Source organism: Cupressus sempervirens, chromosome 1 (assembly GCF_028749045.1).
Source record: "Cupressus sempervirens isolate cs-2001-9-10 chromosome 1, ASM2874904v1, whole genome shotgun sequence".
Classification (NCBI taxonomy): domain Eukaryota; kingdom Viridiplantae; phylum Streptophyta; class Pinopsida; order Cupressales; family Cupressaceae; genus Cupressus; species Cupressus sempervirens.
In genome coordinates, this window is record NC_143118.1 from 356,437,312 (window position 1) to 356,509,400 (window position 72,089).

At 35.8% G+C, this 72,089-nt stretch overlaps 3 protein-coding genes across 6 annotated transcripts; 2 read left to right on the top strand and 1 right to left on the bottom strand.

Annotated features, from left to right (window-relative positions):
* Nucleotides 1-2,867: 2,867 nt before the first annotated feature.
* PSF2 lies at nucleotides 2,868-54,946 on the top strand. Of its 2 annotated transcripts, XM_089825315.1 has the most exons (11): nucleotides 2,894-3,007; nucleotides 16,083-16,141; nucleotides 16,234-16,317; nucleotides 17,813-17,889; nucleotides 18,023-18,097; nucleotides 18,238-18,352; nucleotides 53,693-53,792; nucleotides 53,945-53,975; nucleotides 54,092-54,184; nucleotides 54,293-54,436; nucleotides 54,617-54,946. In XM_089825315.1, exons 4-11 carry the CDS (start codon nucleotides 17,842-17,844, stop codon nucleotides 54,635-54,637), a joined length of 627 nt encoding a protein of 208 aa, XP_089681441.1. In that variant the 5' UTR covers nucleotides 2,894-3,007; nucleotides 16,083-16,141; nucleotides 16,234-16,317; nucleotides 17,813-17,841; the 3' UTR covers nucleotides 54,638-54,946. The 2 variants fall into 2 exon arrangements, with proteins under 2 accessions (XP_089681434.1, XP_089681441.1); XM_089825308.1 differs by lacking the exons at nucleotides 16,083-16,141; nucleotides 16,234-16,317 and having other exon boundaries at nucleotides 2,868-3,007.
* LOC149577722 (uncharacterized) lies at nucleotides 37,078-40,631 on the bottom strand. 3 transcript variants are annotated; one of them, XM_089825295.1, is made up of 7 exons: nucleotides 40,357-40,631; nucleotides 39,519-40,164; nucleotides 39,164-39,396; nucleotides 38,894-39,046; nucleotides 38,408-38,808; nucleotides 37,898-38,303; nucleotides 37,078-37,762 (listed from the first exon to the last, which is right to left on the bottom strand). In XM_089825295.1, exons 2-7 carry the CDS (start codon nucleotides 40,133-40,135, stop codon nucleotides 37,179-37,181), a joined length of 2,394 nt encoding a protein of 797 aa, XP_089681421.1. In that variant the 5' UTR covers nucleotides 40,136-40,164; nucleotides 40,357-40,631; the 3' UTR covers nucleotides 37,078-37,178. The 3 variants fall into 3 exon arrangements, with proteins under 3 accessions (XP_089681421.1, XP_089681413.1, XP_089681404.1); XM_089825287.1 differs by having other exon boundaries at nucleotides 39,519-40,167; XM_089825278.1 differs by lacking the exon at nucleotides 40,357-40,631 and having other exon boundaries at nucleotides 39,519-40,267.
* On the top strand, nucleotides 43,534-47,381 carry LOC149577723 (uncharacterized). The gene is made up of 7 exons (XM_089815136.1): nucleotides 43,534-43,589; nucleotides 43,690-43,926; nucleotides 45,201-45,499; nucleotides 45,656-46,053; nucleotides 46,151-46,374; nucleotides 46,485-46,672; nucleotides 46,768-47,381. Exons 1-7 carry the CDS (start codon nucleotides 43,534-43,536, stop codon nucleotides 47,379-47,381), a joined length of 2,016 nt encoding a protein of 671 aa, XP_089671262.1.
* Nucleotides 54,947-72,089: the final 17,143 nt, after the last annotated feature.

Genomic DNA, 72,089 nt, shown 5'->3' on the forward strand with positions numbered 1-72,089 from the left:
ATTTAGATTAAAAATTAGTTTAAAAAACAAAAAAAATTACCTTAATATCTGATATCCGGTCGCATGGTAATACTAGCACCTGAAAAGTGAGAAATAAGGGCTCGCGAGTCTGTTCTTTTTTTTAAATGTATGCTACAGGTATCGGATATCCGATCGGGCCCATATCTTATATTTTATATATAAGATATATAACATATTTTATATTTTATATATAGCTTTGAAATATAATATTTTATATATATTATAATATAAAATATTATATTATATTATTATAATGTATTATATTATATTATATTATTATAGTTTATAATATATTATACTTTATTATTATTATATTATATTATAATATTAAATATTATATTATATTATTATAATATAATACATTATAATATAATATTATTATAATATAATAATATTATTATAGTATAATATTATACAATTATAATATAATAATAATAATATTATTATTATATTATAGTATAATAATAATAATAATTATAATAATATTATATTATATATTTAATACTTATTATATTATAGTATAATTATAATAATAATATTATTATTATATTATATATTTAATAACAATATTATATAATAATATTATATTTAATAATATTATATTATAATGTATTATACTATTATAATATAATGTTTTTATATTATTATAATATTACAATAATAATGTAATATAATTATCGGATATCCGATATATAATCGTATATCTGATATTAAATCGAATATCCGATATGGCTCGGCCTTTCCTTCCAGGCTTGGTACCTGGATAGGTGAAAAAAAGTCAGAGCGAATTTTGAAGCGCTTTTAGACGTGTTCAAACTCTATTTTTTTCACATCGCCACTTTTTGGCACACCATGATCCTGCACATACCCAGTATCCAGATCACTGCCATGCCATGATGGTTGATTGCTCATAACTATCCTTGGTATAGATAGCTCCTGCAAGTGTACAATTACATGCACTTAAAAGCCAACAGGGCTAAACAAAAGAGGAAAGAGAATCTGTCAGAGAGCTTAGTATCGATCATAAACATGTAGAAGCATGGATGGCACCTTCCATTTTACAAGCAATGCTGAGTATAGCAGTTCAAGTTGTGTACAACTACAAACCCCTCTCGATATGTATAGACTATTCCAAAGATAATGAATGATTTTAATAACATTCGTAAGGCTAAAGCAGTCTACCAACCAACTAAAAAAAAAGCACCCTTAGAGACAAAGGGTGCAAGAACATTAGAATCTGCTGGCATTAAATAAAATTTCTTTAGTTCTTTGTTCAATGTTATTCTATGATGGGTTACAGACTATGATTCCAAATGTTAATACAAAGTTCAATTGAGTCTCTTAACTAGTAACGCTGGTGATCAACATTAAATTTGATTGCCCTTAGACCAACTTAATTTTGAAGAAAGGAGACCTGTGAGAATTTCAAGGGAGGCATTTTTTTTAAACCCAAAAGAGGTTGGCAAATTTTTGTTCTGAAGTACGATCTGTCCCAATTGCACAATTGACAAAAATCATTATCATAAAATAGCATGTCAGAATGTAGAATTTACAAACAGTTAAGGGGTGCACTACAACACTGACATTATACAACTCATCGGGCACTAAAAAGAGAATATCGTGAATCCTATGTTGTGAACAGTAAAAGAGAAATAGATAAAATGCCCAATGGCGAATAGATAGGAAGGCATTCCAGATTGAGGCGATTATTAAAATATTTTAATAATCATCAACGTTAGAATGCACTTTAGTCCACTATAGACCTCTATCATTGGAAAATTCATAGACAGGATTCAGTAAAACAGTCGAAAAACAATCAGATGACACAATCTCGGCCACAGTTCAAAAATTTTTAATCGAAGAAATGCCTCGAATCAAGGAGAATGGAAGAGAGGAAAATCAGGGAAGCTTGAGCTGTACAATATGACATACACTCTCATACAATAGCACAAGACACATGACCGTTAAATGGAATGCAAAAGAGTGTATAATAGGACTACAATTCAACTTTCTACAAAATTGTTAATCCCCACTGAATCTACTGAAGTCAATTTTTGGTTTCTGCAATCGTACCAATACATAAAACTTTGAAGCTACAAGAGTTTAAGAGGAAATCAGGTACTATCACCTGCTGGTGAAATTACAAGAATTATGGCCTGCAAGAGAAGGAAATAGAGTGTGCCCATTAAGCCCAATTCGCTAGAAACGAGAAGCTTAAGACCTAAGATGAAAACACCTTAATCTAAAGAACTGAAAAGGAACCAATTAAAACCCCTACTTACTTGGATCATTGGGAGTAATCATGGCAACCCTGTTGAAAGCACAAGACCCAGTTTGCATGCCCATCTTGTGATAATAACTGTTGAAGGCATAAGAAGCATGATCCGCAATAGTATTAGGCTCATAACAACTCCTGCCGTCTTGAATAGCCTTGCAATCAGCTCCGCTGCTCTCGCAGGCCCAATCTAAGGCCGCCTAAAGAAGCTTAGCCGACTGATGCAACGATTTTTACATTAAATTTTAGATAAGAATAACATTAATGATCATTTATTACACATAGATATGTTTGACAATCTTTTCAACTATGGAAGCTTTTTTGCACCGCGTTATGTTCTAATTTCAATTGAAGACAAATATTTTTTTCCTTGCCTAAATTACTAAGAGCCAATGACATGGCAAAGAAATTGTATTTTAATATATTTTAAATATATTTTAATTGATAAACTTTTAATGGAACTTAAGGTTAGGAAAAAATAATCAAAATTTATTTGTACAAAAAACAAAACTAATAGCATCTGCACGAATTCCTGCCTACTAAAAAAGGCCATCAGATGGGACTCAAGTTGCGCGGGAATAAAAAGGCGCAAATTCAAAAAATAAAGATATTCTTCCCAGTTTCACACGACACTTGATTGGTGTGTTTTAACAGAGGTCGAATACAAGAAGATTCGCCGCTGCTCACGCTCTTGCTGATGTAGTGGTAAAGGTGAGCACACGCCTTTAAACGTTTTCTCCTAAGTTTCCAAGATGGTCCTCAAGACGTTGTTAGGGTTTGTGCAGAACTTAAAATCATGCAACGAAAACTAGGGTTTAAAGATTTATGTTTCTCTTCCCTGATGTTGATAATGTTGATGAACTGGCCACTGCTAATTCCTGATCATTACCGAAATTTAAATTTGAAAAAAAAATCGTGCCTCCGTTGTATGGCTCGCTTTATCTCATTGCATAGGCTTTGTGCTTAGGGTTTTTGCTTAAGCTTAAAGCTACACTACACTCTCTTAAATGCTTCAGATGACCATTGCAGGAGTTTTATAAACAACTTTATTCTTCTCTTAGGCTCTCCGGTCACCTTAGAAAAAATAATCCGTGCTTCCCTGTTTGTTATTGGATTTTGTTGCTTAGTGCTTGCAGCCCAATTTTAATGCTTATAGCTTGTGTAATTTTATCGTAATAACATGCAGGTAGTTTATTTTTTCGTAATAGTTTAAAAAAATGTTAGTTTAAGATTATTAAAATTTTATAATTAGTTCAAGGGCAGTTATGATGATGTCGCTGGCTGCATGGCTTAGGCCTTAGACGCCATAATTTGTTTAGCTCGTTTTCAGAGGAATCAGATAAATCTACCTCAAAAGAGAAAATAAAGCATTCAACTCGGGGTATTATATTTTGGTTTTTCTGAATTATGGCTATATTTTTTATTTTTTTGGAGTTACTTGTTACATTTCATCTACAACATAGAGATGCAAAGCTCACAAGGATCCAAAGGATGACTTCCAAAGAAACCTAAAGAGAGCAACTACCATGAATGTTAAATACAGAGTCAACTTAAAAATAAAGCAACAGCAGACTTGATGTGATCATCCACCATGTATGGAGAGTCATTTTGCCTTTTTTACCATCCCCTTCCACCTACTTCTAGTGAGAAGAGCATCAACAGTCCATTGAGAGCCATCATTAACTGCTTCATGGTTCTCAATATGAAGCTTCTCTGCTTCAGATTTGCCCACTTTCTTCTTCCTTGGTGAGTTTAGTTTAGAAATGGCAGAAGTACTTTGAGAAAGGGAAGGGGCCCCTTCTATATTATTGCCGGTGAATGTTTCACAAGAATAACCACAACGTCGAGAAAGTCAGCAAAATCTAAATCAAGATCCTCCATAAAAGGCCAAGAACCCCCAATCTCAAAATCAGCATCGAAATCTTGTTGGTAGCTACAAGTAGGACAAAATACTGAGAGGGGGGGGGGGGGGGTTTGTGAATCAGTACTTTGAACAATTCACTTTTTAAACACTTACTTTCCTTTAACAGATAGTTAGTGTAAACATTCACCTGATAGTGTCCTTTATGTCTTCTAAGTAAATGATAGTCATTGTAACTTCAACAATAAAATGAAACAAATACTCAAACAATGAAATTGAAATACATAACACACTGATTTTGGAATCACAAAAAACCCTTCATCAGAGGGCAAAACTATGGTGGGGATGATACCCACAACTTCATTGCAATAATAAGGTGCTTGGTTAAAAGCTAACAATAATGTCATCTTCTGAATGACTACACTTTGCTAAAAGTGTCTAGTACCTTGCTAAGAGTATCAACAATGCTATTAAAGACTACTATGTTAAGAGATTTAATCCCACTCTTACAGTGCACCCAATTAAGGGATTTACAAATGAGTTCAAAATAAGAACTATTTAGTCTTGTTACAAATGACATTGTAAATGAATTTTGTAATCTTGCTGATTAAATTGTTAGGTAAAAACAACAAGAAGTTGATTTGTATTTTGCCTTTCCTTTGCTTGATAGGCTTGTTGCTTCTAGCATCAACTATTCTCCTTCTGATAGTTTGCTGTCTTTGTTGCTTCACAAATAGCTTCACTTCTTTGATAGCTTGTCATTGCACTTCTGTTTCGATAGCTTCTCTCCTCTCTCTCTTATCCTATTTCTTCCTTTTCCTTTGTATGTTTATTCACTTGTTCCACCTTCTGAGCTAATTAGGGTTTTTAGATTCTTCCATAAGCTTTCTTTGACCTTTTCTCCCTTGTGACACTAAGAGACCTTAATGCCTTTGATAAGCTATGCTTTGTAGTATCCTTGATAACATATTAGTCTGCAATAGTAATCTACTTACTTAAGCATCACGACTCAATCATAGCATACTAGAATATAGTTTTGACCAACAATGACAACATCATAAAAATCATAACAACAAGGGTTTAGGATTTTGTCAAGGTTGTTAAGGTAACAAATCCTCCAAACTTAATTCAAACAAGTTAGTAATTGGCGCAAGCCCACACTCCTCAGTCTTATATGCCAACAATGTTTCTTGATGATCCTCTATAAACTTCATCTACCACCCCCATATCCATCATATGGGCAGGGTCCTCAGGAGATGGAGGAGCATCATTAGAAACAAGGCCATCTAAGTCTCATGCGAAAGGAGCAGGAGAATGATTTTCCATGAAAACAACATGATTCTGCCAAATGAAATCAGTGTTACAAGATCCCTCCTTGGGAACCCACCTCTTGAGGGTTCAAGAGTCCTTTATAGATTTCTCTTGACATCCAACAAGTCTATGGCTAAGTTGATTACACTAGAAGCAACAAAATGGGAGTCTTTTGTAATTTAGTTATTGAAGCCACACACCTTGAGGATAAGTGATGTGAATTATGTGAGGCAAAGGTTTGGAAATGTCAACCATGGCACAAACTCGATAAAACTATTGTGAAGCAATAGAGAAAGCCTCTTCAAGTTAAATGGAAGTGCTCACTTGGCTCATCATAGATTCAATAAGTGTCGAAGTTCGCATAACCAATGGTAGGTTATAAAGCTGAATCCAAACTAGAGTGGTTGTGATTTGAGCATAAGCAAGGTCAAAAATTCGAGACCATGGTGTAACAAACAAAATCGAACTCCCAAAACACCATGGTTCATTATTTTAAACAAAATTTTAGTCATCCAAATTTTGAAAAGTAACAAGAAAGAAGCCATGGTCAAACATCCCTGCTGAGGGGGAGGGTAATTGAGTCCAACATAATTTGCACGAAGCCAAAAACTTGTACACATATAACCTCTTTCATAATAACTTAACAATTAATGCCCTTGATTCAAAATCAACTGTCATTGTTGTTAAACAATTAAATTAGAGATATCAAATTCCATCATTGCACAAGCCAAGGAAATCTTGGTATTGCCTAGATAAAGGCGTGGAAAGGACTCAAAAGCAACTAATAGAGGGAAAGGATGTAATGCCCCGCTTGGAGATCCTTGGAACACAAGGATAAAAAATGCATTGAATTTTTTTTCTTAAGATAAGTTACTTAACAACAGCATAACGTAACCAAGTGCAATAATGAAACACCAGGACAAGGTGATGAGAATAGGGAACATGGCAAGACTCACATGTTCACCTACACCAATGGAAGTCTTGCAACTACTTTCAAAGATCTCCAAGCTCTAAACTGCAACTCACAAACCAAGACCACACGAATCATGAGAATATACCGAGGGGATGTTCTCTTTCAAACCCAAGGTAAAAGCTCCTAACATGGTTAGACAACAAGTCCATTTCCACTAGTCATGACATAATCCAAAATTACAAGTAGGGACCAACAATGGTCAAACACAGGATGAGGGCTCAAAGTTACCACCACTCATCTACCTGACACCATGCTGAAAGATAAATGCCGACTCTTGAAATTTGGCTAAGTTTGAAATCCTGAAGCCCTGAAAATTGGCTAAGTTTGAAATCTTGAAGCCTTGAAATTTGGTTGTAAGAATTTCTGAAGCCTTAAAATTTCCTAGAATCTTTATCTTAACTCAGAGAGGTCTAGAACCTATTTCAAATGAATTTTCGCATATATTAAAATATATTTTAAGTATAAGTTGGTTAAATGATAGATTTTAAACCCCATAGAAAAATTGTTTTGAATTGGGAAGGTGTGAAACCCAATAAGGTGTCCAAAACCAACTTCCAAACTTTCCTTGGCCATGCCTAAATGCCCCCTATTTCTCGCGCAAGGAAGTGCACTAGTCTCCAGTTTTGCGTGAGACTTTGCATCACTTCGTGCGAGAAAGTGCATTTCTCTGCACGAGGAAGCGCAATACTCCGTGCGGTGATTCACATCACACCACGCGAGGAAGTACACACTCCGCGTGAGGAAGTACATGCTCGCGCAAGGTAGAATGTATGTCTGCGCGAGACAATACATTCTCGCATGAGGAATTGCCCTTCCCATGCGAGAAGTGCCAACAACGCAAAAACGAGGCAAGAGGAAAAAGCATAAAAACATGAAACCTCCACACTGGGGAGTGCTAGATCCACGTAAATTGAGGAATGATACAAGACACCAAGTAGAGGAACGAGAAACATCTATTTATCTAATCCATAACAGCATATGAAAGAACATGCGGAAAACAACATTGCAATGTAAATACATAGTTCATAAACCAAACATCACATGAAGGAAAGCTTAAACATCCAAGCACCAACACAACTAAAACCCGTGCGTGGTTCCTCCCAACTGTAATAGCATCATGAGACTTCAAAGGCCCTAGCCATCCCTTGTGCACAACATCCCAAATTGCCAACTAGATAGTCGAAGTTGTCTTATGAGGGCGTTAGCACTACAACGTAATAACATCATAAGAACAAGAAGATTTAACATGCTAATCCAACAAAGCATAGATACATCAACTAATAGTGAATCACATTATCTAACCATATGCTAACATCATAATAAATGAATGCATCAATGAAACTAACATCATCTAAGCATGATATCGAAGCATTCCAATCAAAACATAAATCACAAGGAAAACATACTACAGAAACTCGATTATACCAATTGAAACATCAAGCGTCGGTCTCAGCTGAAAATAGATCGTCTTTGTACACTGGTCCCCAATAGTAGTATAGGTAGCTACACCTCCCAACCACGTGGAACCCGTAGGCCCACTCCTGCCGTGCTAATGGAGATAATGATACAACCACAAACACATATAAAGCAAATGTCCATGGCTAACACTTACGCTAGACAGTAAAGAGGACAACAACCAAGATCATGAGATAATGCAAGTACAATAGGTCCTGGTCAGACACTCTATGGGTCAACTATGTAGCGACTCAATGGAGGGTAAGTTACTTGGCATCAAGTAGCCCAAGCCAAATATCACACAGAATCAACTCCTTGAGGAGGCTCACACACTGTGTCCTCAGATCAACTCTGGGTGCTCACATTTTTATTATCTTAGATTTATTACTTAGTAATTTATTTAGTTATCACTTATTTGGAAACTTCTTCATGCCAACCTGGGAAATAGTCACCAAGGTTGTGAGAGAAGCCCCTCCATGGTGCTACCCTACATACCCATGCTCATCACATGATGAGTGCTCGTAGGTAATGCATATTTCCAACCCAACGCCAATGAACATAGCTCCATTGATAACAACCGGGAGATTGGGTCTCGCAAGCACCCGACAAATGCATGCGCATGTGCTTGTGTGTGGGCGCACCAATGTGACGAAGATCATAAATAATAAGGGTTGGATGAGAACACAAGCATAACAAATCACTCAACTAGCCTATATCTGGGAGTATGGATTCTACAAGAATCCTCATGCATAATAAATCACCAATCATCATGAACTCACTCTATCGGCCTAAATTCGGGAGTATGGATCCTACATGAATCCCAATGATGCAACAAAACCAAACATCATGAACTCATTCAACCGGCCTCAATCCAGGAGTATGGATTCTACATGAATCCTACTGTCCACAAAATAGCAACAAGGGTTCGATCAGAAACAATAATACCAGGTGCAAAATCACTCAACCAAACACAAAGTTGAGAGTACAAATGCAACACGCATCCCAATGCAAACATAAAGAAGCAACAATGGTTGGATAGAAATCCTACGGATAATTTAAATCCACAACCAACATGTGAAGAAAACTCGAGAAAATTGGGCGAAATGCAAATTGAGGCAAAAACCTCAAAAACCAAACGTTGACGAAAATCAACAAAAATAAAACACATTCAACCCATGGGTGAATGAGCCACATAAATCCAATAAAAATCAGGTTCAAAAACCGTATGCAAAAATGACTAGCATAATGGCGTGAAACCTCAAACCCCCATCCCGAAAATCAAGGAAATGCTCATACCCACCCAATTAGGTAGAGCTAGCAATTAGAAACAAAACGAAACACTAGTTCTCAACCTCCTAACAAACAACTACCAAAATCAAAAGCAAAAACGGAGCTGAAACCACAAAACAGGAGAGCCCTACTTGACAACCAAAAGGGCAAATACAAAAACTTGAGCAATAAAATAAAAATCTCGCAAAAATTGCCGAAAGTCACGACAATCCAAGGTATCCCTAAGTTGGATTGAAAGAGACCAACCTTGCAACAATCCCACGCTTGTAGCTCCCACAACGACTATAACAGTATTTCCTCTTGAAGAGGATTCGGAATTTGCTTTCAAATTTCTATTTCAAAAAGTGAGAAGTGAGGAATAAAATTCCTTTTCGGATACTTATTCACTTAGAGTAAATAACCAAGTCACCTAGTTAAATCTTGAATCAACTCAAACGAAAATAGGCTATTCCAAGTAATTGGAATTCAACTACGGCAAAGCTATCGAGAATAAAATAAAATAAGATAAAACCCAAAATTCCCTTAAACCAAAAATCACAAAAATCCCTTAATAAGTTTCGTGACAATTGCGAACTTCTAAATGCACAGACACGCTCGCAGGTCTAATCACATAATGCAAATGAGTCCAGATTTATTAAATCACCAGAGGATTTAATTTAAATAATTAAATAGGATACATCGACCATATAGGGACGAGATTGGTTAAATATGCACAGCTAAATCACTAACTCCATGTGCCACTGTTGGGGATATAAATCTTGCACACTAAACAACACGATCAAGTGCAATTGCATATAATAATATAGCCGAAGCGATAAATGCATTAAATTACATTAAATAACCATTTTGCATAAATTATCGAAATGAACAAGGTAAATATTTGTAGCACATAACCAATGAATCTAGCATGGACAATTCATTTCTAATTATTTAAGCATTTAATAATGGTTGTTTCAACAACATAAAAGGACACTTAAAACACATAAGTGAACATGGTCAAATACATGACTAACCACTACTGCAAGAACCTACTCAAATACAACAGGATAATAGTACACAGTGCAATCTCTGCACACATCTCAGGGTAATTACAAAACAACCTCATGATACCACATCAATCCTAGTGACCACTGGCACAAACCTTAGTGAACCATTTGACACATCATAATCTCATAAATCAGCCATAAGCATAATCAAAGCAACTGATACAGTAACATAAATCTAATCACCTCAAGAGTGTAGACCACTCATGGTCCCAATCATGATTACTCATTGAGCAAGATCATCAGGGTTGCATCCATTGGGATGACTTACAGAAATCAAATGGGAGAGGCACTACAATGGATCAAGGACTAGTGCACATTTTTGCTCCATAGCTACGGGCAAAATTGGCTTTGGAGTAAAAAACCACAATTTGCCCTTGACGCAATCGAGATAGGAGATTCCCCAAAGGAGATTGTCCAACCTTGCTGCTAGAGACAACTCAACGGAAATCGCAAACCATAACATTAATTCAATACCAACAAATAAGAAAACAATAGATTCCTTTCAATTAGCCTGCAACATGCAACATACAATTTACAAGAAACATGCCTCATTACTAAGGACATAAGCCTTATTCTTGATCGTCACTTTTTCATCACCTTCCTTTGTGACTACTTGGTCTGCCTAAACAAGAATTACTACCCTACTTATATATAAGATTGCCAACTACAGGTTGGCTTATCCGATCACAAATCCTTTCGATAAGAAAATGCATTACAACATATAGGTTAGGACCCAAATCCATAAGAACTCCATTAGATAAAGTTGATATGTTGTGTGATTGTTTATGGTGGTTCACAATTGTATTATCCTCGAACAATGTGTCACCAATAATCACGAATTGCGAAACACCATCGCAAGTTAAATCTTTCCACCATAGCCATTAGAGCAAAAAGAACAATGTAGGGTTCGACCAAATTTAAGATAATATTGATGACACGCCAATTGGAATGATCGCTACCTAAAATATCAAAATTGACAAACAAGAACAAGAGCATAAAGGAAATATTTTTGGTTTATGCAAGATTGCCAACTGTCCAAGGATGTTCTTGCTTTAGCCCTAGGGTTAGCTTTTAGGATCAAATCTTTGTAGAATGAATTTCAAGTGTGGAAAAGATTTGCCACATTCTTACACAACTTGTAGTTGTTTAGTCCTGAACACTAGTTGTAGAAACATTGTAATCCAAATTGGATGACAAACTGGTACCATCGTAGAGTCTATCCATATTGCCATGGGCATGTTCCTATCTTTGCATCCCAGTGCTGTTATATGCATTTTTATCATCATTGTCTGCACTTTGCATCTTTGCTCCATCAACTACCTTCTTGTTGCCAGTTGCATTCCTGTACTAACTATGTGCAACCTCTCGTTCACAGTTGCTAGTTTGTGCACTGATCTTCACGTTGCACAATTTTTTAATGCTTCTTTCCTATGTTACTTTCAAAACTTTATTTTTTTGAATTTACCACCATGGGGTCCAAAAATAATTATGTCGATTTCCTAATTTTCATGTCATTATGGTTGATTATGCCCAATCTGGTTCAATAAGATTTGGGAAAAAGTTTGTCAATTCAAGGGAATGTAGTGATAGTGTTTGAAAAGTGCAAACAAATAATGTTTAGAATGATATAAAAATAAGAACGGGAAAAGGTTAATATAAAGCTTTGAAGCTATCATATATCATGCAAGTATCTTCTTAATGGGACAAATTTATGAAAATTGGGACACAAGATAAGCCATCAAGCAATTTCATGTCTTGGCCTTCCTCATCATGTTTCCCCATAAAACTACTTATTTGTTATCAAGTTATGGTTAACATTTATGTTGTTAAAGTGAGTAACATGTTCTAAATTATTGTACGAATTTTGATGATATTAGTCATACAACGTTGATCTTTGAGATGTGCGCGAATGAAACCTCAATTCTCAGTGAGATTTTGCCTTCTTTCATGGAATGGATCCGATAAAGTAAACATTTCCGCACTTTCTTTAAACTTGATTCATTTGATGTTATTCTTTGGAATCTATTGCTTCATAAAATCCTGTCCACTTCTTTGTATCTATTCTATGAGTTTCTTGTAAACATGCTTTTAAAACTTTTGTAATTGAGGTTGTATTCCTTGAGATGTTCTTTGGCTTTGTTTGTAATAGTTGTACTTGGGTTCAACTCAATTGAAGTTGCACAAAGGTCATTTATAGTTTGAGTCTTATTGCTTCTATTCAATTCAAATATATTAAGATTCAAATAGGAAGTGATTGCATGGAAAGAATCAATAATGTTGCTTGTCTATCATTAGACAATGCAAGTTCACTTTGTGGTGATGTTTCATGCTATTGAATGCATGTGTGACTCTCCCAAACACTAGAAGATATAAAGGAGAGAATGTTTCATTTGAGGAGGATAAAAGTAAGTAATCAACTTGGGGAAAATAGATTATTTTCAAAGGCAACAATGAAAGGTGATGACCTTTCCATTAATAAAGGAGAACTGATTCCAATCATTAAAGGGGTCTTATCAGCATCAACATTTTGCTTATCATTAGGCATCAACAATCAAACATGTATGTTCTGACCAAAGATTGTCCATTGTGGTATGTGAAATGATGATAGGATTGAATACATATGGTCTATTGATATTTTGTGATTGTTTATACATTCTGTATATCCTTTATTATAATAATAACAATTATTTTATGGAATTATTTATTGATTGAAATATCCTATAAGCCATGATGTAAGGATTAGGGAGTGTAGAAGTTTGGTAATTGTAGGAGCTATCAACTACATATGCGGTGGTTGTGTATATCAGAAGTTGTAACTTTATTAGCATTGGTGATTTATTATGCTCATGTTCGATAGCTATTGAAAACACTTAATTGTTGTAATTGACGAATTGCTTTAATTGTATTGTCACTGTATTGTGGCTGTTAAAGTGTTACAATAAAGATTGACTCTTGCAAATGCTCATGAAACAATTCCTATTTAGTAACTACAATTATTATGCCATGTGCTATGATGGTCTCTTCTCCATGAAACAATTTTTTTTAGTAATTGCAATCATTATGCCATGTGCCACTTCACGAGACTCTTCAACTCCAATATGAAGTGGTTATTTTCAATAATAATTGTTTCAAGACTAAGGTGTTAGAGTTTAAAATCTCTTCGAATTGGACAAGAAATATACCTTGTTGTCATGCTTGCGGAGGTCTCGTATCATTCCCTCGGAATGCTACTGAAAAATTTCAAGGAGATCCAAAGCCTCAGATTGAGCTCCCAAGTGGGAAAGATACAAGGATTGAATTTTAAAAGGGCATTGTTGAATAGATCATCAATAAAGAGATAAATATTTTATCAATGTAACCCCAATAATAGGGTATGCCAGGACAAGTTTGTGGGACGGGGAGAAAATGGGCCTTATTTTTGGATGACAATGGGACGGCATGGGGACGATGACAAGAGGAGGATGGGATATGGAGGGGTATTATATGGTATACATATAGAACTTGAAATGCGTGTTATGAAGTGATGTTTCAGAAGAACATACGAATTAAAAATATTTGAACATAGGAAAATTGTAACATGAACTAGAACCATTGAACATTCAACATGGTAACATATCACATACCCAATAGTAATATTCAAAAATCAAAATTCAAGTACCCATCCCAACGGCAACATGGTTGCAAAATGGCGGAGGTTGGCGTAATTGGGTAGGTGAGTACCTGGTACAGGGACATCTTGGGGACGGGTACTTCAAGGTTTGGAGGGGTGTGAGTCCTTGTGTTGTACTGTATTTTATGTTTGTACCTTTCAATAGTGATTGTGAGTAATTCATGCAATAATATCGAGAATAGTGAATCATGTATGCTTTTTAGCATTGATCTGCATAATTCTCTTCAGGATAATTTGATTCTATGAACTAGTAGTCTCTCTAAAATGTAGGATGGATTGCGGAGCAAAAGGATGATGGCTTAATTATTTATAATTGCATTTTAAAGGAGTAAGAGCTTAAGACATCTAGTGAGGAAGTTATGCCAACTGAGTGAAATGAACATACATGAAGACTCAGCTTGCTATCATAGGGATGAGTTGGTGGCACATAACTGAAGTCATCTCTCAAAGAAGAAGAACCTATTTAGATTGTCTTATGATCAATTTCTTTTATAAGAGGAAATGACATTTAGAGAAGAGTTCACTTCCAAATAATTTCTTTGCAATCTCCGAGGCACGGATCAAGAAGAAGTTCTGTGAAGAAGTGAACATGTTAGCTAAGTAGGTTGCAGTGTTGCAGAGAACAAAATTGCACAATCAATCTAGATTTAACAGTAATAGCGCTGCAAACTTTCAGTATAGGGTGATGTCGGATGAGGTTGAGGAGTTGGTCTTGGATGTAAAAAATTATAGAGGTGTGTGTTGAATACAGTTCCTCTAAGGCAAGTATTGTAGACAATCTTTAAACTCGGAGGTCTGGAGGTTGATGCAAGTGCTTGAAGATTCAGAGGGAGCTTGAGCAGTAGATGGAGAGTGCCAAGTCATTTACAAATGATCAACAAGCTGAAGAAGTAGTGCGACATTGAAAGCGCATTATTTGGTCAAACATTAGAGCCTATTGTAATTTATTGTGATAATCAAAGCTGTATGAATGCTGCCCCTGCTAAGAGGGAGTCTTAGCATTCAGTCGTTCTTATTATGTGCTATAATTCATTTTCTTTGAGACGGAAAAATTTGAGGTGAAAGCCCTTGTAATGCATTTTTCTCTGAGACAGAGAAATTTGAAGTGAAAGCCCTTATAATGCATTTTTCTTTGAGATGGAGAAATTTGAGGTAAAAGCCCGTGATGCTCTTTCTACTCATGGGAGTAGCCATAGTGGATGTCATGTTGAGAGACTCCATGACAACATCACATTGACTCCATGATGTGAAAACATGTTTATTTTCACACATGGGAGAAGCCAAGGCGAACGTCATGTTGAGTGATTCCATGATGCTATCACATTGAGAGAATATGTGATAAATTTTAATTTTCTCTCAAATGGGTGTAGCCATTGTGACTGTTATGTTGAGAGACTCCATGATACGAGAATCTGGAAATGATCTCCTTCGCTAAGAGGGAGTGTTGAAGTTTTGGTAGCTACAGGAGCTATTAACTATACCTATGATGGTTGTATCTATTATAAGTTGTAACTTCATCAACTTTGATGCTTTATTATGCTCATGTGTGATGGCTATTGAAGACACTTAACTGTTGTAATTGAAGAGCTACTCCAATTCTAGTGTCACCGTGTTCTGACTGTTAAATTCTTCAATAAAGTGTGGCTCTTCCATATGCTCATGATACGGTTCTTTATTAGTAATCGCAGTTATTATGCCATGTGCCATGATGGCCAAGTTTTAATACAGCTTTCTTTACCTTTAACGGTTTTGGAGCTGAAGAGTCTCCTTGAATATGATGGGTATTTTCAGTTTTCTGTGTGATGTATTCTTGGGTCACTACAGAACATATGTGAGCTGGGCATTCCTTCGGTAGAGTAAATATGAACAGCAAGCCTCATCATATCTTTGGTTACAGAAATTCCTCCCTCGATATTCAAGAGATATTGGTGTAACTCTTGTCTGCTTCTTACAACATGCATTCCAGTGTATTGACATCTGTCTAATGTGAAAAGGAAGTATATTGTATTGTTGCCAATTTTCTGCATTCATTGCATGTAATTGTTAGTGTCATCATATATATAACTGCTGTAGTTTTTACTCATGATTCATGTCTGCTGTGTCAAACATGGAGTGTAATGTCATTTATTATGTAACATTTGCTGTTTTCTAGCATTGACTGGAGGTATTTTTGTGATCAGCATTTGGTGATGAAATGCTTCTTGCACGAGATACAAGTGCAGTTGGTAGCCTTTATGTGGTAATTTTCATTGGCAGAGTGTTGCTCAAATGTTCAGGGATTTACAACTGTTCTGTTTCTGTTCTGAGATCAGTGTGAATGGTTTTATGCAGACAGCTGGTCTTCTTGTTGGAAATTATTGTGGCAGTGTGTATGGTCAAGGGTGCTCTTGACACAATCATTATTGGTGACTTGAAGTGCGTGTGATTATTCTGTAGCATATTCTTAATGTTCTCTGCAATACATATTCTTCAAGGGTTTTTGTGTGTGTCGCTACAAGTGCTAAATCTGTGGCATCTGGTATTCTACATTACTGTGTTGCAGAGCATATGATTATACTGCTGATGGAGATAGGGAAATAGTTGATCGTTATCATTTCTGTTATAACTTATATTGATTCAGTTTGTAGTTGTGAAAGCTCAAGAGTTCATGAACCGTGATCTTGGACTCTGATTTTATTTGAATAATGTTAGATTTTGGGGGTGTGGCTGGGTTTTACCCTTGAGTAGGATGGTTTTCTCAGGGTATTTCTGGTGTCCATGTGTTTTGATTTTTCTGTTATTTGTTTTCATGCAATCCTGGTTCAAAAATCAGCACGGAGGATCTCAATTTATTTGACAAGGGTATCTAGAATTAGGGAAACGTAAGCTCACAAAATTTTTTGCTGAGATGCCATCCCAAAGTTGGTGTTAACTAGTTGAACCTGGAATTATTAAAAGTATGAAATAAAATTCAAAAATCAAATATAGTATCTGCTATTCTACCTCTAGACAGAAATCCCCATTCTTCAGCTGCAAGAATATTCCAACTGCTAGAAAGTTAGCAAAAACAAATTCTAATGACTTTCATCACTTAGCTATCAAACTTCTGTTAGCATTTATCATAGCTGGATTAACAATGAAAAGGCAACTACCAAATGCACATAAGCACATTTTTTTGCACAAAAATCTTCTCTTACTTTTGTTCCCGAATTTAAATTTTGGCAGTTTTTAAAAATTCTTTATTGCTATAGAAGAAGAAGGGTGATTATAAATAAACTTGCTCAAACTTTCATTCTTCCATAGGTGAGCTCTACCATTATATTTTCTGTCCTCTTGGTATGAGACCTGAAGATTTTCTATTTCAGTTTGTGATTTCTCAAAAAATATTGTTAATTTGCCAGTTACTGAGTAAGTAGCGTTGTGTTATCTTCCACCTAAATCTTTGCTATCCCACTTCTTAAGGTGGTCTTATTCCTTCTAAGATAGCCATTGCTTCTTCCTTTTATTTATATTAAGTTCCAAGCAAACCGAAAGCATCAAAAAAAGTTGTTTGTCATCATCTTTAAAATCCTACTCATGCTGATTATGGATTTTCTTTTGTTGCTTCACCAAACTTTTTGAGCTCAATGCAATTTCTAGATGTTTCTTATATATGATATTAGGCTTTATCAGCCAATTCCCACCAAACTCATTATAGGTTAGATTGTTAAATTTTATGAATGCTTTAGTATTCTGTAAAATATTCTCTATTATTTTTCTATGGCTGTTGAATTAATAGTTTAAATACGAGAGTGGTTTTTATTAATTTTTATATGTGTTGTAATGTTGACCATAACTGGTTTTTGAATCTTTTCAATTGAAACATTTTTAAATGCTTATATCCTGTTCCAAATACATTAAAAATCATTATTGTTCATGTGAAATTTTACAGGATATCGTGGAAAGTAGTTAGATCCAACAATGGCAGGCCAGTCTGATCCTAAACTGTCACTTTTCTCTGCAGGAGAGGCAAGCTCTCCACTTTCCATGTAGAAATCTTCCATTTTATTTTCTATGTTGAAATATTTTAACTAGTTATATGGAATCTTTACAAGCACATTTATAAAAAAGTTAAATGAGGTTTTGTTGGTGATTTGTGCAGGTTGAGTTTCTTGCAGAGGATGAGATGACAAATATTATTCCTAATGTTCGGATGGATGCTTTGAATATGATTTGTGTATCTTCATTGCCCTTTGGTTCTAGTTACTTGAAAATTAGCTTGTATCATCCTTTGAATTTTTTTAATCCACTTATCATTTTTTCCTTGATTTAATAATTAAAGTTTCAGCTATATATATTGACAAAATGCATGTGCAGGGTGACTTTGGTCCTTTTCGCCCACAAATACCTGTTAAAGTTCCACTATGGCTGGCCATTGCACTAAAGAAACGTGGCAAGTGTAGAATACAACCACCAGATTGGATGTGTGTTGGTAGGTCTAGCCAACCTTTGCTCTTCTTAGAGAAAAGATGTACAACATAATGTACATCACAAATAAAAAAATTAAATTTGTTTCTACTTGCTTGAAAACATCTGAGTTTGTTAATTGTTTGACAATAAAGTGCCTACAATGAATTGTTTATAAACCAATTGTCTACTTGATTATTAATGTAAGCAAATTTCCACAATCCATAAGTATTGTGAGTAATGTTCTTGGATTAGATTGTGTAGCAGTCTTTTTTATCATCAATGTTTTGGATCGCACTTTGTGATTGATCATCCAAGTATGCTATCCTCTCCACTTTGCGTGTTTCCTTCAGCTAGCATTTATTGCTCTTTTAACATCTCCTTCCAATCTTCTCCTCAAACCCCGCCCTCCCGTGTTCCTCATCCTATCAATGTCGTTGGCCATTTGGATAGCTCCTTGAATTCTCCCATTCCCCTTTCCTCCTTTGGCGACCTGGACCACTGTACTCAATCCCCTCTTGTGGCTTCCTCACATAATAGGTCTGTCACAACTGTTGTTCTTTCTAACCCTCTTCCTCACATCAATCCTCTTGATGACATGTCTAGTCCCTCTTACTCCTTTGTCTCTGATCCTTGTTTTGGTATTCTTACGCAATCTTTGTGTCTTGCTTGTTCGTTGAGATTGGGTTCCTCGGTCCTCCCTTTTGTTTCCTCTTGCCCTTTCTTGGTTAGCAATTGGGAAAACAAACTTGTTGTCAACCTTTCCCAAGCGACCCTTGACCCCCTCTCTTTCAACATTTTGAAGTGGGTTCTCAACTTCACCTTGCCTTCACATGTGGTTCTTGTCATTGACTTCCTCGTTGAAATTGAGAATGCCATTAGGTCTCTCCCTATTGATGTTACTAAGAAAACTAGGTAGGATTGTTTGGTGGCTCTCAAGCATGCCAACCAACGTGAGCGCAACATCCATGGCAGAGTTTCTCGCTTTCAACAAATTTTCTAGAAATAATGATGTGATTCTTCTCAAAGCCGACAAAGGCAATGCCATTGTCATTATGAATAGATAAGACTACATCCCCATTATGTTAGACCCACTCTCTGACTCTAGCAACTACCGTATCCTCTCTCGTAACCTTTGTTCCAAAATCTAAAAAATGGTCAAATTAGCTATTTCAACCTCTTCTTTTGATGATACCACTAGGAAAAGGCTTTTGCCAACCAAAGAAGTAACCCCTCACATCTGTGGGGTTCGGAAAATTCATAAAGGAGGCATATCGTTGAGGCCCATCGTGGCCACTATTGGGTGTCCCAGCTACCTGTTAGTTGCTCATCTTGCCAAGCTAATCTCATCCTTTAAAATGTCCTAAACCAGATATTTAACCAATTTTCTTTTCAACAATATCTTCAGGACTTAAAACACAGGCAAATGTATTACGAAACACAATCGAAACCAGTAGAAGCTCCAATAGATATTTATCCAGCTTCTTCTTGAATATAATACTCAAAACTCAAACATAGGCAGATGTAATATGATACAACAATAAAACCAAAAGATTCTCTACAAGATAATAACCTGTTCTTTCCAAGGTAATATTCAGAATTTGAGCTTATGAAAATGCGTTACAAACCAGTAATATAAAAATCAGTAAATTCTTATACAACTCCTTAAAACACGTTATTGCATTAAACAACAATACAATAACCAGTACTAATAAATCCAATCTAAACACAGTTTAATAGTCAGAGTGGAACACTAAGAGAAGAACCTGTAAGCAAGTATGAAACACTTGAAGTGATGTCTCCCCGAACAATGGGTTTACATCCACTGTTTGCCGGCACTAGGGGCTATGTCAAACACATTGGCTGAAAGATGAAGCTTTCCAAATACTTTTGCAAGAGAGAACTGAACTCTAAATCATAAATCAAGCATATCCCAAGGAAAGAGTCTCATCTCCTTTTATCTTCACAGCTGTGACTCTTCGACTACCCTTCTTGGCTTTTCGTCTTATCTTTCCTTGTCCTTTTTGCCCACTTTGTAATATTAAATTGACCTTTAACAATTTGAGTCCACGCTCTCCAAGTCAAATTTTAATATTATATACTTATGTCTTTAACTTTTCTAATGTCCAAAAGGGGACATTACAAATCTCCCCTCCTTAAAATTGCTTGTCCTCAAGCAATTAATACTAGGATCCCATACAAATTTGTAGGTAGCTTTGTAGCTCGATCTGAGAACAAGTCCTGCCATACTGTGAAGCAAGTTGTCGAATTGCAATCCATCCATCAACCAGATCCCTGGATCCCATGTTAATCCAATTAATGTCAATGCACTTGAGGGCTGCAAAACTCTGAATGTCATCGTATCTAATCTCAAACTGAGTAAAATTGCTACTTAACTCTCAACAAGCCATAGATACATATGACCAACACCTGGATCCCAAAAACTGATGGCATAACCAGCTGATAGGATGAAATAAAAATGTATCCAGAAGCTATATAGACCCCAATAGGCGGTGAGGGCCCGTCCTAAATAGATGATGTAGTAAACGAGCTGCCCAAAAGCTGAAATCAACACCAAGGGCTCATAAGAGATAATATTGCCATCATCACTCTGAAGAGTCCCTAAATACATGGGGGTCATGAGAAAGAATGAAGCTGAAAAAGCAACATAACTCTCCTCAATCCTCCACAAGGACTTGTTTAATTGCTGAAAATAAGAAATCCATCCAACCTATATATAAATTAGAATTCGAAACCATGTAAAGGCTGTACGAAAGAGGGGCAGCATAGTCACTTCACACCACCAATCCTGTGACCAAGGTTCGCTGTTAAAAACAGTAGCTTGATCCGAATCTCTGAAGTCAAGGTCATCCTCTTCCTGGAAATCAAGAGGAACTCTCTCCTCTACCTCAAAAAGTGGGTTATCAGAAATCCAAACAACATCTACCTCAAACAAAGGGTTATCTATAAGCTGAATGTGCTCTGAATTTTTGGAACTTGGTCGCTTGGGGCAACTATCCAAATCATACATTCGGTGAATGCTATCAAATTCATCAATTACCTCTAGGAAAAATTTCAGTCTCTCTGAATCCTCATGTTCCCTAAAATGATTTGTGTTCCGAATTTGATTTTCGCTTCCTGAAGAGAAAATTGAGTATCAACCAATGCCTCACGAACATACTTAAGCTCCTTGTTGAGCTCCTTAATCTCATTCTTTTCTCTATTTGATTGATCAACATGTATTTCAGCAACCTTAAGAATATAATCCTTGTCGGATAGCAAATATAAATAATCCGATTTCATAGCTTCGAGAGCTGTTTTGACCACCTGCAAATCAGCAACAGGCCAAATTCTTTCCACTTCCCTATGAGCCTTCCTGTAGAGTTCTTCAACCATCTTGTGAGTGTTGTCACAATGTACCAAAGATGCCAAAATCATGTCTTCACTAACCTTTAGTTGGTTCTTTAAGGTGTGCATTTCATTATCGTCATGTTGAAGCGGTTCATCGTCTTGCAGTGTCATCTTAGGTTGTTCTTTTAAATTCATGTCATGGGTATCAGAAATATATGGTTCATCATACAAAGATTCCAACCTGCTATTACTTTGTGTGCAACTGACCACATCAACCTGCTTGTCAACACTAACTTTCAATTCACCAACTTAGAAACTTGCACCCAGAGTAACATCCTCTACATGATCGCTAGAAGGTTGTAAACCAATGGTAGTTGACTACTCCTCTTTAACAAGAACCTCTATTCGATGATTTTGATCTGCTGAAAATTCCTCATACACATTTTTGCCTTGGTCTTTTGCAAGGAGATCCTGAGCTAATTCAAAATGCTTTTTTTGCCATATCAGTCTTATTTTGCTGCTCTAGATGAAGACCCAAGTAATCACTGAATGATAAATCATTATGAATTCGGGTAGGAAGTTTTTGATACTCCTTGTAAATGTTGAACATTTTTGTTCTTATACCTGCTGATTGTGGCACCCACAGTCCAAAATATTCAGCTCTTTCTATATCTCTTTTTGTGTCATCGTGTTTCAGACTGCATCATCTATGTTCATCAAATTCTATGCTACCACCTCCAACCTTCTTTACATTAGTATTATGTTTTGGTGACAATCTTCTTGTATTTACATGACCCTTGGAATAATTGTGAAATTCTTGCTCTGAATTGACTTCTCTCACACTTATGATTTTCTAGAGAACCCATCACTGTAGGCTGTAAACATGAATGGGTTATAACATTTTTTTCGTTTGCTGTTGCTTTTTCAAAAAGCTGATTGGTGCCATCATTTTGTGTCTCGAGCTTCATTTGTTGATTATTTTGCAGATGTGAAGGTTCTTGAAACAGACCCAAGTCTTTGAAAATGCTGTTCTTCTGTTGCATAACATTCAGGGACCTGTATCCCAATCCTGCCATATGCTCATTATCTGCACCGCTTAGCATTGCATTTGGCAAAAACCTGTGGGATCTCGTTTGCTCAGCATTGTTATGCATATTTCCTCTTGCAAAGACTTGAAGATGGGTGTCCATGTATGTTTGCTCTCCACCACCAACGTCACTGCTTACAAATGCTTTGCAACACCTCTTTGTGTTCTTTGGATATCCTCGCGAGTCATAGATTGCAAGAAAGGGGCCTTTATCTCCTTGACATTATTTGGAAACCTTTTTTGGACAGCTCTAATGCACTTGTCCATGTAGGTGGATTGTTTTCGTGCCAATTTTTAATCCTGCTACCTCCTACAACCACATTCTTGGTTTGGATACTTAAACCATCGATTCCTGTGGTAACAATTGGAGAGAATATTTGCCTTCCAGAATATTCACCTTGGCCTAGTGTTAGGCTTGAGTTTCCTCTATTTCTATAAGGCCCCAAAGAGACTTTTTGAAAAGGAATACCCAATGGACTGTTTTCAATTTTCTTAGAAATTTTCCTTGTAATGGTTGTTTTAGTCCTAGGAATGGATATTGCTTAGGGCCGACTTCACTTACATTATGTGAACTGTATCACATTTTATCAAGTGCAAATTTGCAAATGTCTTCCGATGTGTCTGAGGTTGATATCCTGAAGAATCCACAACCAATTCCTCGTTTTCACTTAGTTGTCTTAGAATAGATTTTTGGTCTGAAAGGGCACCACCAACATCATCTTCAGATTCACCTTCTTCAAATTTAGATGAATGAGTTTGCTCATTCCATTCAGATGGGCTAGCACTTGAAGCATAGGCTGTTTGTGCCAACAAAGAACTTGTGTATGCTTGATTTGGATATGAAGCTATATGTCCCACCAAATTTACTGCTTGTCCACCTTTCTATGTATGTGTAGAACGTGGAGTTCCACCTCTATTACCCTCTTTGACTTCTCGATAATGTACAAGAACAATATCCTCATATTGCTCATCAAGCATCTGATAACATCGTCTCTGGAAGTTCTCATTATCTTCACCATGTGCATAATAACAATGAAGGACATCAATACTACTAGCCAAGGGCGGTGCAATTAGTTGGACCCTCACGCCAGGATGTATTTTGAAGATACCATTGTAGTGACCCGTTCAAACTATTAATATTTCCAGGTATGCGGTTTGAAATTGACACATGTTTACATTTGTTCAAGAGTGTCTAACATGTACCACGAGCCATATTGCCACACACTAGTTTGATTTAGTAATTTTAATTATTGCTTAAGCATTTGTTATGAAATTCAGAGGGGATGTTACTTTGTCGATTCCTATACCCTTGTGATTCCACTTGTCTGTCTTAGATGCCAACCTGAATGATTGATGGTTCCTGTTTGCTTTCGCTATTAAAATCACTATTTCTTTTCCTAATGCCTCCGTGCTAGAGAAGAAGAACTCCTTTTGTTACATTCCATAATCACCAATTGTTGGTTACATTCTAGATAGGACACGTTGCAATTTGGTGTCGTCTCTGTACAGTTCTCACCTCCTTATTGCCGTTGGTGGATAATACTGACTCCACAAATATTGATGCAATTTCTGAGTTTGGAAGTCATGTTTTTCGTTTTTTGTCTGGAGGTGCTCCAACCATAAATTCATGTGGTTGAGCAATTGCTCTATTTCCAGCCAAAAGTTTGGATTCATGATTAGAAATGATAGTGAGACCTCGATATACACAATCAAAGTGCACCAACACAGTTGACCCTTTCTTGGCTTTAGGTCCCTTTCTTCTTTCAGATCGTAGTATTTGATCCCATCACCTCTTCATGCATTTGGTAGGAGTTGATGAAACAACAATAGGAGCCAAGAATCATCTGTAAGCAAGAAACACTTGAATAAATTTATTCCACCGTTGCTGAAAGGAATATTAAGAGACACCTCCACACATGCCATGATTGGCAATACCAAATGAAGATTTGAAAGCACCAGGCTTGATGATGCAATATTAGAGTTTCAACTATATCCTTATTCCTCCTGGGGTCATAATATATCCGTCTACCATGAGATTGTTGATTAAATTCTGGGGAACGAAATATTATTGGGACGATTAATCTGCCCACAAAGATAGAGCTCTTTTAACAACCTTCCATCCCAAGGAACCTTGTAACCCTACTATTTTCAGCACAAATTTTTTTGGCTTATCCCAAATTTTATAATTCCTTCAAGTAATCTCACGGGCAGCTACGAAAATCAGCTCTGGTAATTGTTTTTTGAATAGACCTCATAGGATGGTAGGATTTTTAGCTTTGATACCACTATAATGTCCCAAACTAGATATTTAACCAATTTCCTTTTCAACAGTATATGTAGGACTTAAAACACAGGCAAATGTATTACAAAACACAATCGAAACTAGTAGAAACTCCAACATATATTTATCCAGCTTCTTCTTGAATATAATATTCAAAATTCACATAGGTAGATGTAATACGATACAACAATAAAACTAGAAGATTCTCCACACGATAATAACCCGTTCTTTCCAAGATAATATTCAAGATTTGAGCATATGAAAATGCGTTACAAACAAGCAATATAAAAACCAATAAACTCTTATACAACTCCTTAAAACACGTTATTGCATTATACAACAGTAATACAATAACCAACATTGAAAAATCCAATCTTAAACACAGTTTAATGAGAGAAGAACCTATAAGCACGTACGAAACACTTGAAGTGATGTCTCCCAGGACAATGGGTTTGAGTCCACTGTCTACTAGCATGAGGGGTTACATCCTCACATTGGCTGAAAGTTGAAGCTTTCCAAATACTCTCACAAGAGAGAAATGGAAATCTAAATCATAAATCAAGAATATCTCAAGGAAAGAGTCTCATCTCCTTTTATCTTCATAGTTGTGACTCTTTGACTACCCTTCCTGGCTTTTTGTCTTATCTCTCCTTGTCCTTTTTGCCCACTTTGTAATATTAGATTGACCTTTAACAATTTGAGTCCAGGCTCTCCAAGTTAAATTTTAATATTATATACTTATGTGTTTAACTTTTCTAATGTCCCTAGTGGGATTTCGGATTCCTTTGTCAAGGATTCAACTCACTTTGTTCAATTTATCAAAGACGCTAATTTGGAGACTAATGACATCTTGGTGAGTTTTGATGTGGTCTCCCTCTTCACCAAGGTACCTATCCCTGACTTCATTGAAATTGTGAAACACAAAATTGGTGCTCAAACTGTTGAATTGGTTGAGCTTTGCTTGAGATCCACCTTCTTTTCTGTCCAAGGGGTCATTTATGAGCAAGTTGATTGAGTTGCCATGAGCTCCCCTCTTTACTTGGTCATAGCTAACCTTTCAATGGAGCACTTTGAAGAGTTGGCCCTTAGGTCCATTCCCCTCAAGCCAAGATGGTGGAAATAATATGTTGATGATACCAATGTGTGTTGGCCCCATGGGGTTGACAAGTAGGAGAAGTTTCACAAGCACATCAACAACATTGGCCCTAGCATCTCCTTCACTAAAGAACTTGAATTAGACAACCAATTGCCTTTCTTGGATGTTCTTCTCGTCAGGAAACCTAATGGCTCTATTGCTCGCCATGTGTTTTAGAAGGCTACTCATACTAACTTGTACATCCACTCCTCTTCTTACTACCATCCTATCCAGATTGTTGGCTTCCTTAAGACTTTGGCCTTGAGAGCTATGAGAATTTGCAATGATGATAACTTAAGCATTAAGCTTTTCCATCTTCGCCAAGTCTTCGGGCGAAATGGGTACTTTCACAAGCAAATTTTTAGGTCCCTTAAATAATTCCTTCTTTCTTTCCCTTTCCAATCTCAAACCCTCCTCTTCCCCTCTTATCCCTTAGGCTTCGTTTCCCTTTGTGGATGGCATCTTGCAAAAAAATCCAAAATCTCAAGTAAAAAAAGCTTGTGTGTTGCCTTCAAACCCCTTTGTAGGCTAAAAATTAATTTTCCCCCATTGAAGACCCCAAAGGTGCATTTTTGGAGTTGGGGTCTACAAGGTGGTTTGCTCTTATGGGATCCCCTACATTGGTGAAGCAGGTCGCTCTTTTAGAACTCGCATCAAAGAGCATATCATTGACATTAGGCATGATAGAGTTTACAAGTTTGCGTTTGCTGAGCGCTCCTCTACCAACAAGCACCACATTTGTTTGGAAAGCACGCAATTTGTTTTCAAGGAAGATAACTTTTTCAAAAGGAAGCTTACGAAAGCTATAGAAATCAGTCGTCACCCTATCAACCTCAATCGAGATGATAGATGGACCTTGTTGTCTTGCATTTTGTCACCACAAAATGTAGGTAACATTACAAATTTTTTTTTTCAACCAAGTTTCGTATATCTCTGAGGTAATTCTCTATTTAATTGGCCAACATTGATCAACCATTTGTTCCCAATTTGCGTAGTGAATCTTTTTATTGAAGGCTTTCATCAAGTCCTTTTCGTTTTTCATTTTCTTAAGCTCATGCTTGATTTTTGAAGTCTTCAAAGTCTTTATTTGTGTTTTTGAGTGTTTGTTTAGTTTGTTTTTATTTTTTGTTTTGTTCAATCTCTTGCTTTCATTTTTCCTTCGATTCAGTATATCTTAGGGCTTAATCGAATTTAGTAGTCAAAAGTTATGACCATTTAAGTGCCCAAAAAGTGGACTCTCCAAGTGCAATCACATATTTAAAATATGGATGTTATATTTTAATGTCGAGTTTCACTTTTTGAAAAATATATAATTTATAATGACTTTATATTATGATTTTAAGTTACTTTAACAATTTAGGTTTATCACTTAAGTGATTTAAGTGATTGCAGTGCTTATATTTTCATCTTGAGTTGCTTTTTTGATTTTTTAGTTAAGTGACTTAGTGCACTATATAGTCTAATTTAATGTTGAGATTTACTTTAATGTTTTATTTAAAACATCTAAGGAAAATGTTGCTTTTAAATAAATATTTACACAATATGTAAACTATATAATGTAAATATTCTATTTTGACCCATTTAATGTGATTTTTACTCAATAATCAATTAGATGTGTGCTAAATAGGAAGCTTAAGTTCAACTCAATATCATGTCTTTTTTCAAACATGTTACATGCAAATGCAAATGACATGTAACATACAAATACATCTAGAGAATGCAATTTTCTTCTTGCATGCAAATGCAAATAACCAAAATATGCAATTATATCACTAGAGTGCAATTTTGGCTTGTTCAACCCAAATACATGAAAGTCAAAAGCATATTTTAAAACATGCAAATGCACTTGGAGAGTGTGATTTTCACTTAAGGCCAAAAATAAAACATCCAAATGCACTTGGAGAGTCTGATTTTGCCCTTGAAGGGAAATGTTTGACTTAGACAAATGAAAAGGCAAAAAATAAAACGTGTTTGCATGTCTAGAGTCCGATTTGCATGTAAAAAGACATTTCCATGCCAAAATGTCACATTCTAGAGTGTGATTTTGCACTACATTTTTGATCAATGACTTTTTAAAATGTGCAAATGCACTTGGAGAGTGCGATTTGCCTCTTCTCGGCCGAAACATCACGTCTTTGCATGTTGAGAATGCGTTTTTGCTCTCCAAGCAAAAATGTTGGAGTTTGAAGAAAAAATAAAACATGCAATGGCACCAATAGAGTGCGATTTTGCATTAAGATGCATGCAAACACCATTGAAGTCCACATTTTTTACCATTACATACCCAAACGCCTCATGTAAAGGCAGCAAAAGGGCACATTTTTCTCCAAAAATGCCGAAAGACAATCAGTAATGCCCAAACATTTGCATTTGGAGGGCACGTTTTAGCATTTGAATGCATGTAAATGCATTTGAAGTCCACATATTTTACCATTTCAAGTGAAAACGGCTCATGTAAATGCATTTTTAGGGCATGCTTTTCTCCAAAAATGCCCAAGAACATGTAATTTGCCAAAACATTTTGCATGTAAAGGAGTTTAGAGATTACATTTTGACATGTACAAGCAAAAACACCCATGCATTTGACCTTGGAGATCACGATTTGCAGCTTTGAATTTGTCGAAGGCACTTAGTTTTTGCCCGCATTTGCACTTGGAGAATCCGATTTTGGAGAAGACTTGTTCATTTAAACTTCTCTTTCCTCCATTTTTGGCTCATTGAGCTCCAAGTAAGTAGAAGGTTTCAACTTTGCTTGTATTTCTTACTTGTTTTGCTACATTATTGCATTCTTTGGTTCATTTTTATCCATTTGTTCAAATGCAGCCCATGTCTTTTGCATTTTGTCTTTGAATAAGCGTGAAATCTTCTCATTTGCAAATGTTAATTCTCCCAAAAACAAAAATTGCATGTAAAGGGATATCTTGAAGTTTGTCATGTCTGAGACAATAGCAAGAGGTATATTTTTGTTTTGTTCTTAGTTTTTCTTGTTTGTTTGTTGCTTGTTTTGATTTTTTTTTTGAAGGAAAGTTGAGGATTTCCACACTTCATCTATATGCATCCAACTTGCATTCTTGGCCATACAAACGAAAGCCCATCTTTGCCCACATGCAATCCACCATCTTGAACCTGATTTTGGCCATTTTTGCCCAAAATACATGTTGTTCTGTTCATTTCAAGCCTTCAAAAGTGTTCATTAAGTATCTAATGCATAATTCAAACACTAATGCCTCATAGATCCGTCATTGTAACTCAAATCCCAAAGTTCTCTTGGATCGAATCTCATTGAAAGATTTTTTCATCTTCATGTTGCAGTGCACAGTTCAAGATATGTCAAAACTTCCTCAGCAATTATTCATGTGGACTCCACTTTCCAAATGGTAGCCTTGGAATCTGAGTTCGTATGGGAATGTGGCAAACATTTTGATCTGGAAAAAATAAAAAATTAGTTAAAGATGCTGATGGGAAAGTTGTTCAAAGTTTGCATCCATACATCATCCGGAAGGTCTTCAAAGTGCAGGAAAATTCAGAATGTGCAAATTTGACAAAGGAGGTCATGACAATTGTAAAATGAGGAAAAGCTTGATTACATCGAATTTTCAAATAAGAAATGACAATTCATCAAATAGAGTGTAGTAGCGTGGAATATAGGGACTTACAATCTGGTAATCATCCACGTTTCCATCACCAAGTACAAAGGCTTTTGTTGACAATCTATAGGATTGATTCAACAATTCCAACTTTTCTTCATTTTGTTGCATTTATAGAAGATAAATTGCATGTGATGCAATTGCACGTCCTCATGACATGTAATCTAATAATTCTTCTCACCTAGTTTTACTGGGTCAAAGTGGTTGAGGTGCTCCCACTTTTTCTTCCGTTTTCTCACTTCTTTTCTTATATTAGAAGTACCCCCCTCACTGTAAAAATCATTTTTTATTGTATGCAAGAAAGCTTTGATAAAATTGTGCAAGCATAATTTTGATTGTGTAGTACTGTTTTTGAAGAAAAGTGAATACAAAGAAACAATTGGAGCTGAAACTTTGATTGAGAGCAATTGTGAGTGCAAATTAGAAGCTTTGACTGTAATTTGCATTTGTTATCTTTGATTCATGTTGTTATTGTATGTTTAATAATAGATCATAATGAGTTAAGAAGCAATCGGAGCCAAAGCTTAGATTGGGAGCAACTGTGGTGATACATAGACTAGAAGCTTTGACTACACTTTGTATTGCCGCCTCAATTCACAAAAATAGTTAGAATTCCCTACTTCTGGAAGTCTTTGGCTCCCAATGGTAGAGGTTATTCTTATAGAATAGATTAAAATAGGACAGAGTCAAATCGGTACGCTTTCAACTAGCCTTTGAATTGGTGTTTGGTATCAGTATCACCGTTTCCAACTATTAGAAGTGTAGTTAGAGATTTCATCTTGCCCATTACTTGCTCTGTAGGTAAGTGGATTCTTTCTTGAAAGTTAAGAGGAAAGAATTTTGGTAACACTCTTTACAAAATCTCTCAACTTCTTCCTCACCTTGAGTTGATCCAACAAATGGTGAGAATGGGGAGCTTTCCTTAAAGGTAGGAGAAACTTTGTTTCATATGCTATGGCATGTATACCTATTTTGTAGTTGGATTTTAACAAAACTGTTGGTTGCAAAATATCCACCCAACAGACCTTAAATCTTTCTTGGCTCTCGTGTTAGCCTCTTGTGATAGCTGATTGTTCTCCTTGTTGCCGTGAAGGTAGCATTTACTGTTGCACCAAAATCTCAAACTGTTAATGCCCGATACAAATGCTGAACTTACCCGGATCCACAACACCAATCTCTAAGGAGGTGTTGACCACCAAGTTAACACTCTCAACAATCTCCTCCTCAGCACCTTAGCTCCAATTGAAGGGAGACTCGAACCCATAACCCAAGGGCTCTGATATGAATTTTAGGTAGCATTTATTGTTGCACCAAAAGCTCAAACTATTAATGCCCGATACAAATGCTGAGACATACTCAGGTCCATGACATAATTCTCCAAGGAGGTGTTGACGACAAAGTCAACAATCTCAACAAATTATCCCTTCCCTCCCCTCTTTTTCCCTTCCTTCCCCTTTTAGGTCATTGTTAGGTTGTTGCTCCCTTGTCTCTCTTCCTTTTCTTTGGTGGTTCTCACTCACCCCCCTTCCCCTTTGTTGCCCTCCTCGCTTCCTCCTTCACCTTCTCTCTTCCTTTCGCCCCCTCCTTTTCACACACACACACAAATATTCACTTAGCCTTTTACATTTTTATTGTCTTTCTTATTTTTATTCTTAATTTGCTTTGTCTTTTTTCTTATACTTGCACAAACAACACATTGATTTATTTACATATATATAAATATACACACGTTGTTACCTTCATATTTTGTCATTTATTTATTATTATTTCATCTTTAATCTTTCTTTTTCTACATATACGTACATAATATGTTCATTGGAATATTCAATTTATCGTTTTCTCTTTTGTTTTAACTTTTTAACGATGTTTTTTGTTGTTCGATTTTAAGGCCTTCAATATTTCGTTTTACTATAGATGTTTTTATAGTGCATATAAGATGATATTTACATAAAAGACCATAAGTACTTTCGATTTTATATGTGTATATGTATATATATCTATGTTCCCTCAAGTTTCCGGTATGGGGATGGAGGGACGGGTTTTTGGGATGGCAATTTTTTTTGGGGACTCGGGGTGTGGGGGGGGGTACGGCAAACGGGGACGACTATTTATAGGGAAATTTTAAAATATACATTGAAATTTGCAAATATACATGTCATTCATATGAAACTAAGTACAAAGCATGTCATTTAAACATTATAGAACCATAACATACAACATTTGAATGTCATCTAGGAAATAATATCCGATTTTAGTACTCAATTGTCAAAATGCATATCAATATCAGTGAACAATATCATAATGATAAACATGATAAATTTGAAAATCTAAATCTAAATATTTCTAAAGCTATATGCCCAAAGGCTAGAGGGTTGTCATAAAGTAATAAGTATCAATGTATCATAATCATGTTCACGTTCAACATAAAAAACATAACAGAGAAAAATGAAGCAGACTGCTGCTCCTATTTTGCCTCTATTGCATTTGGAGGGGTGAGGCCCACATCGGCGACCTAGTAAGGAGCCTTGAAATTTTTTTTTAGTATTCACTTTTTAATTTTTTTCCATAAAAAAAATAAAAAATAAAAAATAAAAATTTAAAAAAATTAAAATTTTGGGGACAGCTGGCCATACTCGGTACAGTTGGGGGACGTCTAGGCGTCCCCTTTCCATACTGGGGATGGCCTGTCGTCCCCCCTTTTTTCCTTGCCGTCCCCAAGTTTTGGGGATGTCCCCAGGTAATTTTCCTTTTTTGGGGACGGCTGGGGGACGTCCCATACCCATCCCCCCGTCCTTGGACATCCCCGTTTTTGAAACTCTTATTTTGGCTTGGTACGCGTCCTTGGGGAACGTAGATATATATTATCTATGTTTATAAATATATTTTATATATAGATGTTTTCTCCTTTTATATATTTGGATTTATATAATTTTTTTCATCTTTTATATATCTTTTCTTCTTTCTTCTTTTTTCATTATTTCTTTTTGCTCCTTGCTTTGCATGCCCCTCCCTCTCACCCCTTGCTTTTATCTCTTGGGTTGGTCTTGTTTGTTGCTTTTTGTTGAACATTCTTGCATCCTGATGTTGGATCACAGAGTGTGATCTGAAACGTTGATGATAAAACAACTTCTACACAATCTGATCCAAAAACTTTACTCATAATACTTGATTATTATCAAAATATGACCCTTATTTGTGGAGGGCAACGTTATTTAAGTTCTATAGTTATTGGAAATAGCACAAATAGGTGAAAGCATAATTTTATTTTTTCTTGGGTAAAGATAGGGCTCTTGGTGGCATTTAACCTTTGATTTATGCAGTAATATAAATGGGTATGGAGACAATGATTCTTAAAGTAGGAATCATTAATTATTTGGCCCTATAAGTAAGTGGATTAATAAAACCAATCCCAAGCTTCACATCAGTTTAAGACAATAGGCACATTCATTGGCATGTATTGTAACAAACCCTTTTTTCAGGTCTTAGCGAACAACTAACATAACACCTAAATATAGATACTACTTCACATTCATGAGAAGGCAGTTATGACAGTTATGCTCATACAAGAGAGATTAACGGATATAATTAATTTAACTGAAATATCATAGCTAACAATTGATGGTATTAATTGAGAATACTTGGTTTTCATGGCGAGCAGGCGGGAATGGCGACTGTCGAGACGAAACTCAGGTGGTGGTAATGATGGCTTCATGGCACCTTGGCTACGCAGAGATGAGAGAAGGTCAAGAATGGGCCACGGGTTTAGAAGATGACCTTTCAATATTCCCAGGAATACACAGGCTAAGGATTGGGAGTTTTCACGATGGAATGGAACTCATAGGGGGAAAGATGATTCAAATTTTCAGAGGCCTGGGTGGAAGGGGAATGAGGCTTTTCGGTGGTCAAATGGTATTCTCTCAACCCCTCAACCTTTTGATATCAAGAGGATTGAGTGTAAGTTTTGGCGGCTGAAACAAGCTATTCAAAAGAACATGGTGGAAATGGGTACGTGTTCTAATGTCCAAATCCATAATGTGTGTAGGGTTTCTTCTGTCCTGGTACAAAATCCTTCCTGGAGTGAATTTGTAAAATGTTTACAATGTAGGGCTTTATTTTAAAATGGTTAGGACCTTGGCCATATGTAAGGAAGATTCAGGAGTGGCTGAATGCTAATTGGGGAGAGAATATTATGCTTAAACCCTTAGCTAATGATTTTTTTTTTTGCTATTTGCCCTACACCGGAGGAGAAAAGGAGTATTTTAAATTCTGGTCCACATATGTTAGATGGGAAAGGCTTTTATTTGTGTGATTGGAGGCCAAATTTCAATCCGGAAATTGAAAAGGTAAAAGAGGTTCTGATTTGGGTAAATTAAAAAAAATTGCCTTGGAAGTATAAGGATGAGGAAACTCTGAAGATGATAGGGGATAGTTTGGGAGTTTATATTAAAATTGAAGAATCTTTAGATAAGAACCGTTTGTATCAGTATTCTCGAATCCTGGTGAGAATGCAGGAGTGCTACTTAGTTCCAGATTATATTGCCATTCGAACTTCGGAAGGGGAATTTTCTATTAGCGTGGATGCTGATTATGCTAATCATGTTTCGTTCCAGGAAGATATTGGCAAAGGGAAAGGTCAGGTGGAGAACTTTTGCCTAGATTTGGTGAAGCTTATTGAGAAACAGAGAGAGCTTATTCCTACGTGGTCTATTTCTTTTGAAGAAGAAATGATTTGCAGAGAGCAAATTGAGGCTGAGCCGATTGCTGATTTAGAGAATAACCCAAGGGATGGGAGTTGTAGCTTGCAGGCAGGTGAGTGTTGCAGGTATGCTGCCCAGTCAACATAAGTGGTGGCTGAAACCCCCTTCTCTCAGTTGTGTAATAACCAAGGTTTTGTGCATGGCCCTCCTCAGGATCAAAATATTTTTGCTCCGGATACTTGTGATAGATATGTGGGGGAAGGTAAATATCTAGAGGTGGTTGAGAGAGATTTGAAGCCTCAGGAGGAGAAGTGCATTAATCAAGAGGTGGGAGAGAATGTTTTTCAAGGGGGCAAGGATTGGATGGAGGAGACCTTTAAGGATATCCAAACTTCTTCGATTAGAACTTTAGACTCTTTTTTTGGATAGTGAGAAAGCAAGAAGTAGAGATACATTGGCTTTTGAATCGGAGTTTTCTGGTGATGAGGATTGTGGTGGTGACGAGTGTGGGATTTTGGATTCTTTGGTTTTGGAGGAGGAGTGTTCTATAAGTATGACTCCATCAGTCATCAGCAAATCAAAGGTTTCTGAGAAGAAAAAAGGGGTCCTAAATCGGTGAAAGTTAAACTTGCCATGGCTAGTAATGCAGCAGACTAGGCCAAATGGCTGAGATCGGGAAGAGGATATACCTTTTCTCGGAAGCAATGAAGCTCCTCTTGTGGAATGTCAAGGGCTGCAATGCTTCTGACAAACTGTGCTTGATCAAACAAGTGGTTGATCAAGCAAATGCAAACGTGGTCTTTTTACAAGAAACTAAGTGAAGTGGTGATAGTATGGTTTTTCTTTCCAAGAAACTTATTTCATGCCAATGCCTGATGGTAGATGCTGATGGCACGTCTAGAGGTTTGGGGGTTTTTCGGAAAGAGTCTCCTGTTAGTGTTTCCTTGATTGAATCGGGATCGTGTTAGCAATTAGTGCTGATTCTTAGTTTCAGCTTCACATGAGTTTTTTGGCTTTTAATGTATATGGGCCATGTCGACAAACCTTGAAATTACAATTATGGTCTATCTTATCGAAGAAATTGTTGCAGTGGAAAGATAGGTTGGTGGTGATTTTAATGCAATTTTATCTTCGAGTGAGAAACTTGGGGGATCGGTCAAATTACATAGAACTGATAGAAGCCATCAAGAGTTTGCTGATTTTGTGTTAAGGAATAATTTACAAGATATACCTTTCATGAATGGGGATTTTACATGGACAAATCGGAGGAAAGGCTTTACTAGTATTCCAGAGAAAATTGATCGCTTTTTACTGGGTGGGGATTGGAGCAGCATAGATTGGTTACAGGGTCTGATCACTTTTCTATTTGTTTAAATATTAGAAATGAGTCAACTCCAGAGCGTGCTCTTTTTAGATTTGAAAAGATGCGGATGCAGACAGAGGGTTTTTTTTGATTTGGTTAAAGGTTGGTGGATTATGACTCTTAAATGTAAGGGCTCTTGTGCTTTCAAGTTCTTCAAGAAATTGCAATATGTGAAGGAACAACTGAAGGTGTGGAACAAGGTAGTCTTTAAAAATAATTTTGTTGAAAAGTTAAAGTTGGAAGAACAGTTATTGGAAGTGAATGAGTTGGTGATGACAAGGGGTATGGATGAGGAATTATTTTTGAAGGAGTAGTAGTTGGAAAAAGATTATGAGGAAGTTTTATACAAAGAGGAAATTTTTTGGAGACAGAAGTCTCATGAAGTATGGCTTAAAGAGGGTGACTGTAACACTAAATACTTTCACAATTCAGTCAAGGAAAGAAGATCATCCAATAAAATTTTCTCTATCAAGAATGAAAATGGGGTGACTCTCACGGATTAAGTTCAGATTAATGAGGAAGCAGTCGGGTTTTTTAAGAACCTTAAGGATCTTCACATCATATTACCTTGGAGGAGGATTGTCTAGGATTGCTGGATGGAGTTCCAAAGCTGATTTTAGAGGATCATAATTACATGCTTTTTCGGTCTGTCTCTTTGGAGGAAGTCAAATCTGCTCTTTCTTGTTTGGGGAAGGATAAGTCACTTGGCTCAGATGGGTTTCCAGCTTTATTTTTTCAAGAAACTTGGGACTTTGTTGGGCATGAGCTATGGGAGGTTGTGGAGGAGTCTAGAAGGAAGAAATTTGTGTTTAAAGACTGGAATAATCAAAGTAACAAGAATCGGAATCGGATCGGAATCGGCAAGGCCGAATCGAATCGTGAATCGGCAATGAATCGGCAATGAATCGGCAAATTTGAAAAAACCCTTTAAATTTAAAGATTTTAACAATTTAAAACTTATTTCATGCACCCTTTATTGAATATAACTTAAACACACTATAACATCATCAAATAGAAGTTAAAACTTAACATACATAAACATGGAACATAAAATCCATCACATATGTAACTATGTTATCTAAAATGTAAATTGTAGGCTAGCTGAAGTAAATAGAAATCAAATGATCACAATGATTTAAATCATAGAATGTATGTAAGATGATCCATAAGACATCAAATCATAAATAAATGTAAGAATCTAAGATGAAGATCCATGAAAGTTTGAAACATATGTCTATCAATGATTCAGTATCAATATCTGTAAACAAAATATAAAAACAAGGCTCCAGCTCAAGCCTCAGACTCATAGTCATCATCATCATCCTCAACATCATCCTGAAGCTCGGCTGCAGCCTCAGCCTCAGCCTCTGAGTATCCAGTCTGCCTAGTAGCAAGGCGTCTAATGTAGGTCCTAGAGGACTGCCGAGCCATATCTCCCGCATGTAAGATGGGCTCATGAACGTCGCTAGGGCCTGTGCCTGTGCGTGCACGTGTGCGTCTACCAATGCCTGAAGAACGTGCTCTAGCTGCCTCAGCCTCTATATCCACCTGGTCAACCCACACACGGTCTTCCTCAGTGAAGACTGGATCCACAACCTCTGTGAGCCACTCTGATTCTGGATCAATCTCCTCTAGAATGATCGGAGAGGAGTCAGTGCCCAAAATCTGTCTGATCCTAAGACGGAGGTTGTAATGAACAAAGACAATATCATTCAACTTCTGCATTGTCAACCTGTTTCTCCTCTTCGAATGGATGTGTTCGAACATGGACCAACTGCGCTCACATCCAGAAGCGCTGCTTGGCTGACTCAGAATACGAATGGCAATTTTTTGAAGTTTTGGGGTTGTGGCCCCAAACATTTGCCACCATCTATCTGCAATAAGGGAAAAATTGAAAATAGAAACAATTAGTCTCATTTACAAATTACAAGTTAACTCTAAAATTACATAATCAACTTTAAGATTAGAATCTAGATTCATGAACATTGAATATATTATTTAATTTTTACCTGGCTGTAGTGTTGTCTGAGCATTTATGGCCATCCTGCTAGAGAAAAGTGGCCCCTCTTTATTGTTGAACTGGTCTAGCTCAACAATCGCAGCAGCGCTATCTTCATCGCTACTCAACCTCTGAATCACTGTGTATAAGCCAGTGAGAACCTCCGCATCCGCCTTGAACTCAGGACGGAAACGATATGCCGGATTCAGAAAGTAAGCTGCTGCATGGATGGGTCGATGGAGCTGATTTTGCCATCTCCTATCGATGATGTCCCAAATAGGGCCATACCTCTCCTGCACTCCTGCATATTGGGCTCTGATGGCCTCCTTGGCCCTATCCATGCCCTCATAAATGTAGCCCATAGAGGGCTTCTCCCCATCAGCAGTTCGTAGCAAAGCTACAAGGGGCTCAGTGACCTACATATAAAGTAAAACAAAAAACTTGAGTCAAAACTTAAATATAAAATAATATAACTTAAAGTAAAAGTAAAATACTAAATGTTAAATTGCAATAAATTTACCTGCAGGATTTCTCTAGCGGGTTTCCAAAAACCATCCTCATCAAATATGCAATCCGCCACATCTATCCCTACAGTGGTCGTAGCATAGGAAGAGGAAATCCACTCCCGCCCAACAAACATGCTCCTCAATTCATCCCTTGATGTCAACAAGGACTGCAAGGTGATGAAATTCGAGGCAAACCTCGTGATACCTGGGCGAGCTAACTCTTTTCCTTCTGTGTACTTCCTCATTGTGCTAAGGACAAATGAATGATTATAAATGAATTTGCATATGTTTTTTGCCCTTTCCACACATGACTTGACAAACTCAAGTTTGCCAATTTCCTCCAACATGAGGTCAATGCAATGTGCCGCACAAGGGGACCAAAATATGGTGGGGTGCCTCTCCATCAAAAGTTTACCTACAACAATTTTAAGTCAATTAGAAATTCAAATTTCAAAATTCAAATAAATTTATTTTCAAAACTTGAAAAGTTAAAAGTTTACCTGCAGCAACATAACTTGCTGCATTATCCGTCACCACCTGGATCACATTTTGTTCTCCCACCTCTGCTATGACTTCCTCAATAGCCTCACATAAGTATGTGGCATTTTTTACATGTGCGGAAGCATCAATGGATTTGATGAACATGGTATATCCTACAAGTAACAAAACAACGAATTAGAATATTAAAATTAAATGGATCATCAACAAATTAGCATTCAACAAATCAAAATTTACAATTATGTATGTAGGAAAGTAGAATGATCAATTACCTCCACAGGATACAAGAAAATTGAGGAGTGTTCTATTCCTCCTATCTGTCCAACCATCAGTCATGATGGTGCAACCCTTTGCAATCCACTCCTTTCGGTTCTCCTCGAGCTCAGCCCTCATGTCCTCTACCATCTCATCCAAGAGGTATCCGCTCAACTCAGCCTCAGTTGGGGCTTTAAACCCCGGACCACAAATAGCAACCGCGTCTATCATGTTCTGCCAATAAGGAGCCCTGTCACAAATAAAAATTTAGATGTCAAAGACTCAAATTATAAAACAAGTAAATATAATTAAAGTTTTACTTTTACTTTTAATTTTAACTTTAAAGAAAACAACGAAAAAAGAATCAATTACCTGGCTGCAATAAATGGAATGTTGCAAAAGTACCAAAATTTGCATATCTCCTTTCTGGCAGCATCATGAATTTCCTTGTTCAAACCCATGCCCTCAAGTGTGGGTTGGGAACCAGGAGTAGTGCGGGGCACAAAGTAACTATCCATTCTGTTTTTCCGCACTCTAGGCTGCAATAGGTTGGTGTGGGACTCTGTCTCAGTATGTGACCGACTAGCACCAGCACGAGCAGAAGAACTAGGATAAAAAGGAGGCCTAGAAGAACCCTCTCCAACACAACCTACAGATGCAGAAGCTGATGCAGATGCAGATGTGGATGCGGCTGCAGATGCGGATGCGGGAACATGGGAGCCAATACCCCTTAACCCTTCAAGTTGCATTTTCCTATTGGCTTTGTCTTTTTCAATTTTTTCTAATGCCATTAAGCAAGTGCGTTTTGCCTCAGGAGTTTGGTGAGTGCAAATTGTAACATCGTGTCCAGGTATAGCAGCAATGTGGTATTTCAATCTATAAATACCCCCAGAAGTTATTTTTTCTTTACAAAAAATACATTTTGTTTGATATTTGGTTCTTCCAGGAAACTCTTCGTTATATTTCCAACATTCATCTTTTCTACCCATTGCGAATTTGCAAAAAATGAAAGCAAAGGCTGCTGCAATAAAAATTTATATGTAAAATATCAAAGTTTGAAGCTAATAAAAGCTACAAAACAACAAACCCTAGTTTGCAACTTAGTAAAAATAAAGAACATTCAAGATCTAAACGAAAAATCTTGAAAACTATAAAAATTTAACAAAAAATGCATAATACACTAACATGCAAAAAAAAAAAGAGCACTTACCTCTTGCAAATGAGTTGAGGAGTGTTGAGATTGGCTCCCTAATGCTCCCAATGCAATTGATGGCCTCCACAAATGGATTGCTGATCTCTTTTGTGCTCTTTCTTCTTGCCGGTTAGAAACCTATGGCTTTTCTTTTCTCTTCTTCTCTCTCACTTTTCCTCTCTTCTACTCATGTTAAATAAATAGAAGGCCCTTTAGGGTTATAACAAAGAGAAATGGTCAAAAACAAAGTAAAAAAACCAAGCAATTTTTTAAAATTTTACAACTCTATACTTTATTGGCCACGGGCGATTCCTGCCGATTTTTATAGGCGATTCATGCGATTTTTTGCCTGAATCGCCTGAATCGGCGATTCAGGCGATTCACTTGAAGAAATCGGCAATGGCGATTTCCGACTCCAAAAAAATCGCCATTGCTGAATCTAATCGCCGAATCGCCGATTCAGGCGATTTTATGGCGATTCTTGTTACTCTGGGAATAATACCTTTTTGGCACTCATTCCTAAAAAGGGTGAAAGGGAGACCTTCAGTGATTTTAGGCCTATTGTCTTGTGTAATACTATTTATAAGGTGATATCAAAGGTAATTGCGAATAGACTGAAGTTGGTGTTACCCACAATTATTTCCTTGGAACAGAGTGGCTTTGCTCCAGGGAAGTCAATCTTTGAAGGTGTCATCATAGCCCATGAAGCAATACATTCTTTGAGAATGAATAAGGAAGCTAGTGTGATGTTAAAGTTGGATATTCATAAGGCTTATGATAATGTGAATAGGTCATTTCTGATGAGAGTTTTGGAATAGTTTAGCGTTAGTAATTGCTGGTGCAAGTGGATTTTTTCTTGTATTGATTCCCCTCGTATTTCTGTTTTAGTTAATGGCAGTCCACAAGGTTTTTTTGATATGGAAAGGGGTATATGCCAAGGCGATCCTTTATCTCCCTTTGTTTTTATTATTCTTGCAGAAGTTCTAGGGAGAGCAATTTCTAAGGCAAGAAGGGATGGAAGGTGGAAGGGACTGCAAATTGCTAGGGGTGTTGATCCAGTTACACATTTACAGTTTGTTGATGATAATTTCCTTATGGGTGAAGCGTGTATTAGGGAGGCTGAATGTATTAAAATTGTGCTTGAGGAATATAGCAAGGTGATTGGGCAATGTATTAATTGGCGAAAATCAGAAATCTTCTTTTTTAATACAGCAAGTAAGATTTAGACCAAGATATGCCGAATCTTGGGGGTAAGACAAGGGTTGCTGCCTAATAAATATTTAGGCATACCTTTGTTTCAAGGTGGTAATTGTGCTAATTTATGGAAAGAACTTATTGATAGCTGTATTAAACGGTTGGATGGCTTGAAAGGGAGGTGATTGTCTTTTGCAGGAAGAATTTTGCTCTTTCAAACTGTTATTTCAGCTATCCCAACTTTTTCTATGAGTTGTTTGAAGATACCTATGGAGGTTCCTAAGTATATTGAGTAGAGAATGAGGACATTTTTGTGGAATGGGATTCAAAATGAAGAGAAGATCCCACTGATAGCATGGGAATCTTTGTGCAAGCCGAAGAAACAAGGGGGAGTGGGCCTTAGGCAGTGGCAAGTTGTTAATAAGGCTTTGGGAGCCAAGCTGATATGGGAGATGTGAGAACACTCGGATCAATTATGGGTTAAAATTCTACAAGCAAAATATCTAGATTCTAGGGATCCATTGCGTATTTTGATAGTAAGGAATCCCCCTAAAGGCTCGATTGTTTGGAATTTTATGCTGGAGTGTAGGTCTATTATTATTAAACATCTCTTGGCACATTGGAAATGGGGAAAGAGCCTCATTTTGGCATGATTCTTGGAATGGGTTAGGTTAATTGGATGAGTTGGAAGGTATGGAGAATTTGATTTTTGTGATGGAGGCTACTTGGGGGACTACTGTGGATTGTTATGTGGAAGAAAAACATTCGGAGTTGGGTCCATGTTGGGTATGGAGGGACCCCTCAAATTTGCAATTGTCAGATGAGTTGAAATCAAGGTTGAAAGGCATTTTTAAGGATAGGCAAATTTTTTTGAGTGACAAGGAGGATAGAGTGGTTGGGTGTGCCTCTAAGAGTGGACGTTACTCTGCTAAATTGGGTTATCAGCTAAGTGGAGATGTGGTAAATCCTGAGGGATGGCCACACAAGTTGTGCTGGAATGAATTATGCATGCCAAATGGAGGAGGTTTTGCTTGGATAGCTTTGCAAGGTAGGATTTTAACTGATGATAGAAGATAAGTATGGTTTTGTTGGCCCGTCTCGTTGTGCTTTATGTATGAAGGCAACGGAATCAACAAATCACCTTTTAGCTCAATATGATTTTACTCTACAGTGTTGGATGTGGCTGAAGATGCATTTGGGTTGGTCAACTCCTCTTTTGGATTCGGTTAAAGGTATTTTTCAATGTTGGCCAGGAAATTTCAAATAATTCTTTTACTCTAATATTTGGCTTGTACGTCCAGCATTAGTTATTTGGGAAATTTGGAAGGAGCGGAATCGGCGTATTTTTTAGGATAAAATGTGTAGATAGTGTTTGGAATAGAATTCACTGTTCTATTGAGGAATGTATGAATGCCAATGGTGTTCTTTAGCATCCAAGGAAATGTTACTGGGATAGCAGAGTGCAAAATTTTTGGACAGGGATCAAAATTAAATGGGCAAATGATGGTGATTTGGACAGGATAAAAAAAATTGATAGGAAAGAAATTAGATGGCGCCTGCCTAAAAAGGATTGGATAAAAATCAACTTTGATGGAGTGTCAAAAGGGAATAAAGGTGTTTCTGGAGCAGGGGTGGTGGCTAGAAATGATAAAGGAGAAATTATTGGGTTTGTAGCGAAAAGGTTGGCAGATGGAACCAATAATGCTGCTGAGGTTGAGGCTGCACTATTGGTAGTTTTGTTAGGAAAAAATTAGACGGTAGGCATCTTCATTTAGAAGGAGATTCAAAATTGGTTATTGAGGCCATTAGTAGAGGCTCGATGCAATCATGGCTCTATTAGAACGCGATTCAAAAAATTAGAGAGACGTTGGACACCTTTTTGGATTTTAAGGTTAGCCACGTGTACAGGGAGGGCAATGTAGAAGCGGACAAGTTGGCAAATTGGGCTACAACTTTCTCGCATATAAATGCAGTCAAAGTTAATGATTTATGACTGATGCGATGGGATTTTTGAGATGGCGGCAGCGTTTGAGTTATAATGATTGTCAGTCTTTATGGTTGGTGGTTGGACTCTTGGGAAGTTGATAGATGGCGCATGCAATATGTGGCTAAGAGATGCTTTTGGAATATATAAATTAGTATCCTATCTTCTGTCAGTGTTCGTATTGTTAAAATGGTGGTAGTCATAGATGGAAAACTCGCCGAGTTTCAAACACTCGTCGAGTTTTTCAGCTCAGCGAGTTTTTGGCCACTTAACTCGCCAAATCAAAAACTCGGCTGGAAGGTATTTACTCGCAGATTAATCGCCGATTACTCGGCTAAAACTCGGCGAGTTTTAACTAAAAACTTGCGATTTCCTGGCCCGCGGACTGTGACAGCTAAAAAGGGCACAAAGTTATTTTTTTGCTCATTGTTTGTTGTATTTGCATTGTCTAGAGCCTTGAGGCATGGAGAGAAGAAGGTTTGGAGGCATTTTTAGCTGATTGCAAGTGATTCAAGACGGATTTGAGTGGATTTTAGAAGATTCTAACCGGTTTTCGAAGACAAATTTCTTTCCAGGTATGTTCATTTTATCATAGTTTGAAATTTTTTTATAGTTTTATAACAAATGTTCTTTTGTTTTTGTTGTTGTTTGTAAATGATTTCAAATCATTTCAAATCATTTTAAGTTTAACTCTATGTTTGAACTTTGAATCATTTGAAACCCTAGCTTCTAAGTTTTAACTTTGTTTATTCATTTTTCTATAAATTTATGTGCAGGGCAGCGGTCAAGCATTAAAAAAATGACAAACCCGCAAGAAGAGTGGCCACAAACACCATGCCCATCTGGATATATAGGCACTCGGCCTAAAAATGCAAGAGATAAGGCATGGCGGTATGCCTATGAAGCTCCAAATCCAAATGATATTGGGAAGGTGATATGCATTCCCTGTGAGAGAATTATTTCTGGAGGCATAAATCGCCTCAAATACCACCTTGCAGGCATAAAGAAACATGACTCAAATCCTTGTCTCAAGGTAACTGATGAAGAAAAAAGATTCATCCATGCCCTACTTGCAGCTGCTGAAGAGAAAAAATTGAATAGGGAGAGGGCAAAATTAGCTATGAGGGCAGCCATAGTTGAATCAGAAGGAGCTCCTTTTGATATGCAAGAGGAAGAAGAAGCACTTGAGAACATACCAGGATCTCTTCGTGGCCCACGGATCCGCAAACAAAATTTCTCATTTACCGGTTCCACTTCTTCTACATCTCCTACTTTTTCATCATCACCATCCGGATCCCCATCAGGGATAGGTGGTTATTTTGTGCCCAGGAACACACCTGGAGCACAGCCATCATTAGAGGGCACTGCATGGTTTAAGGAGGTGCATGAGCAAACTGATATTGCAGCAGCTGATTTTTGGTCTTTCAACAATATCTCAATGAATGCCGCTGATAGTCCCTATTGGGTCAATATGGTGAATGCAATGACAATATCAGGCAACGGGTACAAGCCGCCTAATCGCAAGGATATGAGTGGAAGGTTAGTATTTTACTATTTAGGAATTGTAAATAATTGTGATTCACTTTAGTTCATTGTTATATTTTAAATCTTAATTGTTATAACTTATTTCCTAATTTTTTACTAACACTTACACTTTATTTAATATTACACCTAAATTTTGTAGGTTGCTTGACAAAGCGGTTGGTAGGGCAACATTGTTGATAGAAGACCAAAATAAAGAGTGGAAGAAGTATGGCTGCACCATTTTATCTGATGGGTGGACAGATGGAAGAAGTAGAACCATTATTAACTTCTTGATTGCTTGCAAAGATGATGTGGTGTTTTGGAAATCTGTCGATGCCTCCAACAAAGTGAAAAATGCAGCCACATTGGCTTTAATGTTGGAGAATGTTGTCATGGAGGTGGGAATAGAGAATGTGGTGCAAATAATCACAGATAATGCAGCAGCATATGTGGCAGCAGGTAGATTTGATTTTTTATATTTGAATCAATATGAATTATGAATGTAATGCTATGGAATCTGGATAATGGTATTATTCAATTTAGATTTGATGTAATTTGTAAATACTAAATATGGAAAGTTTGTTATCGATTATTGATTTTTTGCTAATCTTTTAGGTAGAATCCTCCAAGAGAGGCATCCCACACTTTTTTGGTCACCTTGTGCAGCACACGTCCTTGACCTTCTTTTGGAGGACATAGGAAAACTTGATTGGGTGAGTCCAATTGTGGAAGATGCTAGGCGAGTCACGAAATATATCTATAATCACCCATGGGTTCTTAGTTTGATGAGAAAAGCCACTAAAGGCAAAGATTTGATGAGACCTGCTATGACAAGGTTTGCAACGGTCTTCTTGACGTTGCAAAGTATTCTTGACCACATATTGGCTTTGAAGCAAATGTTTGTGTGTGCTGATTGGGTTGCTTCACCTTACGCAAAGAAGCCCGAAGGAGAGGCTGTGGCACGAATAGTGTTTGATGATAGCTTTTTTGCAAAGGCTAAGGAGATTGTGGAGGTAACTTCATTATGTTTTTAGTGTATTCAAGTTTCATTATCAATTCATAACTTACTATGTTATTAACTAATTTGTATTTTTCAAATTTCAAATGTAGATGTCTCTGCCCCTGGTTCTAGTCTTGCGCACATGTGATGGGCAGCAATCCCTAATGGGAGGTCTTTATGAGGCCATGGATAGGGCGAAAGAGGCTGTTAGAAGTTACTATCACGGGGATAGTCTCAAATTTGACCCCATTTGGGAAATAATTGATAGGAGGTGGAACAATATGCTCCACCAACCTATTCATGCAGTAGGCTACTTCCTCAATCCCAAATCCAGGTACTATGATAATTGATTGTCCTTGAAGTTGGGATTTTAATAAGTCTTTATTTTACTTTACTTTTTAAGGTTGTGTAGTAAGATTTGATATCATTTTCTATTTGTTTTAGGGCTGATGATTCCTACTCAGATCCTAATGGAGAGGTCATGGAAGGTCTCTCTAAATGCATTGAGAGAATGATATCAAGTGAAGAGGAGAGAGACCTTATTGTGACCGAACAACAAATCTATGTGGAATCAAGGGGTCCTTTGTTCTCTTCTATGCTAGCAAAGAGAGCAAGATCTACTCAAGCACCAGGTAAAGCGTCAAACTTTAAAATTTTTGCTAATTGATAAGTTGTGCTTCTGATTTTTTTTTTATTGCTTTATAACTTTTTAAATTTTGTTTTGCAGATGCTTGGTGGGCAAGTTGGGGTGGCAATACCCCCAATTTAAGGAAATTTGCTCTCAGAGTCCTATCCCAACCTTGTAGCTCATCCCATTGTGAGCGCAATTGGAGCTTATTTGAGTCCATCCATACAAAGAAAAGAAACAGATTGACTCAAAAACGGCTTAATGACCTTGTTTATGTGCACTATAATCTTAAGTTGCGCATAAAAAAGGCACAGCTCTTAGAACTACCTGGTCCGCTTGATCTAGATGAGATAGATCCTTATTCTGATTGGATAGCACAAGAGCCAAGTCCGTTGTTTACACCAAATGAGATCGCTGATTTGGAGAGGCAGGCCATGGAGGGGGAGGCTAACGCTGATTTTCAGTTCACTATGGATGACATTGAGGATGAGGACGAGGATGATGATGATTCAGGCGAGGATCAGGCATTACCATTAGGAGGAGATGCATCCTCTTCTAGGACACCGAGCCAGTCAGTAGGGACGTCGAGCGAGGGGGCACAGCTACAGAGTTCACAGTCACGCAGCTCACGCCCTATCCCAGTGCGGGGCACTTCTTCTAGGACTAGACCCCCTCGCTTTCTTGCTAGTGCAAGTGGAAAGAGGAAGATGTGATTGACATTGTCAAATTGTATTAATGTATTTAGACTTTTAGTATTTACTTCTAGTTTGACAGATTGAAACTATTTAGTAATTTACTATTTTGCTTCCTACCATGAGCATTCTGCATGAGAATGCAATTTTGTACGCATTATACATTTATATATATCTAAACTTTCTTTCTTTCTTTTGTATTGTCTTTAATTAACTTATTAGATGCATCTTCTCATTAAATTTTGCAAAATAAATGTATTTTTAATTAAATTTCAGTGGTTTTTTAGGTTCCCGAGTTTTTCCCGATTAAACTTTTGGGGGGCTTGGCGAGTTTTTGCATTTGGCGAGTTTTCCAACTATGGTGGTAGTCATCAAGTACGAAATTTGTTTGGAGGATCTCGCATGTGTGAGGGTGCCTTTATAGATGATTTTGAAGGTGGATTTAAGCATAATGTGGTTTGGTTGAAGCAGAGCTCTCGGTTTTTTGCAAAACTCTGTATGAAATGGAAGCCGCCTTTGCATTGGACTCAAACAAGGAGATGAAGGCGTTTAAAGGGCCCGTCAGCAAGGAAAGAATGAAGGGCCTACTGAAGATTAAGACAGATGCAATGGTTGAAGCGGTGCTGGGGGTGGTTGGGACGCAGTTTTAGGAAAAAGCGATTAAGCGGTGCTCTAATTTAGATATCATTGCAATGGTGGTAGCGTGGGATTGGAGCTAAATAATCCCATAGAGGAGGTGAGATATGTGGCAAGATCATTGTTTGCAGAAGATATGTTGGGGGTATTGGACTCCATTCTCGAGTGGTTAGTACCAGGTATCGGCTCGAGCTTTGCTGAATGTTTCAAGGATGAAGATGAAGGCAGACGATATGGTTATATTCCTTTCTTGCAGTGGAAAGCGTAGGCAGATAAGCCCTCCCTGTACAAAGCAGCAAAAGACATGTGAGGGAAGATGTGGGAGGAGTTTAATAAGATAGAAGGTGGGATGGATCAACTGACGAATGAATGGGTGCGCAGCCCTTAAGGTCGGTGTGCATCATCGGAAACGCAAGGGTAGTGACTTTCCAACAGATGTGGATACTAGTTATGGGACAACGAAAGTGGATGAAGTTGGAAGCAGGCAGAAATAGCCACGTTTTTGAGCTAGTAGATATGTAGGTAGGAGGGTATTTAGGTTTGATATGGGATGGGTGGTTTTTGAATGTATGACTGTGGATAGTATGTATCAGGGGTTGGTAGTTGGTTGGGTGTGTAGTTGAATGGGGGTTTGGAATCACTTTTTGATGTTATTCGAATGTTTGTATGTAACTTTTTACCTATTTTTAATATAAAATACTATTACCGATCGAAAAAAAATAAATAAAAAAATTGATGGCATTATCAATAAATCTAAATAGAGGACTTAAGTTTTTCATACTCTGTTTTCAAGAATTGAAATTTGCCTAGGCCAACATTCGCAAAATCGAGGTTAGTCCACATATACCACCTAGGGCACAAATAGTTTAACCAATTAATTGTAATGACGAAATACCATTTAGGGCATCAAATACCGTTGTATCATAATGATCAATACCAATTAGGGCACAATTTCCACTGTATCATAATGACCAATACCATTTAGAGCATCAATACCACTGTATCATCCCTTTTCTTTCCTATTGCTAACTATGGCAATAATATTCAGTTAAAATATATGTTCATTTTCATTATTCATTCAAAAGGAGGATACTTACAACATCCGTCAAGTAAGCCCATCTCATACAGGTAGTTACATTTCATGATCAATTTCAAAATTGATTGATTTCACTAATCTCCTAATACATTCAAAAGGAAATAGATTTTTAAGCATTGAAGGGAATAACAGATTAAAAGATACTAATCATCTAACATTTCTTCAAGTTGAAATATCAAATATCATAAAAGTAAATACTCGTTACAAGAAGATATTGAATGCAAATGATGTCTTTGTCTTGTGCAAACCTTGGCATCCGGTGGAGAGGAGACCATTGTTAGGGGCTTAACCTCCCAATGGTGGACGCTTAAGTATCCCCACACAATCTCTTCCAAGAAAGGCCCTCCCTACCCGGAAATAGACATGGGACACCTGACCAACCACAAAGCATCTTGGTACTAGAGTATCAACCCACCACTCGACTATGCAACAAGATTGAATTGTTGGGCTAGCATGAGCTGATTTAGTTAGTTTGATATGATTATATTTTTACTGATTTTGATTTACTTTTTCTTGTAGGGATATTGCCATCATCACCCTTCATCTTGACCCTATTGGTCCTCATGGATGAATTTTTTGGGTGGATCCTTGAAGTGGAATTTTGGTTTATAAATATAAGCATTGTTGTCTCATTATGCCTAGACTGGCCTATGACATTACAAAATGAGAAATATAATTCCTTGTAGGTTATTTCAATATTATACTGGTGTTGTACTCATCTCAGATAGCATAATGACAATACCCATGTATGAACTAGCACTCTTTCACATAGATTCAAAAAGAATGCACAATCATACTCGATGTGCTTTCATGAACGCATTCTTTCAGATTTCATGATGACTCCTTACATAATATAGGAGAATAAAATAATTAATTACGTAGGCTGTGAATCTTTCCAACTTTTGATTAAAGAAATTTATGTCCTCTTTGATAGGCAATTTGATGATTCTATTGTTCAACTTCTGGAAGAAAAACAAAGTATAAGTCATGACTAGCATAAGGTATAGCTCAACTTGAGCACTGTATGCAAACAATCGATGTTGGAAAAGTTGACACTCCCGTGCAAGAAAGATTCGTGAGTATTCGTCTTGAATGTGAATGCTAATGTCTCAGTCAAAGGCCAACTCTCTTAATCACCGTGATACCATACGCACATACTTGGGAAAGAATAGAGCTATAGGCAGAAAAGATGATTTTCAGCAATAAGTAGAGGTAAGGAACTTAAACTCCTATCTGAGAAGGGGAAGAAATATAACAAGCCATTGCTTGAGAAGAATGATTGCTCACAGTTTTTACGAGTGCATAAATTGGACCTCTCATAAACGCACGCTTGGTTACAAGAAGGCCGAGGTGGCGGGCATTAGCTAGATATCAGTTTTCATAAAGAAATTATATTTCCATTGATTTAATACACATCACCATCAGTTGGAATATTGGAAGGAGCATTTGAAACATAAAAGGCCCGATGGAAAGATAGGCCATCGCTGAAATCCATTGGAACAATAATAATGATAACTATAAAGGTTCTCCCTCCAAAAGATTTTAAAATATATTGGCAACATGGTATCTTTGCCACCTCTATTTGTACGTACATATATACATATATGTACATAAATTTAATCGTATATTTTTGTATCATTATATTGATTTACGCGCACACAGACACGCGCACACACACAGACACACACACATATACAGATGTGTAAGTATAGATGTCATTATAGCATGGTGTCAATATGTGAAATATAATCAGGAGACTCCACAACAATCCATGATAGAAAAGGTAACAATTCATATTATTATTTAAATGCTTAATGTTTTTCTTTAATAGTAAGTGTTATAAATTGACTAGTTAGCTCATGGTTGTCCAATGTACATTCTTGCTTGCCTAGCCATTTACCCTTAGTCACAGTGGTTCATGACTCATACCTATTTGCCCAGTGTTAGGTGGTGTTCTTGTGCCCAATTCCTTACTGGCAATGCTCCTCCCCTTAGACGTGCTTCTGCAAGAAAATAAATTTTCCACAATAATATTAAATTCCTCAATATAATCACAATTACTATAGCAAGTTATTATTCATTAGCCATCACAACGGCTAATCACCATATTACTTCAGCTATCCAAGATTTCAAGATAACAATATAATAACATCATACTGATTAACTAACATGTCATCTTCATATAAGATTATAACAATTAATCAACTTACCATTTCACACGATCATAATTAATTTTACCTATCAACTGACTTCACATGAAACCTCAACGGCTATATGAAGATTTTTAAATTGAGCCAAAAATTGGGATGTAACGCGTGCCTAGAAAGTGAGTTCCAACTTCTAGAAAATGTAGTGTCTCTTCAATTAGCTTGGTGGTAATTTCCAGGCCATGTGAGATATAGGAGTTAGAGGACAACATAGGAACAATTATTTATTATTAAGTGCATGAATACTTTAGAAGAAAACATAAGAATTCTGGAAAAGGGAAGTTCTATATGATTCAGGTATTCCTGATGAGTTAACGAGTCTGTCTCTATGCATGCTTAGATTACTAAGATTAGTGGTGCCTGAAGGAAATAAGCTAACTTAAACTGATCAGTTGGAAAGCAAAAACAATCGTCACAATTTGCAGTTTAAGAATGTGTATATCACTGATAAGAGTCCATGTGTATACTAACAAAGTACCAAGAAAATTAGCAACATTTCAACAGCCTAAAAGAAAGCAGGTCATTTGGCAAATGTCAAATTACTACAAGTAATAGAATTTAAAACATGTTAAGTGAGAATGTGAAATTGTTTAACATTCATAAAAACTTCAGGATGGTAGATGAAGGAGCTGGCTTGAGTACTCAAAATAAGCTTCGACCTCTGCAAGAAAGGAAGATTGAATTTTAAAAAAAAAATTGGAATGACAACACATGTTAATTGAATTGGCTAAGTTTCCTGTTGATTTTGTATTCAGCAGTTCACACCAATGTTTTTCCAGGTTCTGTATGACTTATTTTGGCGTGTACACAGTCACACTTATATATGTACACACACGTGTGCGTATGTGTGTGTGTGCTTGTGATATGCACACATGCACACACATATACACACATACAGATACGCATGTGGTAGGGATAGTTCCAGGGCATGCCCTCCCCATCCTTGAACATCAGACTTTTACAATTCACATAGAAAAAAGGATGCGTATGTTGCCATAGAAACCCTCATGATTGCAACTTTGAAAATAATACGCACGTGTGCAACCTATAGAAACCCTGAAAACACAGGAAACACTAAACCAGCTCTTTGAGAGCTTCAGACGCTTGAACTCTAACTTGGACATCTCCATGACAACATTCTTCAGGCTCAATTGGTCCTCTGGCGTGGTCTCACTCTCAGCCTTCCTCTTATAGTTGGCCCTTGTCCTTTTACTAGGTCCTGAGGATCCTGGGGCCTTTTCGTGTTCCAGAATCATTGGCTGTTTCTCCTGATGATCCTTGTTGAGATTATCCACCAGGTGACTCATAGATTCTGCAGTCAGCATAATGCTTTTGTGACTCTGAGACATCACTTTATGAAGAATTTTTTTCCTACTGTTCATAGTGTTATGATTTATCAATCTCGTTTACTCTCATTATTGTTGTTCAGCTGCTCGAAGTCTCCTGTCATGTTATTGAGGGCCTCAATGACTAACAGTTTTCATGCAGAGTCCATGAATTCTATCCAGTATCACTGCTAGTAACTGCAATAGTATTGGTAAGGTGTAAGACACCCCCGACCACCTTACTCTCGAGAATCTCAATCTTACTGGCCATAGCTCTTTGCTTAATCTTGATTTCTTTTATTTCGTCTCACAACCACTTGAAGAGGGAGAATGAATCAATCACATTCTCTCTACCCATAATCAAAACATCCATATAATCCTCTCTGTCAGGCTTAAAGTGCTTTGAATTGGGCCTTAATTCCATAGAAGGTTCAACATTTTCCTTCATAAGGGTATCGTCCTTAGGGTTCTACATATTGCTGGCTCCGGGTGAGGGGGCAACCTGGATTTCCACTTGGGTATGTACTATGTTACTGTGTTGAATTTTCAATGGTTCTGATTTGTGTTGCAAGTTTGCTATGTTCAAGTTTTTCAATTTGGTATGTTATACTGAAACATCATTTCATCACTGGCATTTCAAGTTATATATATATATAGTATACAACACTCCCCCCTGCCTCTCCATTGTCCCAAAATTGAGGCCCTTTGTCCCCCCATCCCGGAAACTTGTTGCGGTGTCCCAATGTAATGCCAGCACTGGTGTTACACTGCTTAAAACTATATGTTATTGCTAGCTGATACTGCTTTTACCTTGGAAATTCTTAGTTTGTTGAATAATAATATTAAAAAATATTTAGTATAATAATGGTTGGTTCTGTTGCAAGTGTTGCAATTTTTTAATTACCTGGCAAATTGTTTATGGGCAAGGTCATGTTTATTTTACATTTTTTATATTACTCTTTATCAATTTTTTATGTCCGAGGATGAAGCATTTAGGGATGCTTCTATTGTAAATCATATTGAAGCGTTCAAATTTTGGAGCAGCTTACTAATTTTCTTTTTGTATAGAGAGGTTGACACAAGTTCTAGATTCTGAGCGTGAAGCCCCCAGAGAATTTGAACCATTGCCATTCCATTATGTCGAAATATCAAGACTGCTTTTTGACTAGTATGTATTTTCAGTAAGACTCATCACACGATGCTTTATTCTGCCAAACTCTTGTTTCAATTCAAGAAGTTATGTGAAGGGACTAGTCTGTTCATTTTCTTTTGTTTTATGTCCTCAATTTACTAAACAATTTATTGATGTACTGGTTTAAGTGCACGGGATGACATACCAGATATCTACCTAGTAAGTTCTTCGGTCTTAATTTTTACATCATCTTTTAAATGAAATAGTGTGTTCTACATCACAAGTTACAGATGGGTTTTTTAAAGCAACTGTCTGGAATCTCTACATGGTTGCAGGTCAGGTCATTAATAGAGGATATTAGGGACGTGAGATTTCACAAGGTTGAGACTGGTTTAGAGCTAATTAATTCAAGAAATCATGGAATGAAGGTAACGCATTCTATGCCCATGTGCTTTGAAACATTTCAAATGAGAAAATTAAAATAAATGCTTTCCTTTTCATTTGACCCTTAAATCAAACATTGGAAAGACTTGCAGTTAAAAAACCTTTCTGCAATGGAGGTAAATCTGGTACGGCCGTTTATGGTGAGAGCTTTTCAAGCTTTCGATAAACATGATTCTGGAGACAACCAAGGCTTAGATGGAAATAGTCAACCTACATCTACAGATCGGGGCAAAAGAGTAAGTAAACTTGTGCATACGAATTGTATAAGGTGGACAGAAAATCTTTTGGTTTTGAAGTGCTCATTTTGAGATTTAGAACTCTGATTTAAGCAGTTAAAAACTTTTTACTGAATAATAAATATTGTTTGTTCTGTAAACAATTAATTTGTATCTAAAATTTTAATGTGGCTTGTACAGCGTATTCTTCGACCTCGCTAGGCACTCAACATGTTACCGCTAACCCAGGGATTCTCTCCAGTAGACAATTCAAGAATGACTACAATTTGTACCATCGAATATGCTAATTTTGCCCTCTTAACATTTGGAAATTGAATATGTTTTAACAAGCATTAACAAATACAAATTTCAAACAGGCAAATAAAACAGCACTCTCTCTCTATAAAGGTTGTCTTGTATACTACAAAATCTAACAGTTAGGCTGTGCACCCTTGTTTGATAGTGTTCTGTTATGGCTTGTAAGAACTTTTCCATATTATATGGTCATCTTTAAACATTTTATTTACTTTACATGTTCAACCTGTTTCATGAACGCCAACTAATGGCACTTGTTTTTATTTAACCTGATTAAATTGCCACTAGGACAAAGTGTATTGAGTGAACATTTATAAATATTAAAAGAGCTACCTTGGATATGATACTTGAAGAATGTTCTCTTTTGTTTTTGATATTGAAAAAATACTAAGGTGTTTATCTTCCCCACCATTTGTATTATATTATCCGTTGCTCCATTTCACTCCACAATGTGGGAGATTCGGATTGATCATAAAAGCAATACGGTACATTTCTACTTAAAAAACAACTTACAGAGTTGTCTTATTTTGGTTAGTGTATATTTGACTTGTTTTTCAAGGGTTTCAATAGCTCAACTTGGGCCTTTTTTTTATATCATTTTCTGAGCTTCTTATGTTTCAACTTTTATAACAGCAAGTTCTTCTATAACCATTTTTTGCTTATGGAACTAATATAATTGCCAGCGTTTGCTTCTGTCATCAAGGGAAGTTTCCATACTTTTAAATGTTTTGAGGTGATTTTATATTTAATCTAATTCTTTCTATCTTCTTTGGTCCAACTTTTATGTAAGAAATTGTGGCATTTTGTTGTAAGAGATTTGATTCTTTTACTACTTCCTGTGCCACATTTGGAATTCTCACTAGACTCCTAAATCCTTAGAATTTGTACCTTTCAAATGGACTGTGGTTGCTATTTCCTAGCAAGTATATTATCATACTATTTAATGCAATTAAGTTTTGCTAATGCAACAATAATGTCCGTAAATGTGGATTGATTTGTGGGAGCATAAGGGAGGTTTTGTTTTATAGAGTATATATTCAGTGTTCTAAACTATTTTTTTGTCCTAAATTTTTTATTTAAATAATTTTGAATTAATATTTGAGATTTGTGGTTGTGAGTGGTCCAATATTTTGTTAAGAAAGTAAATATCTTTGATAAAGAAGGCAAGAGCCTACAACATAACGGTAAATTGTGAGCCTCTTATTTGGAAGGTATTGAACACTTCAATACGCTCACTAACTTCACAAACTTGACCATTAAATTTCAATTTCAATTCAAAACATGGTTGTGCACATGTTTGACCAATTAGCTAAAATTTGCTTGTACATAAGGACATCTATTCACGAAACTTTCCTACCCTCCCTTAGAAACATGAAGCTTTTTAAATGAACAAATTTGGATATTGTTCCATATGCTTGCTTGGTGTTTTCCTATTATGACATAATATTTACATAAGGATGAGTGGGCATGTCCCCTCACAACTTGGCAATGAGATGACATATCCATTGTGTGGAGGAAGGCACATTGGAAAATTTAAAAATACTTCAGTTCACATGAGAATCATATGATGATCTTAGACAATCATGTCCTAAGATGAGTCATAATAGTGCTAAGGAAAAATTCACAAGCACAAAACAAGGGAACATGCCTCATCCTTGTCTTTCTAGTCAAAGGCATGCTCAAGATAAAATCTCTAGTTTGAGACATCTTGGAAAAGCTAAAAGACGAATACGAAGATAAAATCATAATTAATCAAAAGACCCAAAGACAAAATGCTGAGATGATCTTTGTTACAATTCATATGTTTGATTTAATTTGTTGATGGGGTTTTGCTCTGTCAGCTCAATATTAGTCTTGTTATGCCATGATTTCTTGAAAGCTAAAGTTGCATATTTGTCTAAAGTGAAATCTATCCACAAACTAAATAATTTTGTTGTAGGGCAAGGTGAAGTGACACAATTGATGGTGCAAGTGAAACTTTATTATAGTTTATGAGCAAGAAGATTAAACAATTTGATGTTTCCTTTGCTTGTGAGATCGTAGAGATTAGGCAATTGTCCTAGTAAAGATATGATTAATTTATTATGTGGTGAAAAAAATGTGCACATGTAATTGAGCAAAAGGAAAAGGTCTACAAGCCATGGTGAGCGTGGAAAGGGTATTGTGATATGAAAGGAAAATGTATGCGAGATGGAAAATCGAGTAGAATCTTGAAGGAAAGAGGAGCAAAGTCATTACACATGGCATTGGTTGCCTAGTATTAACCATGACACATCCAAGGTGCAACCAAATTGTTTTCACCAAAAAATGAAATTATTTCTTTTGATTTTTAATTTTTTTTTTTGCTTCTTTTTTTCTCTTTTTCATTATAGGATTTTTTATGATTTTATTAAGACTTTCCATGATTTAGTTTGTATTTTTTAGGATCTTTTTTTAACTTTTTTTTTTTGTATTTTTTTTGAAACTTTTAGCAAAGATTAATTGAAATGCCATCAATAGTAGCCAACTAATATGTGTATAAGCCATATGCATTAATAATGATGAATGAACGAAGCCAATTGGGTTCAAACTTGCCATTTATCTCTCTATCTTGTTGTTTCTTCAAAATTTCCTTAAAATTCTCATGGTTTAATTGTATGATTCTAAATAATCCAAATTATCTACTTGCATGACTTAGGTAATTAAACATAGTATGAATGTGTTCATCAGGCAACTCTAACTCATGCAAACGAGAGACCTTGTAGTCTTCCTCATTTCTCAAATTGTACAAAGAGATTGGTAAATAAGTTAAACTCAACCTCAAGTGACAAAATAGCTTCAGGATCATAAATTAACACACATAGAGTGGGAGTAGTGAGAGTGTGGACACTCACATGCCAAACTCAAAAGGTAGGGTTCAATTAAATACTCCAACTACAACTAGCTTCATTAACAATCTTTCAACAAATTTTAGGATAGTTTTATTAGATGCCTCGTTTGGATTGTGGAATTTAAGGGAAATAAAGCATGGATAATTGATGTTAGATATTAATTTTTTCACGAAGTCCACAAAAATCCTAATTTGGAAAACAATGACACTATCTGTAATGGTTGAAAAGGGAACACCATAGTGACAAATGATATAGTTGAGGATAAATATAGAAATTTGTTTTCCAGTCACCATTTGTTAAAGAAATGGCTTCAATCCACTTTGTAAACTATTCAATAGTTGTTATAATGTTTTTTATGGCCATTAGAAGAAGCAAGATGAATTTTTCCTACGAGGTTGAGTCCCCACATAACAAAGGGCCAAGAAGTAGTAAGCGGATGTAATTCTTGAGCAGGCACATGTATTAGGTCTCCATGTATTTGTTATTTCTTGCATTTCTTAAAAAATGATATACATTTTTCAAAATGGTAAGCAACTAACAACTAGTGCTTAAAAATTTCTAAGCTAAGGTAGTATTGCTAGAATGTGCCCCATATATCCCCACACACTTATTGTAAGGCCATGTCGATCTCATCCCACTCAAGTCATCTATGTCAACTAAAATAACATAGCGAGAAGATTGACATATAAAGGTCTTGGGAGAGTTATTGGAAAGGTTAGATCGTAAGAAATTGTCTTGTACACAAGCATATATATCTTCATAGCATTGGGATTTAGGACCAATGACAGAGAAAACCATCTCTTATTTGGAAAAGTTATGAGCAGCTTTTAAAAATGACCACCAAAAATTCAGAGTAAGTATCATTACTTGACATTTCTACAAGAAGTGTGATAGTGGCCATAACATCAATTGCTATGTTATTGTCCTTGGGAATTTGATCAAAAGTTTTTGATATGAAATCAATTTTAATGCCAATTACCATTTTTCTATAGGACATCATTTTTTCATCTTTTATTTTACAATTTAAATGTAAAAATAAGTCAACTTTGACTATTTAACACTTTTTGCCTAGGAATGAAGCCTGTTTAAGTCATCTGGTAAGAGCCATCAAATATAAATTCCAAAGGCATGTAGCCTCCACATGGAACATTGATTCAACAAGTAACTTTGTGATAAGTGGATAATCGTCACCTATAGGAGCATCTACCAATTTATTTGTTACGACTTCATGTTGTTTGATTACCTTTCTTTCTACATATTCAATGTCAAAATCACTCAAGATCATAACCAATTCAGCCAACCTTCCTATAAGTGTTTATTTTTTGCAAGAGGTATTTGAGGATCGATCTTGGCAATACATTTTATTTGATGCATGAGCATGTAATGGGAAGATTTTTGTGAGGCAAAAATTGTAAAAAGATGAGCGTAGTTTATTTCATATCCCACTAGAGTATGATTGATGTAATGGAAAACCCTTCATTTCCATATATATCATATTGTGCCAAAAGAGCCCTGTTGTTATGACAGTCATAGATATATAAAGGAGTGGGGATTTTTTTATCGGTTGAGGTACTAGAATTGGTGGTGACATTAGGTACTCTTTGATCTTTAGAATTCTTTTTCACACTTGTCATCCCATCTAAATGGAACAATCTTATGTAACATATATTGAAAGGGGTGACATTTATCTTCTAATTATGTATAATCTGATAAATAGATTGTAATTTTCCTTGAAATGATTTGAAACGATGAATATCCTTTAGTGGTGACATTTCTAGTTTAGCTCTAACTTTAGTAGGATTAGCTTCAATTCCTTTAATAGGAACAATGTATCATAAGAGTGTCTTAACGGTTTCCCCAAGATACATTTTTCCGATTCAATCACCCCTTGTATTATTCTAATGTTATGAATATCTATCTAATATTAATAATTTCTAGAAAATTATCCACATAATCTTCTAGGTAGGTACATATCATGTCATGAAAAATGGTAGTCATGGTTTGTTGATAGTTGGCTTTAATGCTTTTCAATCCAAAAGGAACCACCTTCCAACAAAATGTTCCTTAAGGACTAGTGAATGTTGTTTTTGACTTGATCTTCAAGAGAAACTTTGATTTGATTATAACTTGAGAAACCATTTGTAAAGGTTTCCAATCATGGTGGTCCTCGTTAATCCTAATCAATAAGTTTAGGATGGATAAGGGGTAAAGGGTCACAAATAGACTGAAGGTTATGGATTGATTCAAGGGTAAATATGCTTTTTATATTCATAAATGCTAATGAAATCATCCAGTTCATTGACGACACAATCCTCTTATTACATTTGTGTTGCATTAGAGGACTCCCCTACTTCATTCATAATTCCCTTCTTACTCAAGGTTTTACCTTTTTGTTGGTCATAACCTAAGCCAAGAACTCTATATCTTCCATTGGGTTTGCTTGTTCTGAAGATTCCTTGCTTTTGTAATCCTACATGACTATGCCTATCATATCCATACTATTCTATTATTTAAAGTCCCCTTTCCATATTATTCAGCTAGGCTTTTAACTTTCGGTTTTTTAGTTTGTTCTTTTTTTGTATCCTCATCTTTGTATATCCAAGCCAGAAAATCTTTTTCCATTTCATCATAAAGTGCTTCCCATTTTAAGAAAAAGTTGGTTTATAGTCCATAATATCAATGCCTAATGTAGTTTTAGTCATTTGTGGTATGTAGTAAAACCAAGGAGACTTTCCAACACAAAGTGAACAACTCATGCAATGCTCTCCCACTCCTTGTTTTTTCACTTTTATTTTGACGGAATAATATCATTAGATTTAGAAATGGATACTTTAATGATTTAGGACCAATATATGCTTGATAAGAAGGTTCTTCATGATTACTTGGTACTTAGTATTAAAATTATTGTAGGGCATAGAGGGATTTGGATCTTCTGGTATGGTTATATCAACACCATAGCGAGGGAATTTAATGCATTGATAGTATGTAGAGGGAACTACTTGCATTTCATGATTCCACTTCCTTCCAAGTTGTATATTATAAGTTAAATGGTAGGTCTAGGACTTGGAAAGCCATATCCTTTACCATAGGTGCAACACTAATTGGTAATGTGATAGATCCTTTAGATGAATGCTCTTCTTCATCACACACTTTTATGGTGATTCTTTTTGGATCTATTGCATTCTCAAAAAATCCTAACTTTGGGATAACTTTGAAGGTACAAATATTAAGACCTGCTTCTCTATCTATATAGACTCATTTGATTTTAATGAATGAAATCTTATTCAATGTGCAAAGGTGCATTATGGGGTTGGTGTATGGACGAGTCATATTATTTTGAAAATGTAAGGGTATAAGGGGAGGTGATATGTCCTACCATATCTTGGAATTGATCCACATACAAGTGAGTAGGTATAGTAGCATTAGAAGATATTTTTTCAATGACAACTTTATGTTCAAAATGTAAGCATAGAAGCCAAAGTATAGAAATTTGCACATGCATCTTCCCTAAATGCTCTATAAGGTTGTATCATGAAATTGAGGTAGTAGATTTAGAAATGGACCACAAGGGTAACTGTGCCTCTACAGGTTGTGACATTGCATTCAGGTTCTTTACCATTTATGATGAAGGTATTCACACTATTATCGACTTCACTGATATGGTTAACCTTGTAGTCAAATTGAAAATTAGTATAATTTACAAAGTCACAAGATTTAATGGATTTTCCTTTATCTTTTTAATGTTTTAGTGAATGGATCTTTGAACACCCCATAAATTGAGTTATCAAAAGTAGTGTGTCCATTTACTATAATTTTACCATCACCAACAATATCTTATATTACATGTTGACGTTGATTGCAACTATTTTTCTTGTGACCCTTAATAATATTCAAACAAAATCATATTCATTCCACCATATAGGTTTAACTTATGGATTGTATTTTCTTATTTTTTGGTAATTTTATAAGGTCATTTTCAAGGAGCTATTTTAATGATAATTCAAGCAATTGACCTAATGATCTAAATGTTCTCTTTGTAAGTTATTCTAAGGTTCTTTTTCCTTTATCCGAGGATGATCCTTTAAGAATATAAATGAGTTTCAAATATCTTGTAGTCTTTTCATCTACAACACCATCATTGATCACATTTTCATTTATAGTCTACAAATGCGTCTTTTACTTCTGACTATCACTTGAAATTTAATTATACTCCTTTCCATTATTAACTTTGATAGTATTGTCATCTATAAGGGCTTTTTCACTTTTAAATCTCATGTCTATAGCATCATCAAACTTACTAAAGAATTTAAGATGAAGCTCTTTTCCAATCTCTTTATTTTAATCATGACAAAACAAGTCGATCATTTATTTATCAAGAATACTATATGGTGCTTTCTTTGTCAAATGTTTCCATGTTTGTAGGAATGATATAAAAGGTTACTTTGATTTTTTATTGATGTAGCATTATTTTGACATGGTGACATCATGTTCATAGTTGTATACAAAGTGTGATATAAATTTGTACCATTTCTTGAAATGATTTATTAACAAGGGTTAATCAAGAAAATCATTCCATGAAACTTCTTCCAATAGTGCGTTGAAGAAGTCTCATTAGATATGTTTCTTCATATGAAAATTCAAAGATGAAGCACAAAATTCTCTCAAGTGATTGTTAAAGTTTAAACGATATGTTGCAAATATAGTTGCACTGCCTATACGATGTGTGTTTTCCAAAGACATCTCTCTCTCATATTTATATTAGGCATAAGTCATGAAGAGACATGTCCCTTCAAGGGATATGTCTATTTTTTAATTAGATAATTAATATAATAACAAATTATAGTCATATACATATTTCTCTCATTACTTATATCACACACATATAAATTATATCTCATAATTTTATATATTGTTAGGTTTATCTGATTACAACTACCAAACATCAACACTCCCTCTTAGCTAGGGAGGATAAACATAAGACATATAGCACAACATTGGTAATATTAATAATGACACATTAAGAAAATATTTGATCAGAAGACTTCCATTATATGATATCATATGAGTATTGGCCTATCAAAATATCAACACATGATATTCACCAATTACTCTGAGTAATGCTTTATACAATATTAATTAAATGATATTCACCAAGTATTCAAAAAGGTAATGGCCTATCAGAATATCAAGGCATGATATTCACCAAATACCTATTATATATCCATGCAAAAAACTCATAGACCGTCAAATGGATGACACCTAAAACTTAGTTGTTGGTTTACAAGATATGATCTTTCATTATCTATTTTAACATTTACATAAAATGTATATCATGATTTAAGTTATTGTAAGATCACCACCTTCTAATAACTCTTGTAAATATAAGTGATAATCATTTGGAAGTTGTCACTTCCTTATGATGTACACAAGGGCAAGCCCATAAACATGACATCAAAAGTTCACATGAAGTCACCACGAATAATGTCATGTGGTGTTGTCATGACGTCCACCATAAAACATATTAGAGAATTAGGTTTTCACCTCAAATTTATCTCTCATATACAAGAATGTATTACAAGGGATTGCACTTGAAAATTCTTCTTCATGAAGAAACACTAGCCTTTTGACCTCCTTGTCAAGGTTACTAATAAAGTGTCAAAACCCCTTTGAGTTTGATATCAACTTTTCTAACCTCTTAGTACAAGGTTGCCTCTGATGATGTGTCAAAATCCATCTTGATATAGAAGGATACTCACAATCTCAGTCATCAAGATATTTTCTTCAAGAGCCATACTTTATCTACCATGATCATCAAATGACTAATAAACCCTAGATCAAAACTTCTTTGGAGCTACTATCATAAGATTAAGTCATGCACAATATTCAACAACATGACTAATGTACCAATATTCCTTTACTTGAAGAACATCCCCGCACATTATTGACGGTATCTCCTTTCTGACATCTCCCTTTTAAGGATAGTACAAATGAGAATGAAACATTGTTTATTATTTCGCCCCTATTATATTTCCAAGGACCTCTCCAAATGTAATTGCACTGCCATGTTTTGTATGTGTTTTCCCAATAATAACAATCTCTTATTTATATTGATAATAAAACATGAAGGGACATATCCCATGTCTATTCGTTAATCAGATAATTAATCTAATAATAAATTTAATCGTTTATACACACACACACATATCATTATATTAATTCTCTCATATAATTATATCTCATATAATTATATATAGGTTTATTTGACAGAAGCTATCAAACATCAAAAAGTTCCCTCTTAGCTAGGGAGCAAAAACACAAGACATATATTACACCATTGGTAACATTAAGAATGATTTTTTTAAGGATATCTTTGATTAAAATATATCCACCATTTTATTGGTCTCCTAGAATATCGACATTTAATATTCACCAAGTAGTCAAAAGTTTTGATATCACATCTAATATCACAAGTATTGGTCTCCCATAATATATGATATTCACCAATTACTCAAAAATATTTTGATATCACATCTGATATCATGAGTATTAGTCTCCGATAATATATGATATTTACCAAGTACTCAAAAATGTTTTGATATAAGTTCTAATATCATGAGTATTGGTCTTCGAGAATACATGGTATTTACTAATTACTCAAAAATGTTTTGATGTTAGATCTGATATCATGATTATTGGTCTCCCAGAATACATGGTATTCACCAATTTCTCCAAAATGTTTGATATCACATCTGATATCATGAGAATTGGTCTCCCAAAATATCAATGATATTCACTAAATACTCTTTGAGTAATGGCCTTCCAGAATGTTGAGATGCAAGATATTCACCAAGTATTGTGAGTAATGGCCTCTAGAACATCAAGTCACATGCTATTCACCAAGTAATATGTGTAATGACCCTCCAAAACATCAATTCACATAACATTCACCATATACTAAATAATGTTTATTAGATATCTGCACACACATTCTAATAATGCTTACCATATAAACATCCACCATACAAAGTATAATCTATCATGATATGCATAGACATCATAAAATATCCATCATAATAGAAAATTAAGTTATTGTAAGATCACCACCTTTCAATAACTTTTACAAATACAAGTGATGATCATTTGGAAGTCATCACTTCCTCGTGAGGTACATAGGGGGTAGACCCATTAAATCATGTAATTGCACACATGATACCAAAAGTTTACATGAAGTCAAAACTCTCTGTAATTTTGATATGCTCAAGATCTTCAAAGATCAACTAAAACATATCCTTTATCTTCTCGTTTAGATGGAACTACAAGATTCCCTCTTTTTCTTACAGAACATTCTCGGAGGAAAAGATAAAGGCAAATAGATCTTATAGCATATTGACATTAATTTTTGTTAGAATATTAATATTTTCTTGGATGTATTTAATTTAAGATATTCCAAGGATCTCTACATGTAGTTTGTCTTCTTGTACACATGTGGAGGACATGACATTCTCTTGTCCTCTAGTCCACATGTGAGCACAACTCGTTTTTGTAATTCCTTTTATAAAGAAAATTAGTTCATCCTCCTTAAGAGGATCTTGACACTTTGCACACACTTATTATGAATGTGGCATTCATAGAAGTTGGAGTTACAAATGTGACTCCTTTATCATCTCTATAAAAGAGATACTTCCTTCTCATTCTTCTTTACACATCATATTGATGTTATTGTAATGAGCTATTTTTCTCCAACTCTCTCTCTCTCTCTCTGAATTTTTCCTACATTCATAATACTCACAAGTGGGTTTCTTAGCTTTCCCCTTTCAAATCCTTTGTCTCGTTTATTTCTCTACTTTGGTGTATGCTCTTGGAACTTGGTTATTTCATGGTAACACTATTTCTCACTTGATTCACTTGGATTGATTTCATTTCCTTGCTCTAGTTTATCTTTTCATACATAGTATCAAAGTTTGGTTACTAATATTTGGTTTGAGTTTTAGTGTTGAAGGTTTCCATTCATTGGAGCTCACCTTATTTGGAGATATTTTTTGAGAGAAGAAGTTTTTTGTGGCTCTAGCTCATTCTAACTCTTTGTGTGTGAAAATTCTTATTGTTTAATCTATTATTTCCTTCTAACCCCCTTTGGAAGGCTTGCTACCAGAGGGCTATTACTTTCTTTCAATTTTTTTCCTCTTGTTTTGGAAGGCTTGCCACCAAAACAAGAGGAACTTAGTAATAATATTTTATTGCAGTGTTAATTAAACTTGCGTTTAAACTTAAAAAACAAACTATTGTTCTATTGTCGACTTTCGTCTTGCAGTAAATTTTAAAACTTGGTTCTATTTAAAGCCGTTATTAGCAATTATCGTTCTTCAATTTTTTTTTCAAGATTTAGATTTCCTTCTCTAGCTCTGCTATTACTAGGCGATTGATACTTGATATATCTCGTTCTCTCTTCCATTACTTCTTTTTTGTTTTAATCTAATTCCGCACTCATATTTAGTTCTCTTCTTTTATATATATATGATTTCTCTCTTAATATTTATACATCTATGTGTTGACATTGTATTAGTATTACTTTCTTTCTTATCACTTTGTATTATATACCATTTTGCAATTCTTTATAGCTAATCCTCTTCTACTATTGTTGTTTTTTCCCCTTGTACTCACCTTATTCTATGAGGATCTTGTTATTTTCCCTTATCTACATCAAAGTGAGTAGTGAAAACTACTCACCACACTTATTAACTGAGCACAACTATTTTTTGGAGGGGCAATAGGCTAACCGACTATTGATTTCCATTTACACTGTTGTGTCTTTTCAGCTTCTTTATCTGCATTCATCGAAGGCCATTTGCTTCAGTATGTGGGTTGCTGTGTTTGGTGTTTGTATTATAAGCTTTGATTGTTTCCTTTTGATGCCTCTCTCTGTACATTCTTCCTTTCTTTTTTTGTTCAAGCTTCTTCCTTTTACAACCCCTGTGTCTTCGCTGCTTGATTTGGTGTGTAGAAACCCTCTCTTAACTATCGTTTTCATCGCAACACTCAAGCATTCAAATTAGAGCTTTCTTTAAAGAAAGATCTCTCAATTTGAAGTGCATCTATATTTGTTTTGTGTATTTCATAGCAGTTTAAAAATAAAAGTAATGTCTTTGCTACCTAATTTTGATTTTATCATTGCTTTTTCATTGGCTTTTCAATTTTTCTTATCATTATTTTTTGCATTTTTGCTACAAACTTGCTTGCCAGCCTATTAGGATTAACCATAGACATAAAAAAAAAATACATACATATATACCCAATATCAGAAAAAAATAAATCACATAGAAGAGAACACAAGACTCCAAGATTTAATGTGGTTCACCGAATCCCTGAGCTACGTCCACCAAACATCAAGTCCAACATTATTATTATGTAGTGATTACCACCTGATTACAATCTGTAATCCCTTACAACTCAATACCGCTGCAAGAAGTAATTATCACATCACACCTTATGGAATCCCTAACCCCAAGCCATTTTATATAAGTATTTTTTTTGCTTAAGGGTTAAAATTAGTTACAACATGTCGGCCCTAGAATGTCAATTAACGCCGAAGAATTATGGAGTATGTACAATACTTGATCAATCACCGCAAAATAACAATCTCTCACTGGGGGACTGATCAAGCTCCACAATAGACAACAATATCATACTTGGAGACTGATCTTGTAGCAATGCCATTACTCCATGAGGTTCCCACTAGATCAAACCACCCTGGACTCAGATGTACCTTTATTCTATTCAGTCGAGAAGACCAACCAAAGATGAAGAGAAGTTCAACTTCTCCCTTGTCACTACCTTTGTAAACATATCTACTCGATTGTCATTTTTATGTGTCTTGTCCAACTTTAACTATCCATCATCTAAAACTAACCGAATGAAATGGTACCACAACTGTATGTGTTTTGTCTTTGAATGTCACTCTAACTATCTGTAAATAAATAATTATCCCTTTATGGGTGTCCCAATTCTTCTAGGAAGAATTGAATGAATATCATCTCCTTGGCTGCCTTTGTACTAGCAACATACTTTGCCTTTATAGTGGATAAAGCATTCACCTTCTGTAACCAAGAAACCCACCTCACTACTACCCCACCAACAATAAATACATAACCTATAGTACTCCACCTGGTATCAATATCCTTTGCTAAATCTAAGTCAACATAGCTCTGTAAGATAGTATCAGAGCCCCCAAAGTGTAAACACTTATTGGATGCTCTTCTCAAATATCCGAGCATCCATTTGACTGCATTGCAATGCTCAATTATAGAATAACTCATATACTTGCTAATGATTCCCACTGCATGTGCAATATCTAGCCTTGTACATACGATAACATACATCAAGATTCCTACAACTAAATCATAAGGTACCTTGGATATCTTATCTTCCTCTTCTTGTGTCTTTATACACATCTCCTTAGTCAACTTCAAATGACTAGGTAAAGGTGTGTTGACAACTTTAGCATTCTTCATAGAGAATTGTTGCAACACCTTCTTAATATAATTAGCTTGAGATAATTTCAATTTTATGTTCTTCCTATCTCTAAAGTTTTTTATGCCAAGGGCGTGTTTTGTTGTCCCCAAATCTTTCATAGCAAATGAATGTGCTAACTATTGTTTTAACCCCTTAATGTGATCCATGTTAGACCCAACTAGAAGCATATCATCAACATATAAACATAAAATAATGTAGTTGTCATAATCCAACCTCTTAAAATAAACACATTGATATGAATGATACCTACTGTAGCTATGTGCATGCATTAAATTGTCAAATTTTAGATACCATTGCCGAGGTGCTTGCTTCAAGTCATATAAAATTTTTCACAATCTGCACATTAAGTTCTCCTTTTTTTTGACCTCAAATCCCTATGGTTCTGCTATATATATCTCTATATCAAAATCACCATGAAGAAAGGTTGTTTTAACATCAAATTGCTCCAAATTTAAATCTTCAGTAGCCACAATACTTAAAATAGTGTGAATAAAAGTCATTTTAACAACAAGAGAGAATATCCCATCAAATTCAATGCTCTTTTTTTTTGTAAATTCTTCTACAACTAACTTGGCTTTAAATCTTTTCTTACCTCCATCTTCTTCTTTTAACCTATAAACCCATTTATTCTGTAAATCCCTTTTACATGTAGGAAACTTACATAAATCTTAAGTCTTACTTGTGAGCAAGGAGTTCATTTCTTTTGCCATCACAGACTCCCAGTGAATCTTAGTATCCACTTGCACAACTTCATCATTACATTTAGGTTCACTAGCATCAGCTAGTAAAATAGAATACAAAGAGGGATAAAATCTTCTAGGAGGTCTATTTAGCCTTGTTGACCATCTAACATAAACTGGGGTGTGTGGTATTTGTTGTTGCGATTGTTGCAGAGCATGAGGAACTACTAGAATATCATCTTTTGGAGTATCGTTAGACACTACATAATCATTTTCTTTCTTCTCATCTTGCTGCAATAGATCTTTGTACAACACTTTTTCATTGAATATGACATCATTTTCAAAATCCCAAAGCCTATAACCAAATTCATCAATTCCATATGCAAAAAATATACATTTCTTTGACTTAAATTCTAACTTGGTTTTATTTTTAGAATCTATATGTGCAAATGCTTCACAATTGAAGGTTTTGAGAAAAGAATAACTCACCTTCTTACCAATCCATGCTTTCTCTAGAATACCACAACCCAAAGGAGTAGAGGGATCTCTATTGATAAAATATACAACAGTATTGACAACCTCCACCCACATGTTCAAGGGCAACCCAACATGTAACCTCATGCTCTTTGCACACTCCATTATTGTCCTATTCATGCGTTCAACCACTCCATTTTCCTATGAAGTCCTTGGAACAATTTTATGCCTACAAATACCTTTATAGGAACAATAATCTTCAAATTATTTGCTTCAATACTAACCAACATTATCAGATCTGAGACATTCAAGCTTTTTACCAGTCTCATTCTCAACCAAGCATTTCCATTTCTTAAAAGTTTGAAATACATCAATTTTTTGCCTAAGGAAATAAACACATACTTTTATAGTTGCATTATCAATAAATGTAACATAATAATGAGAGCCACCCAGGGAAGATACCTGAGGTGGTCCCCATACATCTATATGCACAAGCTCTAATTTCTTTTCCTTCCCACTCTTCACAAAACTCACTCTTTTTTATTTTCCATACATAGTTTTCATAGAAATCCATATTGACACATTTAAGACTTGGTAAAAATTTCTTTGAATGAAGTAATCTCATACCTTTCTCACTCATGTGGCCAAGTCTGTTGTGCCATAGTGCTGTATCAGAATCTACAACAATTATTTGTTCTCTCGCTCAATTGCAACAATTGCTCTTGAAAATTATTTTTTCTTCGAAATAATTAAAGTAGAAAGAACAATATGACATGTATGAAGATATAAGGTGCCTACTTTCATACCTTTTTCTACTACAAGGGAACCTTTTGAAACCTTCCAATTTTTATCTTTAAAAGTGACTATGCAATCCTCATCACTGAGTTGTCCCATTGAAATTAAATTCTTACTCAGCCTTAGAACACGTCTTACCTCATGTAGTAGCCAATGATTCCTATTTTGCAACTTAATCATAATTTTTTCCTTTTTAACAATCTGATAGGCTTCATTATCCCACAAGTAAACACACCCAAAATCCCCTTGGACATAAAAAATAAAATAACATCTATGGGGTGTAGCATAAAATGAAGCCCCAAAATTGAAAACCCAAGAATCATCAACACTTTCTAAAGGAAGAAGCAAAGTATCCTCTTTGGATTTTTTACTTACCACATTTACCTCCTTGTTCCTTCTGGTTTATCTCCTTCATTGTTCTTTCGAGTCCAAAAATCTTTCTTCTTATGCCCTAGTTTTTCACAATACCAACAATCTCTCAATCCTCTTTGACTTTCCTCTTGATTTCCCATGATTTCTAGGATTACTTTCTCTCTCAGTCGTTCTGCATCCTCTGTGTGCATTCAAAGCATTTCCTGATGTAGATCCACTTGCAATTTTCCTACGAGTTTCCTCACTTAGAATAACACCAATTACATTATAAAATTTTAGGATATTAGATCCAGAAATAAAATTACTTACAACCATTACCAAGGTATTTCGTCTTTCAGGCAAAGAACACTAAATCATGAGAGTCCTAATTTCTTTATCAAAATTAAAATTCACAGAAGATAATTGACTAGTAACTATATTAAACTCATTTAGATGATCTGGGATAGATCCACCTTCTACCATCTTCATATTAAATAAATGCTTCATGAGAAATACCTTATTTGAAGTAGAGGGCTTTTCATACAACTTTGTTAGAGTTTACATCAACTCTTCCGTCGTTTTCGATTTTGTAATGTTAAATGTCACCAATAGTGCTAGGCATAATTGAATGCTTCCAACTGCCTTTCTGTCTAAACTCTCCCAGTCCTCATTTGTTATAGCTCCTTATTTCTTGGCTTTTCCTTCCAATGGCTCCCATAAATCCTTCTGATAAAGATAGTCCTCCATTTTAATTTTTCATAATTGAAAGTTCTTCCCATTAAACTTCTCAACTCTCAGCTTACCCTCGTTTGCCATTGCTCCCACTTAGCCGTGAGACTCCCACTCTAGCATGAGACTTTTTTGCAGATGATAACTAAAAAAAAAAAATCTCGCTTTGATACCACTTGTTAGGAATAACCACAGATATAAATAACAATTAGATGCAAATATAACCAATATCAGAAAATAATAAATCATACAAAAGAGAATACAAGACACCAAGATTTAACGTGGTTCACCCAATCCCTAGGGTATGTTTACCAAATAGCGAGTCCAATATTATTATTATCCAATGATTACAACCTGAGTACAATCCATAATCCCTTACAACTCAATACCACTGCAAGAAGAAATTATCATATCACACTTTATGAAGTCCCTAACCCTAAGCCATTTTATACAAGTATTTTTGCTACTTTAGGGTTAAAATTAGTTACAACATGTTGGCCCAAAAATGTTTATAAATGCTGAGGAATTATGGAGTATGTACAATACTTCCCTAATTAGTCATCACAAACTAACACAACCTACATCTAGTTTGTAGTTCTCTCCAAGCATATTAATCTTTCCCAAGTTAGAAGAGCTCTATCAACATATTCTTTTGTCACATTTTTTTCCTGTAATTTATTATTACTATTATTCCCCTAACAATTTAATTTTTGATATCGTTAAATTTAATTTTTATTCTATAAGTTAAAGAGCTCCATTAAAAGTCTCTCTTAAAAGATCTTGTTCTTCTCATTTGAAGTTTTATTCATTCTGTCATCCTAAGTTAAAAAAAAATCATAACCGTTCTTTTTACCTATATGGTCAATATTTTATTGAGTTTTTAAACAATTGGTAAATTTAGATAAAACTTTTGTTTAGTAGCTTATTCAT

Excerpts from the sequence above, each read along its gene's own strand:
- PSF2 (XM_089825308.1), top strand. The coding sequence starts at position 17,842 with ATGGCAGGCCAGTCTGATCCTAAACTGTCACTTTTCTCTGCAGGAGAG. Across the intron at positions 18,353-53,692 it reads ACCAGATTGGATGTGTGTTG|AGAGGTTGACACAAGTTCTA; the intron begins GTAGGTCTAGCC and ends CTTTTTGTATAG. Across the intron at positions 53,976-54,091 it reads ACATACCAGATATCTACCTA|GTCAGGTCATTAATAGAGGA; the intron begins GTAAGTTCTTCG and ends ACATGGTTGCAG.
- LOC149577722 (XM_089825295.1), bottom strand. The coding sequence starts at position 40,135 with ATGGGTAGAAAAGATGAATGTTGGAAATATAACGAAGAGTTTCCTGGA. Across the intron at positions 39,397-39,518 it reads ATTCCATTTATTGCAGCCAG|GGCTCCTTATTGGCAGAACA; the intron begins GTAATTGATTCT and ends TATTTGTGACAG. Across the intron at positions 38,304-38,407 it reads CCGCTAGAGAAATCCTGCAG|GTCACTGAGCCCCTTGTAGC; the intron begins GTAAATTTATTG and ends CTTTATATGTAG.
- LOC149577723 (XM_089815136.1), top strand. The coding sequence starts at position 43,534 with ATGGGATTTTTGAGATGGCGGCAGCGTTTGAGTTATAATGATTGTCAG. Across the intron at positions 43,927-45,200 it reads ACAGCTAAAAAGGGCACAAA|GTTGCTTGACAAAGCGGTTG; the intron begins GTTATTTTTTTG and ends TAAATTTTGTAG. Across the intron at positions 46,375-46,484 it reads TTCCTCAATCCCAAATCCAG|GGCTGATGATTCCTACTCAG; the intron begins GTACTATGATAA and ends TATTTGTTTTAG.